General features: G+C 31.2%; 9 protein-coding genes and 1 pseudogene across 13 annotated transcripts in view; 5 read left to right on the plus strand and 5 right to left on the minus strand.

Annotated features, from left to right (window-relative positions):
• Positions 1–3732: 3732 nt before the first annotated feature.
• Positions 3733–4756, minus strand: LOC117907763. The gene is made up of 2 exons (XM_034821409.1): positions 4644–4756; positions 3733–4452 (listed from the first exon to the last, which is right to left on the minus strand). The coding sequence occupies exons 1-2, from the start codon at positions 4695–4697 to the stop codon at positions 3856–3858; spliced, it is 651 nt and encodes a 216-aa protein (XP_034677300.1). The 5' UTR covers positions 4698–4756; the 3' UTR covers positions 3733–3855.
• An 8725-nt stretch (positions 4757–13481) lies between these two features.
• LOC117907401 lies at positions 13482–21429 on the plus strand (annotated as a pseudogene).
• A 3981-nt stretch (positions 21430–25410) lies between these two features.
• LOC117907733 lies at positions 25411–26466 on the plus strand. The gene is made up of 2 exons (XM_034821376.1): positions 25411–25567; positions 25844–26466. The coding sequence occupies exons 1-2, from the start codon at positions 25514–25516 to the stop codon at positions 26432–26434; spliced, it is 645 nt and encodes a 214-aa protein (XP_034677267.1). The 5' UTR covers positions 25411–25513; the 3' UTR covers positions 26435–26466.
• Positions 26467–30933: 4467 nt separating this feature from the next.
• LOC117907654 lies at positions 30934–31872 on the plus strand. The gene is made up of 2 exons (XM_034821276.1): positions 30934–31065; positions 31282–31872. The coding sequence occupies exons 1-2, from the start codon at positions 31012–31014 to the stop codon at positions 31858–31860; spliced, it is 633 nt and encodes a 210-aa protein (XP_034677167.1). The 5' UTR covers positions 30934–31011; the 3' UTR covers positions 31861–31872.
• Positions 31873–39748: 7876 nt separating this feature from the next.
• Positions 39749–41483, minus strand: LOC117907363 (non-functional pseudokinase ZED1-like). 2 transcript variants are annotated; one of them, XM_034820877.1, is made up of 2 exons: positions 41259–41483; positions 39749–40950 (listed from the first exon to the last, which is right to left on the minus strand). In XM_034820877.1, exon 2 carries the CDS (start codon positions 40920–40922, stop codon positions 39912–39914), a length of 1011 nt encoding a protein of 336 aa, XP_034676768.1. In that variant the 5' UTR covers positions 40923–40950; positions 41259–41483; the 3' UTR covers positions 39749–39911. The 2 variants fall into 2 exon arrangements, with proteins under 2 accessions (XP_034676768.1, XP_034676769.1); XM_034820878.1 differs by having other exon boundaries at positions 39749–41128.
• Positions 41484–46595: 5112 nt separating this feature from the next.
• Positions 46596–53508, plus strand: LOC117907441 (disease resistance protein RPV1-like). 4 transcript variants are annotated; one of them, XM_034820979.1, is made up of 7 exons: positions 46596–47113; positions 47433–48525; positions 48659–48967; positions 49055–49827; positions 49864–50647; positions 50736–51358; positions 52674–53508. In XM_034820979.1, the coding sequence occupies exons 1-6, from the start codon at positions 46617–46619 to the stop codon at positions 51318–51320; spliced, it is 4041 nt and encodes a 1346-aa protein (XP_034676870.1). In that variant the 5' UTR covers positions 46596–46616; the 3' UTR covers positions 51321–51358; positions 52674–53508. The 4 variants fall into 4 exon arrangements, with proteins under 4 accessions (XP_034676870.1, XP_034676869.1, XP_034676868.1 ...); XM_034820978.1 differs by having other exon boundaries at positions 49055–50647; positions 50736–51359; positions 53281–53508; XM_034820977.1 differs by having other exon boundaries at positions 49055–50647.
• Positions 53509–55084: 1576 nt separating this feature from the next.
• LOC117907443 lies at positions 55085–59556 on the minus strand. Its single transcript, XM_034820981.1, has 4 exons — positions 59430–59556; positions 59287–59340; positions 58989–59040; positions 55085–55628 (listed from the first exon to the last, which is right to left on the minus strand). Exons 1-4 carry the CDS (start codon positions 59528–59530, stop codon positions 55398–55400), a joined length of 438 nt encoding a protein of 145 aa, XP_034676872.1. The 5' UTR covers positions 59531–59556; the 3' UTR covers positions 55085–55397.
• Positions 59557–59789: 233 nt separating this feature from the next.
• LOC117905795 (protein PARTING DANCERS-like) lies at positions 59790–62257 on the plus strand. The gene is made up of 5 exons (XM_034818663.1): positions 59790–59864; positions 61285–61409; positions 61488–61576; positions 62023–62118; positions 62194–62257. Exons 1-5 carry the CDS (start codon positions 59798–59800, stop codon positions 62255–62257), a joined length of 441 nt encoding a protein of 146 aa, XP_034674554.1. The 5' UTR covers positions 59790–59797.
• A 6335-nt stretch (positions 62258–68592) lies between these two features.
• LOC117905796 (non-functional pseudokinase ZED1-like) lies at positions 68593–68946 on the minus strand. The gene has a single exon (XM_034818664.1). The coding sequence runs from the start codon at positions 68944–68946 to the stop codon at positions 68593–68595; it is 354 nt and encodes a 117-aa protein (XP_034674555.1).
• A 2286-nt stretch (positions 68947–71232) lies between these two features.
• The window catches only part of LOC117907805 (non-functional pseudokinase ZED1-like), a 1667-nt gene continuing 1650 nt past the window's right edge, over positions 71233–71249 (minus strand). The window contains exon 3 of the mRNA XM_034821464.1: positions 71233–71249. This exon is cut by the window's right edge and continues 499 nt beyond it. The gene's annotated coding sequence lies outside the window, so the exon portion shown is untranslated.

The raw sequence follows: 71249 nt of genomic DNA on the forward strand, positions 1-71249 counted from the left end.
CCCTAGTTCATGGTGTTATAGGTTAAAAATTTTGTTGATTACACCTGCCATTAAGGAGCACCAGCTGGACATACATCAGCTGAGACACCAATTAGGCATGAATCAGTGAGTGCCCCACATTATCTTTAAGAAACATAAATTCAAAACTACTATTTTCCATATTTGAGTTTTTAAATAAAATTTATTTTTAAAAATAATTAAATTATTTACAAAAATTTAGTTTTGAAATGTATCAAAAATATTGTCAAACATTCCTAAGTGGGTGTTTGGTAAACCCACTTAATAACTTAAAAGTAATTTAATAACTTAGTTTAAGTCATTAAATCAATTAAGTATGTTTGATAAATAACTTAATGGTATGACTTAAAGTAAAAAACTATTTAAGTAATAAGTAAAAATGATTAACTTATTCTTAAATTATATCTTCATTTTGCCCATTTTACCCCATTTATCTAATTATTTTTATGATCTTTTTACTACTCTATAACTTCCAATGTTACTTGACCTCTTTTGCCCTAGTTATAATTTATAAGAATAAATTTTAAATTAACTTTATCGAACAACCTTAATACTTAAAATAAAAATTAAGTAATAAGTTTTAAGTCAATAATTTAAATATAATTTAACTTAAAATTAATTTAAATTATTAAATAATAAGCATTAAGTTTTACAAACAGCCTGAGTATCTTCATTTTCCAAAAAACAAAAATATACATTATGTACTTTTTTAAGGAAGAATTAAAATATTTATTGTTCCCTTTGCCATGACTCATGAGTATAGGTTTGAATATTTCAGTGGCCTTTGGCTTGATATTTAAACTCATGCAGACCCAAACTGCTATCCGGGCCCACCACTCCTAGATATGGGCCTAGCCTGAGAAATTAATTCACAAGAAAAACCCATAAAACTTGTTATCTTGCATTAAAACTAAAATAAACTAACAACCATAGACTCTAATAAATATATTTAATTAGAATTCCATAACACAATTCACACTCATCTAAATATTCTTTGGACTAAAAAATTTTAATAAATTTTGAAAAATAAAAAGTTAGGATGTGATATTCTTTTCAAACTTATAATTCTAAAAATTATGAATTAATCTCAATAATAAAATACATATTTTAATAAGTTTATAATCCAAATATCATAAGGGTAGTCTAGTTGGTAAGGGCAAACATTAGGAAGTGTGGACGAATACTAGGAAGTGTGGTCTCAATAAGTGACACATAATCCTATACTCAAATCCTACCACTGATGATACCCCCTAAATTTACTCGGTACTAGTTGTTGTAGGATGGTTAGTACCTCGAGGTTTGGGTCCTCATGGAGAATTCTCTGCTAAAAAAAAAAAAATGTAGTTTATAAATCCAAATATATACCACACAAAAACAAGGTTAATTTAGAATATTTTTAACATTTTTTAGCAATCAAATTTAATTAGACATCTTAATTATTATTGAATTACCAATTTCCTATCAATTATGTAATTAATCATTATAATTTTTTTATGATTAGAAATTTTGATATTTTAGTGCATTTAAAAATATCTTCAATTATTATTTTTTTAATTATTAGTTTTCAAATTAAAGTAAAAATATAATAACTAATTTTATAGATCATGTTTTAAAATATAAAAATAAATAGATTGCATATTTAATGGTATTCATACATTAATAAAAACAAATAACTTAACACTTGATTATATTAAGACATGATAACAAAAAAACAACCTAAAACTTTTAATGTCATTAAGCTTTAAGTTACATTTAAGTTAAATTCAAATTTATTCAAATTTTTTTTTTAAAAAAAACAAACACAATCGTCATAAATAATACTACCTAAATTTACCTATGCATAGTGCCAATGAATAAGATTACTAGGGAGCTAGCATTGTTTTCAAGTGATCAAGTATGCTTAGAAGTCCTCAAATTTGTATAAATACCTTCTTCAAGATTCATATGATTTGTTGTGTATTTGGAAACTTCAATGCAAACATATTAATGGAAAAACATAAAATAAAATCTATTCACATACAAAAGGACACAAAGTTTTAATATGATTTGATCAACTACTACTACCTCTACGAATAATATTATAGAGAACCATAAAAAGAAATACAACTATTGGCTCTTAAAACATCCTACTTTTCCCCACTCTTTATATTTCCATTGAGAATCACGAGTCCTTTTGCTCCACTAGGTGTATTTCACTTTTCCTTATATGCATTTATACCCTAATGATGTGTCTCATTCTTCCTCACATCTCTATCTTACATGTATAGTCTTTATAAGATTATATCTCTCTCATAACTTTTTCTCCTCATAACCTAAAATATTTATAAAGATATTCCTACTAATTTTTCCCTATCTATAAAAAATCTAAGGAATGTAATTACAACTACATATTAATTTAGGAAATATTCTATATAATATTCCTTCTACAAAAAGAAATATATTCAAATAGGAATTTGAGACACTATCCAACAATTGCTCTTCCAAGGTGCTTCTAAACAACTTCAAACTTCGATATTACTTATTGTGCTAACAAAGTTTTAATACAAACATATTAATAAAGGAACATAAAAATAAAACAAATCATACACAAAGCTACATAAGATTTTAATATGATTCAATCAATCATGCCTACCTTAACTAATAAGGGATAATATTGCAATATATATATATATATATATAGAAAATATTATAAAGAAAAAAAGAGATACAACCATTAGCTCCTAGCTAAAATGTTCTTTTCTTTCCTGCTCTTTATATCTCCACTTGGAATCACGAAGTATTTTGCTCCAAATTTCCAACTACTATTTTGGTTTTTTCCCATAACAAGCTTATTTTTTATTTTCTAATGGTGGTCCATAGTAGGAGGATTGTCCTTTTCCATGTTAAGAATTTAGAATTTTGTGTCTCCTAGACATCACTGCCCCTGATGATTTGAATATAATTAAAATTTAATTAAATTATAGTGGGGCACAATCAATATTATTTTCATATACCAAAAAGCATGAATGTGGAAGAAACTTAATTAAGTTAATATATATCAAAATTAAAGGACAAATTTCATCCATAAAAATCACATAAAAGACAATAGACATTACTTCACATCAAACTTTTTAATGTAATGAATTAACAAGGACCAAAGTCATATAAAAATATAAATGGTAATTTGTCTAGGCTCATTATTCAATCGATATGAAATTTGAGAATGAGAAAAGTAGAAACATAGGCACAAAAAACAAATTTACTTATATATTCTTTATATAAAATTAAAAATATTTATATATGAAATATATTGACGATAGCTTACATCCTTATGATTATGTTTCATTCTTAAAAAATAGTAAGAAAAGAAAAAAAAATGCTAAGAAAAATTATTTTCTCATATTTGATTATCTTATGAAAAATATCAAAGAAAATAAAAAATAAAATTAAATTAATTTGAAACTTATGAATTTTCAAATTATTTAATATTTAATTATATCGAAAAGTTAAAATAAATGAAATAATTTTGAAATAGCATATACAAAACAATTTTTTAACTTTAAATCAATTTTTTGTTTTCCTCAAATTTTCTTTTTTTCTTTTCTTTTCTTTACTTTTCCTCTATATTTTCCTTCCCTTGTATTTTCCCGAAAAATAATGTGGATACAAATGAGCAAAATAAAAACGAAGATACGATCGAAAATGGGAGATCATAAATACACATTATATATCTTTACTATAAAATCAAACATAGGATTAATTAACAACTTTTATTCGATTTTAAACAAAATATAGACTTGCTCACACTCATATTACTGAAAAAGCGAAATATTAATGCTAGGGTTTGTAAACAAAAGTTCAACTCTCAAATGTGACATGAAATCTCTTATACCTCCTAATCTCATGACCCTTGCAAGTAAAACCAATTCTTGTCAACTCCATTCCTTGTCCTATATGAAGAGTCACATATTCAACTCCTTTCTTCCTCCTAACAACTTCACCAAATGAAACTCCATTTCTTCTTCTCACAAGGTTGCTTACTAATACTATAGACCCTCTCGGATTCACATCTATGGTCTTGAATAATTTCAAGTGGTCTTCAAACTTACAGTCAATAACAGCAAAATCAATGCTCTTAAACTGCATGACAATCTCACAAGGATTTCCATGGACGAACTCAACCTTGTCTTCGAGATCATAACAAGAAAGTTGAGCTTTGCAGTCTTCCATGTCTTGTTGCTGGTCAAGAACGCAGATGAATCGACCTCCGGTATGCTTTGCAGCCACGGCTAGTGCTATTGTTAATGGGTTCACTCCTTCATTTGAGAGGATTTGAACCATTAGTTTAGCTTGGTTTCCTGCTGCCAAAGCTGATATGAACTCCATGCATTGGGGTTGAATGCATTTTGTAGCTCCCCCATGATCAGTGCAATCTTGATTGTAGTGGTCTTTACACTACAAAAAAAAGTCACAATAAGAAACTTCAGCTTATAAAATAGAAAAGAACAAGAGGAGAGGAAATGAAATGCTACAAATGAATCTTCCATACAACCTTGCATTAACGACAATCAAGAAGAGTATTAATTTCATTCAAAGGATGATAGAAAATAATACTTCCAAAAAAATTGAAACATAAATATGCTCACCACTTGAAGAGTCTGCAAGTAAGCTTCCATGGCATCTTGAGGAGACCACTTCATTGTAATAGAGCAAATATGATTTCAAGAAACTATGAAAATCTATGATAACCCACTTTAGATTATGGCATTTATACAGGTTGGAAGATAGTTTTTTCACTCAACATTCTTCCAATTTTTTAAGGTGAAGTTTTAGGATTTCTATCTAATGGAACCATGACAAATGTCCTTAGGAGAAGATCTAGAAAGATCTGATTCTGCATGTTGAAGAGAGCGGTGGCCCCTTGAGGGCATTTTGATGTGAAGTATGATCCGTTTAAAATAAAGTAAAATTGACATTTTGAGTGGCTCTTATGATATGGAGGACATGTGTAAGTAGAAGAGGGCACTTGTCATGGAGCTAGTGGTATGTCGGTAAGAGAACTTGTGGTGAAGATGGAGCTTCTGATATACTTTGGGACGCGGTTTGCAATTATCTAAGTGACCTACCTATTTGATATGCAGCAAACAATAATAATTATAATAATAATAATTAGTTTGAATATAGAAATATTATATTTATAATATTGGTTTTTGTTATGTATCATGTCAATTGAAAGGATGAAAGATCGATAATTATATATATATATATATATATATATATATATATATATATATTAATACTTTAATTTTATGAATATATTATAAATATATCAATGGATATTTGAGGCATGGTGATGTAAAAATTAATGAAAATTATGAAAATATTATGTAAAACTCTGAATATATATATATAAGAAGTAAAAAAAGATATTTTTAAGTTATTTTAAAAAAAAATATTATTATATATAATTTGTCATATTTGATAATAATATCCTTTACGTCCATAAAAAAATATAAATTTTATAAGTATATATTTATTATTAAGTTGTATTATATATTATTTTACAATAATATTATTATGATAACATATCTAGTTTTAAAATATATTTAGTATTAAAATTATCATCCATTTTAATTTAACCGTATTCAATGATATCAAATAAATAATAATATATGTATAATTTTTTTAATATTTATATTTTTTATATTTAATAAATATATAGATTATATATAAAAAGACCTATTAAAAATTTATCTTAATATATTAAATCAAATGTAAAAATAAAAAATTAAAATTAATTTATTCAATAATCGAAAAAAAAAAATTAATAAGTGAAACATCTAGAAATATTTGTGAAAACGTAGGTTCAAACACAACAAATAAAAAATAAAAAAAATCAGTAAAATATCAATAAAATATCCATAAATATTGATTGATGAATATATTTTTTCAATATCAAGATCCATGGATATTGAATAAGTCAGGATTCATGGACATTGAATAAGATTGATCAATTGATGAATTTGAAGATTATAATCACATCAAATTGATGGACGTTATCCATCTTTATCTAGAAATTTAATTATGTAAGTTGAATTGATGGCACATCATATCAATATGTAGTAAGATCAATTGATGAATGTGAGGCTTATAATCACATCAAATCGACATGCATTATCTATCTTTATCTAGAAATTTAATCATTTAGGCTAAATTATTGACTTATATAATTTTGGGGAGATCATGTGTTGGATTTTCATCAGAAAATACGGTGTGGAGCCTAGGACTAGCCAATTAGCTAGTTTTTAAATGTAGTTTAAATACAAATTACCTTTACAATATAAAGCATTTTTAAAATAAAATATGTAGCAACTACTAAATCTTTGTATTAGTGCAAGACTAATCCATTCTCTTACCAACCAAGCAATCACTACAAATATGTGACAATTGATGATAACGAATTAAATTTATAACTTCATAACGCTCTCAAGTATGTATGATAAAGTGCAACTCCCCAAGTTTAGGAAGTCAGTTATAGTTTTAAAATCTATTTTAAGTCAGGTGTTGAACCTTAGGGAGGTGATCTTAAGTGTACGGGGATATGGAGAGGTTTAGAAGATCTATGAAATTTTTTTTAAGGCAAAGTCTTTTACTCAATTACTTGAAAAAAAAAAAAAAAAAGAAAGAAAGAAAAAGGTTGATGTGTTTTGTGAAAAAAGGGTGAAAAATCAAGTGAATTTGAATTGAAATTTAACTTCACAAGATTTATAATAGCATTAAGTACTCAATAATGATTATCTTAAGTTAAAATGACTCTCAACCATTAAGTACTTGAGATACCCTCAAAGTGGGCCTAAATTCCAATTTCTAAGTATCAAGGCATGAATTATCTAATTAAAAATGAAGAGTTCCAACTTACAAGTTGATTATACACTTAAATACTCAAGATGGCCACAAGGGAGGTCGGACTCCTTTCTCCTCAGCCAAAAAAACTACTCAAAAGACATAAATTCAACACCCAAAAAAGAAAAAATAAATAAATAAATAAATAAAATAAAAACAAAGCATGAAATAAGAAGCATCGAAATCCAAAATTAAGCCTCAATTTTATACACAACTAAAGAGTAAAAGTAACTAAATGCAAATATAGTAAAAAGGGCTTCCCACCAATTAATACATTAAAAAGCTCTTAAAGTTTAGAAAACATTACAAAGATTGACGTAATTATAGCAGTTCCTAAGGTCAAAAGTTGAAGAAGAGCTTTCTACCAGGGAGTCTCCTCCCAAAAATCCCCATTTTTTAGTTACAAAATCTCATTAAATAGGAGCTCCCATATTCTCCTAAGTGGTATACCACATGGAGGCATTAAAAATAAGGTGAGAGATCTCAAACAAAATGGTGGTAGTTCTTGGAGGTCTTGGGAAAAGTTACAAAATGTAGGTCTCGTGCCTTCTCGAAGTTCCAAAATAAAATGGTGGTAGTTTTGAAGAAAATGATGTCAGGTTATAAGATGGTACAAGGGTGGGAGGAAATGGTGCCAGAGCTTCTGGTGGTGCCATTTAGGCACCATTTTTTTCAGAAAGCTCTTCATCTCCTTCAATACTTTTTCTAATTCTCACCCATCTTTACTGATTTTTCCCCATAGGCAAATAATGTCCAAATCTTATAAAAGTTGGTGAGATTGATCTTTAAAAAGTTTAGAATTTTAAAAATAAAAACAAATTACTTGAGAGCATTTGGACTTCTCTGAATTCTTCAACTGTCATCAAACTTTACATTGCTTGAAATAGGATTGCACCATTGATCTTCATGTAACTTTGAATTTTTAGTTCTACTCATACTTCATTAGTATATTTGGGATATCGAGATGATTATAGGGCTATCATTATTCATGAAAAATAATTGTAAATATCAACTACTAAAATGAAAATATGAGAAAACCGAGAGCATTATAAGGTAGCATACAATTGACTAGTTTGAGAGTATGCATACAAAATCAAGTTTAAGGTAGGATTTTTACTCTTATTATCATGCAATTTATGATATCAATCACTCCATAGTGAATAGAAGGATCCACTCATAAATTATTCATAAAATTAAGTCAAATGATCTATTAATATGAAAAATAATATAAATCTAATTAAATTACCACTATTATAATATGTTTTAAAATTTTAAAATAGCTAATCATGAAAAAACATAATACAAATTTCTAAAACTATAAAAGTATATATATATATATATATAGAGTATTTCATGTATTTCTTATAACACAGATTCAAAGAGCTTATTCATTTGGTAAGGAGATCTCAAAACCCAAGTGCATGAGTGTCTCTTCCACATAATTTCTATCTCTTGCTCTCTTTTATTTTTAACATTTCGAAAGTGGAGAAGTTATTTCATTGGATAATTTAGTAAAGGATTAACATTTGGAATACCACTATTTTTAATTACAGAGTATAACATGGACCCACACTTTCCCACTTCAAGGGTAGATAGCAAGAAGAGGGCAATGAGTATATTATAAAGTATGCATATATCCTATACAACGTAAATTTTATATGTTGTCATTTGAACAATAAAACAATGAACAAATTTAATAGACATCTAGATTGATGAGATAGATACTTATCTCCCAATACATTCTAAACTTGCGTTCTAAATTGCATGCATAAACCAGAATGAAAAGGAATATGACTTACCAATAAAGACAACATTGAATTCTCAACATCACCGTATCTTGTACTATTGATCCCCTGTAAAGTATTGGATGGTTCTCTTGAATTGGGTTTCACTACCTTATATGAATATTGTATAAGTATTTAGCAAGGGTTATGTGAAAATCAAATTATTTTTAATAAGGGTACATCAAACCTTTTATAACATTCAACATCATTTCTTATCAACCAATTGTAAAAGTTAGGATATTGTTGGTACAAGAATCATTTGAGGCCCTATATCCTAAGGAATTGTAGGGAAGTGTTGACTAGCCTCTATGACGCCAATAGATCGAGTTAATATCCGATACCAAGTGTAGTTTTTCCTCCCCCCTTTTTTTCCTCTCTATTCCTGCTTACCCATTGTCTGGCTTTATAACTTCTCCTGGGCGTACTCTAATTGGTGGACATGGAGTTGGCTTTTTCTTAGAAATGAGCTCTTGTCAAGTCAAACTTGAGAAACCTCACAATGCTTACTATTGGTCGAGGTGACACTTGTCAAGCGAGCGTGGTGTTTCCTTGGGAAGCATTCCATTAGTAATATCTTTTCACTTTGGGAACCATACCTCACACCCCGTACTTTGCATGGGTCATTCTGATGGCCTTCGGGGTTTTGAGGAATTGGAATTTTGTGAAGGTTTTTTTGGGCTATTTGGTTGTCAGGCTGCTGAATGACCCCTCACTAGGTGTCGACACTCTCAATGGTTCGTCCCCATTACCCCCATTGCCCGATGATGTTGGTTGAGCAGTTGCTCTATACTTGAATGCTTTCACTTAGATATCACATTGAATGATCTTTCTCGAGTTGTATTATACACAAATATGATATATATATATATATATATTCTATTATATTCTATCCCATCAACCAAATGTAGCTTAATAGTATTGAAAGTCTTGATCATATATAGGATGGAACCCACACCTTTTCACTTTAAAAGATTGACCAAAGACATAAGAGCCATCAAATGAAGCCTTGATATGCCTCCATTGATTGGATTGATGCCTCTTAGCAATGCTAAGGATTATTTGTCACCCACACTTAATCTAATACACCACCATTATAGAAGCATTCATAAAGGTCTCAAAAATAGATATAATCCCCCATTTCAAATTCATCACCATGGACAATCAATTGGCATGCTAAATGGAAAGGAATTAATATACATTTCATTTGAGATTTTGCTCAAGATATACTCTCACTTAATTCCAGCGTAAATGTATTGTCCAATTCATATTCCTCATATTCGTCATCAAGTACTAGAGCATTGATGGGGTATCAAAGGAAGGGTTATTACCACTTAAGATCCCTTTTTCTTGTGCCTTATCCACTCACAAATTTCTAAGACATGTTTTAAAATTAACTTTTAGATGTAAAGTTTTATTTTTAATCATTATCCTTATTTGCATAATCATTTTTTAAAACAATTCTAAAAATCTAGCAAAAGTAACAAAAAAAAAAAACACACACTAAAAAATATTATCTAAAAATACCAATAGAGACTACTTTCAACTTCATTGTTTTTATCAATGATATATAGACTAATATATACATTTGTTTTGATGATTGATGTTTTTGAAAAAAACTTAGTTTAACCCTGATATTAAAAATAATTGAGCAGATTTATCCAAGTGTGGAGCTTGATTCAAATTAAATCAGTTGCCCAAGTTGTACCCCTAGTTGACAAAGTTATTATATATAATTTTAAAGAGTGTCACGTGATCTTTTGGTGATAAACAAATGGTCCGGTGGTTTAGGAGATGATTCATGGGGAACAAGGGCTTGTTGTGATGTCGCAATGTCCTTTGAGAATATTTCCTTTGAATGTCACAGGGAGGGGCCGGGCGACCTTCTATTAATTGGTTTTTTTCCTCTAAAAAGAAAAACCTTCTCCATCAAACAAGACCACTCTAGAGACGCCTCATTACTCCTCACCTGGTCTATCCAGTTCACCTACCTAGCCTCAGAATAATAACCTCTACACAGGCACCACGAAGGGGGCCAGCCTCCTTCCACTCACATAGCGCCCACGTCTCCCAACCCATCACCACCTCTTTATCAGTTCACCCTTCACCGACCTAAACCACACAAAACCACATGCATGGGCCATGGCAAGCCCCCACATTGTCAACTCCACATGACCACAACTTGTCATTGATGACACCCTTCTTCACATAATTTCCTAGAAGGATGTCATTGATGGCATCCTTCTAGGCATCACTTGACCTTTGGCTACCGATTCAAATTTAGTTTATTTGCTTTAGATTTTAAATTTAGGTTGAAATATGCAGTTTTGTTTACTTTGAATTTGTGAGAGACGAAAATGGATTGAGATAGGATGAGAGAGATAACTGAGTGATGCAATTTATGGATATGTAATTTTTTATGGCATCTCACTATTACTATTATTGTTGTTATTTAGTTTTTTTGGTTTATTAAATTGTTTTAATAATTATGAAAACAATTTATGGATATTTAGATTTTTATGAGTTTAATTAATTAAATTTATTATTTTATAAAAGTTTTTAATTTCCAAAATTATTTTAGTCAAAAAAACAATGATGTTTTAAACATACTATAGAATTTTGTTAAGTAGTCCTAAATTTGCAACAAAGTAAATCTATTCCACTATGGTATTTTTTGACTAAATTATTAAATATCAATGGCGTACATTTTTTTAGAAATTTTAAAGTTCATATAGTCATAAAAGGTTTTACTAAAGTTCCTAAGACTAGCATTTAATGATATTTTTAGTGGGTGTTTGATAAACTAAATAACTTAAAGTGATTTAATAACTTAATTTAAGTTATTAAATAAATTAAGTATATTTAATAAAATAATTTAATAATATGACTTAAAGTAAAAAATAACTTTAAGTAATAAGTAAAATAACAAGTAGGCCTCCACGTGCACTTTTCTTATAAAATATTTTTGTTTCATTATCCTAGAAAAGTTTATGAACGTAATTTCTAGCTCTTGGTCTACTTTTGTGAAATAAAATGAAAGTGACTTTTTTTTTTCTTTTTTGCATTATAAAATTTAAAAGTTAATCATATTTTAAAAATTTTTAATTTAATTTTTTTGTAATTTATCCCAATTTTCCAAAATTAAGTTCTATAATTTTTTTATTAAAAATAATTCTTTGAGAATTATTACCAAAATAGATTGGATTTTTAAATAAATTGATGTATATTAAAATGAAAATAAATTTAAAGCATTTTTAGGTATAATTTTGAGAAATAATTCAAAATATAAAAAATATTTTGTGAATCTTTCCCGCTGTACTCAAATACACATTATTTTCATGAAACATAAATTTAAAAATACCATTTTTTATATTTGGCTTTTCAAATAAAATTTTATTTTTAAAAAATAATTAAAAATATTTACAAAACTTATTTTTCAAAGCTAGCAAAACGTTGCCAAACATTCCCCAAGTATCTTTATCTTTCAGAAACCAACAATATACATCATGTACTCTTTAATTTAAGGAAGTATTAAAATATTTATTGTTTCCTTGGGCCATGAGATTAGGTTTGAAAATTTCGGTGGGCTTGGGCTTGATATTTCATCTCATGCAGGCCCGAATAGCTGCATGGCCCCTCGACTCCTATGTATGGGCCAAGACTAAGAAATTAATTTCTTAAGAATCCCAAAAATTATAGAATTTAGTGGGTGTTTTATAAAATAACTTAAAATGATTTAATAACTTAATTTAAATTATTAAGTAAATTAAATATATGTGGTAAAATAATTTCATGATATGACTTAAAGTAATAAGCAATTTTAAGTAATTTTCAAGTTTACATCTTTATTTTATTTTTTTATCCTTATTTGTCTTAATTACTTCTATGATTTTCTTTACTACTTATACGACCTCTACTGTTACTCAACCTCATTTGCCCTAATTATGATTTATGACAATAAATATGTTAATTTAATAATTTAAAATAAGTTTTAAGTTAATTTTATTAAACAACTTTAATACTTAAATTAAAAAATTGAGTAATAAGTTTTAAATAAATAATTTAAGTATAATTTAACTTAAAATTAACTTAAGTCATTAAATAATAAATATTAAATTTTATCCAACATTCTTTAGATTTAAAATGAATTTACTATTAATTTTCAACTTATTTATCTTGAGAGAAACCAAAATAAATCAACAATCATTAATTCTGATAAAATTTTTAATCTCCTTTAAATGTCCATTAAAATTAATAATTTTAATTAGTTTTAAAAAATAAAAATTTAGGATTTGATACTATTTCCTAACTTAAAATCCAAAAATAAATAAATTAATCTTAATAATAAAAGACATATTTTAATCACAACTTTATAAATATAGAGATATACCATATAAAAACAAGCAATTAACTTAGAAGTTATCAAGCATCTTTTTAGCAATCAAACAAATTAAAAAGTATTCAATATTTTTAAAAATTTATTAAATATATAATTTTTATTAGAAAATATTATATATATACATATATATTAAAGAAAAATAAACAAGTATTAATATTAATTAATTAAGTTGATTTTTTTTATTATGTATCCAAAATATTAGGGCTTGTATATAAAATCAAGGGATGATTTTATTTACTAATATTTTATTTTCAAATATTACAATTGAAAAAATTAAATGACTAAAACACCCTTACATAATATGAGGTGGTTATTTTTATTTTAAATTTTTATTTTTATGGAGAAGAATGTGGAATAATGGGAATATGAGGTGAGATTGCTTCCAGCAAAGCCACACATAAGAAACTTCAACTACCGCATGGCTGGCTGCAGGGGCTCTTATCCAGAGCTCATTCCATTAGAAAATGCCCACCCTCAGCCTCAGCCTGAGGCTGAGCCACCGCCATCACCACCACCACCTCTCCTCTCCTCTCCACTCCTTGTTTTCTCCTTCGTCATTTCTCTTCAGCTTCAGGCCCAAGCGCTTCCACTTCCTCAAGCCATGCTCTTCCCTCAAACAGACCAAGAAACAGCTCCAAAAGACCTCTTCTGGCAGCAACGCTCCCCAGAGTTTGAGGTGGTTCTTGAACCCCAAGAGCAGTGATGGTGAAGAAGATGCTAGTGGTGGCGGTAACGGTGACGATGGTGGGTTGGAGAGTGGTGACACTGCAGTTAAAGGTACCCTTTTGGCTGGTCTGCTGCTTGTGGGTGTTGTTGGTGGATTTGCCACTGTTGGGTATGTCTACAGGGACCAGATCAATGCCTTCCTGACTCAGTTTTCGGGCTTCATTGAAGGTAATTTGCTATAATTTGTTGCATATTTGGTTTTTTCTGAGAGTTTGGTGTGCGTTTTGTTCATTAGGGTGATTAGATTTGGGCTTCCGCGGGGCCCTTTTTGTAGCCTTCTGAGAATTTGGGGACTTACAGTTGGGGTTTTATTGTTGCGCGGTTTGGTTGTTGATAAACCTCAGGAAAAGAATCAGAAATTAAAAACCTTGAAATTTTGATGTGGGTTCTGTTGATTGGGGCGATTATAATTTGGGTTTCATCGAGATACTTGTGACAAATTTCGAGGATTTGGTGCTTGCTGTTTGCTCTTTTAGGAAAAGAAAGGAAATTGACAAGCTTGAATTTGAATAGTGGCAGTAGATTCAATTTAGGGAAGTTTTCTGGATACCTTTAAGGTAATCTCGCAGTTATTGTCATTTCCCATTTGTTTTGGAGAATCTGGTGTGGGTAATGTTGAACGGGGCGATTACAATCTGAGCTTCATCAGTTTTGAGGTTTTCTAAGAATTCTGTGCTCAGGGTTAGGGTTTCATTGTTGTTGGTTGATTGCTGAGGCAAAATAGGAAAAGGGAAGAAGTTATAAAAACTTGAGTTGGTGTTATGTGTTACTTTGTTTTTTGAGGAAATGTGATACTCCACTAAACTAATCCAAATAGTGGTTTTGGGTGCAGTTGAGGTGAGGAGGGTTTGGAGTATGGTATGGGTTTTGTTGCTGGGGGTGACGGTTTTGGTTTCATCCAGGCCATTTAGAGGTTTTCAGAGAATATTATGCTTATAGTTAGGGTTTTCTTGATGCTCTGTTTGGTTGGTGAGAAACTATAGGAGAATAACAGTAATTAATAGAACTTGAATTTGGTGGTTTCAGTTGCTTAGTTTTCTGAAGAAATGTGAAACTCTAGTGAACTAAGCCAAATAAAGGTTTTCTGGTTTACAGGAATCCATTACCCATCTGGAACTTCTCCTTCTTTTTCTTTTGGGTTGGGGAGTGTTTGTTAACTGGACTGATTGCAGTTTTGTTTTCATCAAGACCCGTTTGAGGTTGTAGGAAAAGAAAAGAAAATGGGAATCTTGAATTTGGTGTTTGTGTTATTTGTTTTATGAAGAAATGTGAAACTCAGACTGAACAAAACTTAATGAGTGTTTTCTTTTAATTCAAATAATGCAAAATTCGAAGATGCAACGTTCATTATTTTGTATTATCTCCTAATAATTTTTTCCTGAGACCCAGGTGGAGAATGAAACAAATAGCCAAACTTCTCACAGCTCATATTACATTTCTAAGTATTTGGTGTGTTTGAAACTCTAGGCTGAAACTCAGTGGAAAAAGAGGATAACCTATGATATAATTGAGCATCTGGCTCCAGGTAGAGCAGAATGGTATTCAAGTGAAATGTTTGGCATAGACATTTCATTGTTTACTTGAGTTGTTTCTCTTCCTTGTGATTTTTTTTTTCAAAACCAGTTTTGGTAATATTAAAGGTGAGTTTAGGTGATGGGCAATGGCCCTGTTAGCTGCCTTGGTGAGTAGACATTTGTTTGATTTACAAAATGTACATACAATGTCCTGTGTAAGATGTGTTATACTACTACTACCTGCTTTACCACTAATTTTGCATTTCTTATTAATTCAGAAAAACAAGATATGGAAAACAAGTAATGAAATAAAGGAAAAAATGAACAAATTGTTATTTTTATACTGAAGCATTAAAAGATGACTAGGTATGGGGGAAATGGGTTGTTAGAGAACCTTGAGTCAATAGAAAAACGAGAAGGAAAGACCAAGCTGAGTGGCCGATCTTCCCTTTTTCTTGGGTGTGGTTTATTTGAGTATTAAGCTATAAATAATATAGGTTACCTGATTTTCATGTGTTCCATCCTTTTTTGTGGAGGAAATGCCCCTTGAAATGGAGCAAAATGTTAGTCTAATTACTAAAAAAAAACGCTATGAAGCACTTGTTAAATTACTATCCTAATATAGTAGTACTGCTTCTGCACCCAATTACTGATCCTTGACTTAATGCCTGGATCTGTGAAAGCTTCCCCTGGGTCCTTTGATGATACTGCAATCTTATTCTCATTCTGATTTATGCATTTCAAGTTGAAACTCAAAATTAAAGAGAATAAAAGTTGATTACGTATTTGTTGATATGGCCTTGCTTTGTACTTTCTTTTCTAGGCAACAATTTTTTTCTTTAATTTTCAAAATAGCCAGGACTCAAACCTGAAAACTCCCACGTCCCAACCTCAGTTCATTGCCAGCTTTTCCTTGTACTGTTATTTCTCACTTATCTCATAATGTTGAGGATTTGCTAAACTTATATATATGCTTGGGATCTTTTTTTGGGAAGAAGGGATGTTCTCTCTGATTTATATTGCCATGAAACTCGCTACTGTAGCTCTGATTATTTTTATAGGTACTTGAAGCACATATCGATAGAAATAGAATATAGTAATATTATTATGCTTGCTCTGTTTTCCATATAGAAAAGACCACTTATCATAGTCTCATACAATTCTTTGAATGAATAGGTTATGGACCAGCTGGATATGCTTTGTTTGTAGCAGTTTATGCTGGACTAGAAGTAAGCATTTGACCATTTTCTTAAATATGATATTTTATCCAAGCTGCATTCCATTAATCCATTTCTAACCTTTACCTTGCTTTTCTCTCATTCTAGTTGTTCACATTATAAACGTGGCCACATTTCTATTTATCTCATCACTAAGAGATGTGGAATGTCAATCTTTGTAGCTTCATAGTTTGTGACAAATAATCAGCTGATTTATTTAAAGTTTTAACCCTGATAATTATCTGACTTCCATCAGGTAGTTGTTCTGAAAACACATTCATGTCATGTTTTTAATTTTAACAGAAGTTTATTATCCTGTTCTAAAGCTGAACTTGAATTATTTATGTTGTTCTAGATCCTTGCAATTCCAGCCATTCCATTGACCATGTCAGCTGGTCTGCTTTTTGGCTCTTTTACTGGCACTATCATTGTTTCGATTAGTGGAACAGTAAGTTGTTTTTCTGCAACTAAAATAGAACAACTTAGCAACCTTAAGTGTTTTTCTTTTTCTTTATTGTTTTAAATGTGATGGGCACAGTTTTTACTAAAAAATGTATATTTTTTAACCCTTTTCAGGTTGCAGCAAGTGTTGCCTTCTTAATTGCCAGATATTTTGCTCGTGAACGTATTCTTAAATTAGTTGAAGGAAACAAAAAATTTCTTGCAATTGACAAAGCAATTGGAGAAAATGGTTTCAGAGTTGTTACCCTCCTCCGTTTGAGTCCCTTACTTCCCTTTTCACTTGGGAATTATTTATATGGATTGACATCTGTTAAGTTTGTTCCATATGTGTTGGGAAGGTTTGCTTCTTCTTCAGCCATTTTAATGTTCCTATCATTTTGGTTTCTTTATTGGAAAAAGTTTCTTGTGGGTTGTGATTGATTTGAAGACATCGGTTCTCCCATTCACACTTATTGGCACCTGCACTATTTTAATATGCTTTTGCTCTTAACTTCAATCAAGTTTTACTCTCTTTCCTTGGAGTTGTGAACTTTAATTTCGCCTCTTCTTACTCATGTAAAAAGGCTAGTGTAATTTTGCTATCATGGCTGGCTTATTGTTTGGCCCCTGTTATATTGTGTCCCAATTGTTATGGTTTATTGAAGTTGTTGATAGATAGGTTTTTGGTTAATGAAAGGTGACTGCCTTATTTGCTAATTGGTAAAATAATAAACAAATGAAAATATTATATAGTTCTTTTCAAATCATTAGTAAATGTTTTAATTATTTTTACTTAATCCTAATTAAAATCAGAATAGGTTCAAAATTCTGAAATTGGCTTGACTTCATATTGAAGTATTGGTTGTTTTGTGTACATGCATTTGTGTGTGTTACAATACCTATCAAAAAAAAAAAAAAAAGTTCCTGTTACAAGAATTGATTATTTTGTTTATAATTTTGGAAGAATTGATTGAAGAAATGATTTATTTGTTTAGTTCTTTGAGAGAGTTAACAATAATTTTAAAATTGGCCACTGAGTCAGTGTGTTATGTAAAATACTGTTGGGTTAATGTATCAAATCGAGATCCATCAATGGGTTAACATTTTCTTTCCGTCAAGCTGACCATCTTAAAAAACCTATGGATGGAAAATTAAAATTTGCAAATAAACTTGTAGATCCTTTTTGAAAATGTCATCCACTTTCCAATAAAGCTCATATGATAATTTTCATGCAGTTGGCTGGGAATGCTTCCTGGAACATGGGCTTATGTGAGTGCTGGTGCATTTGGGCGAGCAATCATTGTGAGTTTATCATTGGCTTATCCTGCTACTGCAAATCATACACTTATCACTTTTAATTTTTTACTGTTTACTAAACAAATAAAAATATTAATGACCTTTTATTTTTTATTTTTGATAGATAAACAACGATATATAAAAAGGGCCAAAAAGCCACAAAGTATACAGGGGGTATACATAAAAGCCTAAGACGAGAAACAAAAAGAAAGCGAGCAACCTCACCAACCCTTAAGTGGTCGCGAGCCACTCCAAAAAGCCTAAGAGTGAAGAGGACTCCTCTCCGATGTACACCCCAACCCAACTCCATAGATTACATACCAAAGAATTTTTGAGTTTTTGTATAGCTAATTACTCCCCTTAAAAGCTAATCTATTCATTTCCTTCCAAACCGTCCAAAATATACACAACGGAATGGAATTCCAAATCTTTTTCATTTTTTTCCCCACAAAAGAGCCCCTCCAACTAAATAACACCTCTTTAACAGACTCAGGGAACACCCACTGAACCCCAAAAATGGTGAGGACAATCTCCCAAAGAGCCTTAACCACTATACAATGTAAAAGAATGTGATTGACATTTTCCTCTTCACAGCCACACAAAAAACAACGGTTAGGGAGTTGCCACCTCCTTCTTTGAAGCCTATCCAAAGCGAGGATCTTCCCCCACGTGGCTTCCCAAGCAAAAAAAGAAAATTTTGTTGGGACCTTATCCATCCAAATGCATCTATTCGGGAAGGCGCAAACTGTGGAGCCAATCAGCATATTATAAGCACCCTTAACCCCAAAAGCGCCATGACCCCCCCCCCCCCCTTTCCAGCTCACTGAATCCTCCTCTGGAGAAGTCCTGAAGTCCCTCAACAAGTTGAGCATATCTCTTATCTGATCCAGTTCCCAATCATTGAAATCTCTAGCAAATCTGAGATTCCAACCTCCTTGACCAAGGCTTGAGTCCCACACTTTATTGACCGTTGCATTCCTGTGAACCGCCAAGGTGAACAACTAGGGGAAAATTTGGGACAACGCCGCATTACCACCCCACTTATCAGTCCAGAACATTACTCGTCCCCTTCCCCACCTTAAACTCTATGCTCTCCCAGCACCAATTAGTCTCCTTCATGATCTCCTTCCAAACTCCCACTCCAAAAGACCCATAAGCTTCCTTAGTCCTCCACCCACACCCCTCTTGACCGTATTTCACCCCAATCACCCTTTTCCAAAGATTGTCCTTCTCATAGGCATATCTCCAGATCCATTTACCCAACAAGGCTCTGTTTAGCAAGTCAATTTTCCGGATGCCTAGACCACCCTCCTCCTTTAGGCTGCACACCACCTCCCAGCTAATTAAGTGAGCTTTCCCCTCCAAGCTTCCCCCCACCCCCCCAAAGGAAGTCTCTTTGAAGTTTTTCAAGCCTTTTTGCAACAGACTTAGGAATGCGAATAAGGGACAGGTGGTAGATGGGTATGCTGGCCAAAGTGCTCTTGATGAGAGTGATTCTCCCGCCCTTGGAGATGCATTGTCTTTTCCATTGGGCTAGTCTTCTCCTCATTCTCTCTTCCACCCCATCCCAAGTTGAAGAGGTTAAAAGCATCAAAGGAGGAAGAGGTGCAGAAGACACCCCTGCTAGATATATGATTCATAATCTGTTCTCAGCCAATTTATCAATGCCGTAACCCCTTTGAAAAATGTTGTCAAGAACCATTTCCAACATATTTTATTAGCTTAGAGAATAACCATATGGCAGGGAGCAAAATTTAGCATCATTGATAGTAATCTATTTGGTACGTTGATATTGCATTATGTTATCGTATCAGTGATGGAATGACGTTAATACAAAGAGCCATATGTAGTTAGGAATATTTGGTCAAACACCATCTTTTGTCAAGAAGGCGAAAAACACCAGTTACCTTGGAATTACTTCTTCCAAGGTAATGCAATATCTTGGAATTACTACTTCTCGTCTGTACTTTTTAGTTTCCTTGGTTCTTTCCATTAAGTAGGACAATTTGTTGTCAGATCACTCTGGAAGTCTCTTTTCTTATTTATTTATTCATTTGAATTACTTCTCAGCAAGATGAATCTGATATTGGTTTGCTTGGAGGAAACAATTCGCTAATAACACTAGGCCTGGGACTATTGGCAACAGCATTGGCTGCAACGTATGTGACACGGCTTGCTAAGGTAATTCTTCTGTTATAATTTTGATATCATGCTAATTTTCCCCTACAATGCCAACAAAAAGAGTAACCAGATTACAATTATAACAAAAGTTCTATTTCCTATCTGACCATCCAATCATATTGACATACGTTTGCATACCAAAATTCCCATACCAAATTGTCTAATTGGTTTTACCACCTATTCTATATTATCTGTCAACCATAACGTTCTTTAGACAATCATAGATTATGAATCATACATAAACAGCTGGGGGAATAAACAGATAGAGAGACTTGAAAATGAGACGTTTGATCACACTTTACAGATCTCAAATCACAAATAAATAGTTGCAGGAATAAACAGATGGAGGATGAGACAGACTCGAACTCGAGACCTTTGGTTACCTATAACTATGCTATTGTGTTCAATTTACCAATTAGAGGGTTTTGACCTAAACGCTTAAGCTATTGGGTAACAGACCAACAACATACACTAGGCTAAATTCCCATCATTCAAAACTTATTTAAGGTTATGCTATGACATTATGTAGACATTGCCCTATGAGGTCCATTTGTCGTTGTGGACCCTAATACTTGAACTAATTCAGAGTTGAGCCAACTCATGCATAGCTGTAACCAGTCCATCCTAAACAGTTGATTTGTGGTTTCCTGGTTACTCATTCAATGCTTTCTTGCTGCTGATGATGCAGGATGCTGTAAAAGACATCGAGTAAACACCGGGCTGTGAATTTGCTTCAAGTAAGCATATGAGACTATGATATGCATAACCAATTGGCAGGCACATTACTATTATGTAAATTGGAATATATTTAATGATGGCCCAAAAAGAAAAAAATTGAAACCATATCATCAACAAGACCAAAATAGAAATCCTTGTATCATTTTTTTTGTTTTCTTGGGTTAAGGAAGAGAAGAGAGGGAACTGTTTCTATTGTTCTATGCTACATAAATAAATATGCATAGTTCTAGACTCAACTAGCTGAATCTGTTTCTTCTCTCTTTCTTTCTTTCTTTCTTTCTTTTTTTATTTTTTATTTTTTATTTTTTATTTTTTATTTTTATTTTTATAATTGGGATTTAAATTCAAATAGGGGTAAGAGTTGGAAACTGGGTGTCTTTATTCTCCAATCTTGTGTTTTGAGAGTGTAAATTTGAGTAAAATTTTGAATTTATATACATTTCCTGAGGTTAAGAAGGATGATGTCTAGAAATTCTTGAATTTCCTTTTTCTTTTTTATTATTTTTATATTTCTTTTCTTGACATGGGTTCTTCCAATATGGGATGTCTTGACTCCTTTGCTATTTGAGCAAAGGCAGAAGTAGGTAAAGAGTGAATTTATTACAGTGTGACCTCCAAGGGCTTGTAACAGCACAAAAGCCCTTGGTGGATGGTTAGTATTGAATTTCTTGAACCTCTCATTGCACTCAGAATCCATTCAATTTGAAAGTGATTTTGAAAAAGGATTATGGTTTTTAATGTTTAAAAGAGTTATTATTAGGATGTGTGGTAGAGGTGCACGGTCTTGGCTTCGAATTATCCGGTGCTAGTTGTTGAGAACGTGGTCAGCACTCTAAGATTTGGGTCCTTATGGAGAGTCCTACGGGTTTGGTCATGGAAGACTCTTGGTTATTAAAAAAAAGAAAATGTTATTATTACTATAACTATTATTATCATTATTATTAAATTTAAGCATTTGGTAAAATTTAAAGGTATTTTTTAAATTTTTAAAAAATAATTTAAAATGTTTTTTAGATTATCATTTCATGAGTGTTTTTATTTTTATTTTGTAATATAATGTATTAGTTCATATATTCTTGAAAGCATTATTACGATTTATATTTAAATATTAATTAATTCTAAGAACTTTCTTAAATTACTAATCAATTCCAATATATACTTTCTCAACATTCTGGTGCAATAAACTGATATAGTTCTTTTTATCATTTCAAAATAAATACTTGTTTACAAATTAATATTGAGAACCACACAGCCCGACAATGCAAAATTTCTACTTTCCACCAAACACACATGCCCTATAAACCAAGGGCCATCTAAAAAATTTCAGCATCTTTTATGGGTATTTTTAGAAAAATCATTTAAAAAATGGTTGTTTAAAGAACAAATACAAAAATACTGACTTTTAATCACTTGTCTTATTTTTGCATTAAACCCGATTTTTCAAAAGATGGATTTTTTTTTTAATATTTAATTGAAAATAGAGATATTCAACTTTGAAACTGAATTTATTAACAAATACCTAAATTTTAAGGATCATTTTATGGGCACAAGGGAGGCTCTAAGGAGCCTCTTCTCCTCAGCCTAAAATATTACTCAAAAGACATGAGAATAGATACAAAGTGAATAGCAAATAAAAAGTATAAAAATTAAAATATTAAATATTGTATCAAATCAAAGTTTAAAACAAACTACATTCAAGTTTAATAAAAGGAAATGAGTTTGAAACATTGCAGATCAATTAAAAGGAGCAAAACATTATCCCTAGCTAGATCAATAAGGTCTCCTTCCTAAGCTTTTTCCAAAGTTTTTTTTTTTTTTTTTTAAAAAAAATACAAGGGTGGGGGGGAAGAAGAAGCCTCGAAGGAGTTGCAGAATGGCTTTTTATAAGTGCTTCAATGTTGCTCTTAGTGGTATATCATATGGAGGCATAAAAAAATAAGATGGAAGATTCCATGATGCTTAGGGAAAAGTCCAAAAATAAGGACCTTGCACATTTATGGAGTTACAACACAAAATAATGCCAAAGTAGGAGAAAATGACATTAGGATATAAAGTGATACCATCTTGATGCCATTTTTTTTTATAGTACTTGGACTTTTTTGGCTCAACATTGTGCCAAAACTTGTGATGGCCACATTTTGGCTCTATCTTTGGATGAAAGCTCCTTAACTCCATAGCTCCTTTAACACTATTCTCTTTTTCATCAATACTTACTGATTTACTTGTATAAACAAATTATGGTCAAATCTTCTAAAAATTGGTGAGATTGATCTTTAAAGAGTTTGGATTATTTTTGCCCCCACCCCTTCAACTAGCCTAAAACTTTTGATTGGTTGACACAACATTGTATCATCAATTTTCATACAACTTCGATTATTTGACTCTACTCATACCTTATTCTTACTTCTCAAAGTCCTAAAAAGTTTCCAATAACATCATTATTCATAAAAATAGTTGGAAATATTAACGTTCAAATGAAAAATAGAAGAAAGCCGAGCATATGTAAGCTAACATATAATTGATTAATTTGGAAGTACGTTTAGTGATAACATGGAGCCTAAATTATGATTTTTTCCCTTATTTCTATATAATATATGACATCAATTCGTTTCGTTCCAAATTAATGAGGAAATTATTTAAATATATTTTTTAGATAATTTTTTGTCGGTAGGATAATCCTTTATTGAGATACTCTAAATAGGTGGTGAAAATTTTGTAATTAGAGATAGCACAACAACACTGATAATGCAATGGGTAGTCTTTTTTGTAATTAGGGTCCTAACTGTTTTTGTGAATATTATTGTAAATTCCCTGTAAGCTAAAATGTTTAGAACTAAAATTTCACAATAGCTAAAAGTGGATGATATAAAAAAATTTGGAAAAATAGTAATAATAAATTGAGATAAAAGAGAGATGGTAGTGATTCTAAAAATATCGCTCCAAGGCTTCTTTATGCAATGCCCTTATTCATACTAGAAAACCACCCCAAATGGATGGTCATCGGATAGATAGATCTTTGAATCATTTTCATAGACGATTATTCCACTATTAGAATTAAAGATTTCGATGGTTTCTCCAATTGCTTTTTGAGGCACTCTATAAGCGATATGGTTTTGTTAAGACTTGTAAGATAGGTCATGTATTACCAATATGAAAATTAATGTAAGTTTAATTAGGGTTAAAATTTGGCAAAATGACCCACCTAGTTTAACTTTTGATTAATCTTAGACAACTAATTAAATATTCAAGTTGACTTTGAATTAAGTTTCTTCAACTTGAATTCAATTTTGATTCAGTTTGGCTCAAGGTTCAGATAATTTAAGACTAATTTTAACCTAATTTATATTATTTTTATGATTTATATCATCCTATATGATAATATTAATCATTTTATTTATTTTATTTTTAGATTTTAAATAAAAATATAAAAATTATAATTATAATACTATTTATTTTTTTAGAATGATATATCATTTTTTTATTATTATCTTAAAATTTTATGATATTTACTATTTAAATTTTAATATAAATATATTAATTTTTTTTTTCATAGAGCATATAAAATTTGATATATTAGACTCAATCCGAATTTAGAAAAATAAGATTAAATTAGACTTTAGTTGAATATCACAATTAGAGATCGAGTCATATTAGACTCAAATTAATTATTTCTTGATTCTGATTAGATTCTAATTAAGCCATCAATCCCTTTCAACCCGTCTAAATTGTTCGAGAAGTGGCACCAAGTTTAATTATGATGACAGACAACTGTAAAGTTGGTGTCACCAAAATAATTGTTTGCAAGCATCACCTTGGTCCTTTGTGATGGTGATGCAAGGCCAATTATCCAAAACGCCGTGTATTGCCCATACTCCAAAAGCCACCTCTTCACCGCCAAAATCTCCATCAGTGACAACTGTACTCTCTCCCAAAGACACATGTCCTAAACACTAAGCGACACCCAGATGTTTTGACCATCTTTTATGGCATCATCACATGAAAGTGCTCTCATGAGGCCACGACCCTCACCTACATGCAAAGCCACGTATTTGTATATCATTTTCTCAAATCAGTGTGTCACGGTCTCATTGCAGAGGAATAAAGTTTCATGAAATTCCTAAAAGTTACCTTAAAAAAATGGAAGAATAATCAGTGGAAAACTACCCTCCACAGGTTATATACATGGCCACCACCTTTGTCCTACAAGTAACCATTGGTTGAGCTGGTTTTTCATCTGTTCTCTGGAGTTTCCTGAAGTCCCCATTTCCCTTTTCCCACTTCTTATTTTCCATTTTCTGTTTTCCTACTTTCTTTACTACAATGAAGTGGTCTCCTCAAGATGCCATGAAGGCTTACTTGCACACTCTTCAACTGGTAATTCTCATCTTTATTTTCTTGGAAGTTTTCTATATTCTGTTTGGCGGCTGTGAGAGTAAATCTAAGTTCTTCTGTTTGGTTATTTAGAAAATGAAACTAAAAATTTTCTGTTTGGCTGTTGGCTAAATTATATTGTACAATTGATAGGAATCAAATGGGATGTAGACATAAGTTTCTTTGTGTAATTAGTTCATTTTCTTTTCCATTTTCCTGCACTTTCTAAGTAAAAACACTCCCTAGGGTTCTCACTATCTTTTATTTTTGTTTTTTCAGTGTAAAACCCACTTCAATGATCAAGATTGCACTCTTGGAACCAGAAATCTCATTCCACCCCAATGCATGGAGTTCATATCAGCTTTGGCGGCAGGAAATCAATCTAAATTAATGGTGCAAATCACCTCAGACCAAGGCATCACCCCATTAACAATTGCACTTGCAGTGGCTGCAAAGCACACCAAAGCTCTATTCATCTGCATTCTTCATCAACTTCAAGATATAGAGGATTGCAAAGCTCAACTTTCTTGCTATAATCTCGAAGACGTGGTTGAGCTTGTACAGGGAGATCCTTGTGAGGTGATCATGGGGTTTAAGAACATTGATTTTGCTGTAATTGACTGTAAACTTGAAGATTACTTGAGATTGTTTAAGATTATTGATGTGAACCCAAGAGGGTCTGTAGTAGTAGCGAGCAATCTTGAGAGAAGAAGAAATGGAGCTAGTTTTGGTGAAGTTGTTAAAGGGAGGAAAGGAGTTGAATATGTGACTCGATCTATAGGAGAAGGAATGGAGTTGACAAGAATTAGATTATGTTGTAAGCCTCAGAAAAAGAGGTACAAGAGATTCCATGTAACTTTTGAGAGTTGAAGCATTTATAGTATCAATCTTTTCTTATATAAGTAATAAAAAGTTTTAGATTCTTGCCTTCTTATACAACTTGTTGGATAGGCAAGTTTTTTATTTTGCATATGTATCCATTGTGTCATTGTAAAAGCTTAACAGAAGGGCTTTTTAGATTGAAAATTGTTCCTGCCTTAATATTGAGATGGTAAGAGAAGAATCACAGCATAAGTATGGTGTCCAAAATAATAATTGAATATATATGATGTTAATGAGAAAATAGGTCCAAAAGACGATTATTGAGTGGTGTAAACTAAACTGTATTGATGTTAATTTCTTCATAGAAGAATATTCTCAATCAGAGGAGAACAGTTATGTAAATGAAAAATGTTCTTTATTAGAGGTGGTCATGTAAATGAAGGAAGATTCAAATTTGAATAAGAAATGAGAGAGGGTTAGAAGATTCAAAGGTAATGTAGCCTTAGAAGGTTATCAAACGGAACAACCTAGAAGTGGGGTTTGGAAGGGGAGAGGTGAGCTTAATAAAGGAAAACCTTTTCTCATCATTGTTGATCTTTGGGCTTATTTATAGGAGTTATTTTTTTTAGTTAAATATGTTAGATTGTGAAGCTTGAATTAGTCTTATAGAGCTTTGCAAGGGATGTTGCGGGTCTAGCTAGAATTTTTTTTATTTGATAAATGATGAGTTTACCCTCATCGAATATTAAACCCTTCTATGACTGAGGATTTTGTTTTTAGAGGGAGTATAATTACAATTGAGAGAAGAGTGAGTCAAAATAACTATCAAATTGTAAAAATAACCTCTTTTAATTTTGTTGAGAAATGATCATTTTTTAACTCTTTTACCCCCTCTTTGTTTTGTTTGCCTCTAAAAACATCACCTTCTCACTTCTTTATAATGCATTTATCTCTTTAGTTTACTTTTTTTTTTTCACTAAGCTTAATTTTTCATTAAGGTTATGACTTGAATTACACTAGAGTTAAGTTTGGTTTATAAAAAAACCTAAGGTTAAGTTTTCAATTATAATGGTAATATGAACCACACTATGGCTAAGTTTTCATTTTATCTATAAATAATTTAATTATGGTGACTTAAATTGTATCGTCTTTAAATTTCATTTAAAAAGAGCTTAACTAAGGTTAAATTTCCATTTTATTTATAAATCGTATTAGAATGTTCATCTAGACTTAAATGATGGATTGTAGGATTGGGTGAGAACAAAGTTGGATTAGAGATATAACTAGCAACAACTTTCTATTTGATATCATCTTTCAAAATTGCACCAAAACACACACACAACTACAAAAAACTCCAATCAAAATCACAAAAAAAAAAAGCAAAAAACTTCGATAATAAACAGTTTTAAAAATTCTAACCAAAGAACAACCATAAAAAACCCTAACAAAAAACAACGTAAAAAAATTATAACAAGAAACAACTATAAAAAGCCCCAAAAAAACCATTGTAAGGACATCTAACAAAGAATAAAGAGAAAGATGAGAGAGTTGCGGCCGATATTTGTTCATCGATCTTTGTAATGGGTTTGAACTTCACTAGAAAAAGGGGGAGAGTCTAAACCCAAAGAAAGAGAAAGAGTTGGGTATGAGCAATGAGAGAAATGAATTAGGAATGAGAGAGGAATGTTATTTTGAGGAAATAAAGAAGGCAAAAACATCTAAACTAGGTCTTTTTTTTTTCTTTTTTTTTTGAAAAATAAGTATGAGGGGTTATTCTTCCAATTTCAAAAGTGTTTTAGCTCTTTTAACCAAATATCTTTAAAATCAATAAATGAATATAAAGAAGGGTTATTTGATTAAAAGAGATGAAATAATCTTAAACTTGTAAATCTAGCACTACACATTTTTCAACCTAAAAAATGACTCATTTTTTACAAAAATACTTTTTCTTGTAAAAGTAACTTTCTCTTTTAAAATTTCCTTGAAAATTTTCGAAAAGTTGGAGGACATTTATAATAAAAATTAGTTACTTTTCAAATTTAACCATGGAAGGAGTTAAATTTACAAATTTGAAATTATTTCGTTCCTTTTAATTAAATAATTCTATAAAGAAATGATCAACTATCACTCACCTTTGCATATTAAGGAAAATCTCTCCATTTACGTTATGAAGTGGATGCATGAATAGGCTGGGTAGGAGAATTTTCCTCAACATACATCGACCATAATCGGACATTTACCCTCACAAGTATGTATTAAAGACAACAACTTAAGAGGTCAAGTACATGCACTTGATTACTTCGAAACCTTGAGTAAAGTTACAAAGAAGCCCTTTTTTTTTTCCTTTTTTTTTTTTTTTCCATATTTTCATTTCTTATCATTCATCGCTTCTCTATATGCCATTGTATGAACAATTTCCAAATCTTGGGCTGAGCCAGTGAAAATGCAATGCTGTAAAAGTTACTTGGAATGACATCTAGGTATCTCTATCAATTAATTGTATGATGTATTGAAAAGTTAAACTTCGATTTTAAAAATTTAGAATTACATGTACGTCTTGAAAGTCAAACAAAATATTTTACTTTGAGTTATTGCTTTAATTTCCATATTCGAGTAATCAAGTCCCGAAAGGTTTCTATATTTTGTTATTAGGAATTTCTATTTAGTTAAGAAGTGATCATGTAATATTTGAATAACAAAGTGGTAGAAGACAATAAATTTTTTAGTTCTCCCCAATTTTTATCTTTCTTTTTTTCTTAGGTAATTGTTTGTGTTCCTCTTTTGGTCTTATTACTCTAACAAATTGGTATTAAAACTTTTGCATACACAAGAAGTGGTATCAAAGCCTTGATTGAAGATGTTTGGAAGGTCCTTAATTAAAGATGTTTGAACAAACTTTGTGTTGTAGTATGTGGCTCATATTTGAGCGAAAAGACATATAGAGAAAAAGGGGCAAAATGCTAGAGTGAAGTGATGGCATTTGCCATTCAGACTTGCACTTCTTTTGTTGTGGGTTGAACGATAGGTTGGGGGGTGTGAGGGGCAACGCCCCCCGTGGTATGGTTCAGGGGTATATTTGGAATTTCATTCTTAAGGGTTAGTATAAATACCATTTTATGTAACCCTAATTTTAATATAGTGAATATCCTCTTTCCATGTTCCCGTGGATGTAGGCAATTAGCCAAACCACATGTTCTTCTTTCTCGTTTATCTATTTTTTGTCATTAATCGTTGCACAGATTCCAACACTTTGTTTGAAGATTTTCAGAAGAGAAAAGAAGAACATAACATAAAAGAGGATTGTAAAATGAAATTTTTGTCAAGGTGAAGTTGAATATTCTCTCATAAGAATATAATACAAAAAAATAAGAGGATCGATCGTAATGCATGACAAGACTGTGGTACACAAAGAAAACCATGACACATGAGGAGAGTGAGATGCATAAGAAAATTGTATATCATGGCAAGATGAAAGATTGACTTAATAAAATTTGATTCAAGGTGGAGACTATTAGAAAGTGTCTCAAATTCCTAATAATTATAATATATTTAAGGAATATTATATATAATATTTTCTAAGTTTATAAGCAATTGTAATTAGATTTCTTGTAAAGTAAGGAAAACTAGAAGGAATACCTCTAAATATTTTAGTGACTACATAAAGAAAAAGTTATAAGAGATACATGAGCTTATGAAGACTATGCATGGTGTATAGAAATACAAAGGGGAGTGAGTGATACCTGGTGGAGGAAGAGGAAGTAGGGTTCACATTATAATTGTGAGGAAAAGTGGAGACACCCGATTAAGTAAAAATGCTTGAGGTTCAAATTGGAGATACAAAAAGTGAGAACATATAAAATGTTTCGAAAACTTATAAGTATATATATTTCTATCATCTATAATATTCTCCGTTATATAATAAAATATTATCTCTCATAAAAGTAGACATAATTGGTTGAATTATAGTAAAACCTCTTTGGGTATGGTTTGTGTTATTTTGCATTAATCTGTAGATTAAACCTTTGCTTGAAACAGTCTTTACATCTACGATAAGTGGCACAAGAGATTTCACATACACAACATGATAGTAAAAAATATCCGATCACATCCCCAAAGACTGATACCGTAACTACGACAGGATAGTTAGCCACACCTCCATAAAGAAGCTAACCAAAGAAAATCAGATTAGACCACCTAACTTTTTCTGAGGAGGACAAGTGTTTCCATGAATCACACTAGCCCGGTAGGTGATGCTGACCTCGTTAAATGCCATCTTTCTTCACGTGCCTCCTACCGGTTTCTCCATCAAACAGCCAATTAAACATCAACGCACACGTCCTAGAAACAGTGGGCCACTCAAAATTTTTAGTGGCATCAGTCACATGAAAGCGTTCTCACGTGATGACCACTTGCACCAACAAGAAAATCAGATCTTTCTAGATCTTCTCCTAAGCCATTTTTCATGACATCGTTGGGTTAAATTGGGCTCTCTTGAAATCCCTAAACCTAAAACCAATCTTCCAAATGCTATAAATATGGCTTCGACTTCGTCCCAATACCATAAATTAGACTTGGTTTCTCATCTATTTTGTACAGTTTCTTTGATACCCATTTCCTTTTGTACAATGAAGTGGTCTCCTCAAGATGCCATGAAAGCTTACCTGCATACTCTTCAACTGGTAAATTCTCAAATCCCCATTTTCTTTCTATATGGTTTTTTCTTTTAGCCGTTCATAATTTTAGCATATAGTGTATTGCTAATTGATCTATGACCAACCCTCTTAAGATTGCAGACCAACCTGATCTATGATCAACCCTTTCATTCTTACCGCTTTTGATAGCAAATTCAGAGGTTTCCTATCAAGAATTTTTTTTCTTTTTTTCTTTTTTGGCAGTCTAAGATCCAGTATGGTCAAGATTGCACTCTTGGCACAACAAAACTCATTCAACCTCAATGCATGGAGTTCTTATCAGCTTTGGCAGCAGGAAATCAAGCTAAAGTAATGGTACAAGTTCTCTCAAATGAAGGAGTGAATCCATTAACAATTGCACTAGCTGTGGCTGCAAAGCATTGCGGAGGTCGGTTCATTTGTTTTCTTGATCAACAACAAGATATAGAAGACTGTACAGCTCAGCTTTCTTGCTATGATCTCGAAGATGTGGTTGAGTTTATGCATGGAAATCCTTGTGAGGTGATCATACAGTTAAAGAACATTGATTTTGCTGTTATTGACTGTAAATTTAAAGATCACTTGAGATTGTTTCAGATTATTGATGTGAATCCAAGAGGGTCTATAGCAGTGGTGACCAATCTTGTGAGGAAAGGAAATGGAGCTGGTTTTGGTGAAGTTGTTAGAGAGAAGAGAGGAGTTGAATGTGTGACTCTATCAATAGGAGAAGGAATGGAACTGACAAGGATTGGAGTGACTTGTAACCATGAGAATAAGAGATTTTATGTAACTTCAGAAAATTGAAATTAACTTTTATAGATCTTTGCATTCATTACTTGTTAGATGATTAAGGAAGTATTTGAGTTATATTAAGGTTCCCCATCATAAAAGCTCAAACAAATGAAAGCTTATTTATGGCTTGATACAAAGATGAACAATGGGGTAGAAGATAAAGAATTGCACAACACTAAAGAAAATGGTATAGAATAATAAGTGATGGGAAAAGGATAATTAAGTGATATCAACTAAACCCACTTCCTTTTGACAGTATGTATGCCTCTTAACTATTAAAATTAAGTTATTAGATTAAGATTTATTCAAAGTGAATTTGTTTTGAGAAGAGTAGGCTAGATTTATATGTGAAGGTAAGATGTGCTAATAAGAGTGGAGGGCTAGATAAAATGAGAGACGAGAGTTGAGAATAATCGCAATTGCCATTTTAGAAGGTCAGGTGGATAGTTCGTAGATGGGATTTTTCAGCAAAGTGAATTGGGAAAAAATTCATTCATGATGATCCTTCAGCCTATATATTTGTAAGGGTTTTTGAGGGAAGATTCAATTGAACTAACAAATCATGAATCAATAAAATGGAAACACATGAATGTCGGTCGGTAAGATGTTTACGTATTCCACCGGCTGATCATTTAGAGGAAATTTAATTGACAACATCGAGATTCTTTTTACGTTTTCCCTTTTTTTTTTTTTTTTCTCATCTATTTGATGATGGGCTAAACAATACCGACTAATAGAATGCACAAGTGTAGTTCAACTGGGGCATGAAACATCTGACTGGCATGCCATAAGGTATCTTCAAGAAAAATGTAAGAATGAGAGAATTTTTAAGCTGAGCCCTCTAATGGAGGGATGACAACCATGGGAGACACCATTTTGATACGGTAAAAAGGGGTTAGCAAATTAAGCCAAAACCGTGAAGTGATGACTGTCTATCGCCCAGATTAAGATGTTAAAGGTTGCCCCCCTGTCATGGCCGGTGACTTATTATAGTACTCTTGAAAGAGACATTCATACTAAACCAGAACAAGTGTTTGCATGCATGGACAATCGTATTACACGTACTTAAAAATCTATCCACACATTCTATGTACACATGTTCTCTAAACTAAAAGCCACCAAAAATTTCTCTTGCTTTTTAGCGCCATCAGTCACATGAAAGTGCTCTCATGGAGCCACGACTCTCACCAACATGCAAATCAGATCCTCCTAAGAGCTTTTCCAAAAGGCATTTGTTACGATCTTGTTGTCATGAATTCCTAAAAACTGATACCTTAAAAATCAGAAAGATACAGATGGGAGGCATCTTCTAAGTGGTATACATATTATCGTTTCTGTGGGTACATAGATAGTGTATCACCTGTTTGTGTAATTTCATTTGGACGTCAAAAACTCTTGTACCACTTGTTGTATAAGCCAAAGTTTCAATATCATGAGATAGTGTAAAACAAAAAATTATGCAAAGACACATAAGGTTTTAACTTAATGTTGTTTGGCCAATTGTGTTAATATTTGTGGATGAGAGAAAATCATTTTATTATGCCACAGAGAATATTATATAGGACAAAAAAAAAAAAAAAAAAATTGGTATGAGTATTGACCCCTCATCCCGTGTTCCCTTGTTCCTTATATCTACACTTTGAACGGGAGCCTTAGTTCTACCATATGTCACCCATTGTTCCTTGAGTCTTTATCTATCATGCATAGTCACAACACAATATATATTCCTTAAATCTTTATTTATATTTTAAATTTGATACTTGACTCCACCCAAATTTTTTTTCTCTAACGCGATATTGATTTAAGGGAAATTTGGCATGATGGAAGCAAGTCATGCTGATACATTACCTTGAAATGATGTTGAATTAATATGGCTCTTGTGCCATCGAAAATTTAGCTCTTGATGTACAATTACCTTATTCAAACAATTAATGTAACTACTTATATACAATAATTAAATACAAATTTGTTAATTATATAGATACATTTCAACTAACGTTTCTAATTCCTTTAATAAAAGAATAAATATTAGTGCAATGACTATAAAGATAAATCATAATGTACAACAACCTAGCTTAACCTCCTAATAAATTCATTAATTAATGTAATCTTCATGGTTTTCAACATTATCTCTTTTAACAAAATAATTTATCTTCTTTTCACAAACTAGTTTCCTTTGCAACTTGTAAATAAACATAAAAAAAAAAAAAAAAATCTCTAAATCATACGTGCAATAACCAATAAGTATAATTGAAATTACAACCTATACAAATTTGAGGGAAAAACGCAATTAGAACTAATATAAAATGAAACATAAAAGAATTTGAGAAAAACAAGAATGAGTTAGTGAAAAATAATCGAAACTTATTACTTGAGTAGAAAATAATTGAGTAGAAAAACTTTGTAATAAAATTGTACACAATGCTTTATCGATAAAAATAAGAAAATTCCTTAACAGTAACATATTTCCAAATATGATACAACATTCAAAAACAAAACAAAAAAAAAAAATCCGAATTATGGTGCTCAATCATTAAAGGCAAATAGTTTCACAATTATTTAAAGTACCGGAAAGAAATTTGCCAACATCAAATTAAAGAAAAAAAAAATTGAAGTAAACATCTAAACACTTAAAGAACATATCAAATTATTTTTACTTAATGTTAACATAGTTGCTTTCTTATTATTATTTTTTTATATTTTTAAGGAAAATATTTAAATTTTTTCATAATATTTTCTTTCTTATTTTTTCTATCTTATTTTCTTTGAGGATAATGATTTTCCTAAATAGTTTCTATATTAAAAAAAAATGATGATGAAGTGAATGGTGATCACCATTTATTATTATTATTTATTATTTAGAAGATATTTTTAGATTAAATTAAATTATGTTTAATCATAAATCTACATATAATTCATTTATTATTTACAATAAAATCAATTAATTTTTTTTTTATAAAAAAAACGTAGTAATAAGCATGATAGATTTATGGGAAGTATATTGATTTTTTAAAATTAGAATTAAACTTTTTTTAAAAAATAAAGTTTTCATTATATAAACAAAAATAGAATTACAAATAAAAATTTTATTTTATTAATTTTATTCTTATAAATAAAATTTTGAAGTTAAGACAAAGTATTGAATAAGGTTTGATATTAATTTTTTCTACTAAGGTAACACCAAAAAGTTTTTTTTCAAATATTTATATTTACTTTTGAGATAAATAATGGTTAAAAAATAGTTATTACATTGACGTAGATTAAAATATGACAATATTTTTTAATAATTTTAATGCAAAATTATATTATTACATAAAAATTTAATCACTTTACTTAAATAGTATATTTTTATTTACATCAGGCATTGCGTATGATATTTAACTTTTCAAAGATATCATCCTAAATATGTAAAAATGAATTATTTTTAGGCTTTAATTATTTCCATTATCAAATGATCAAATTATATAGTTAAACCTTAATTAATATCAAATACTTTTTACTTCTATTGATTCAACACTTATAATTCAATATTAAAGGTTTCATTACTTAATTTATTTTTTTTTATCAAATACCACCTTATTCTTTTTTTTTAATTAATAACATTGATACTTCAAGTGTAGGGATAAAAGATTACTGAAAATCATAAATAAATAAACCATCTATCTATCTTATTATTTTTACTTGATTTTTTTTTACTTGATAAAGAATTTCCAAATTTTTAATTTAATTTATTACTCTTTTTGTAAACAAAGAATAAAATAAAGTAATGATACATGTTTTTTAAGTAGTCCTTTTACAAATTCTCTCTTTTAATATGATATGGGGCAAATTTGAAATAAAATTACTATTCATGTAAGAAATGTGATCACTTACAAATAATACTATCATGCTAAAAATTCAATAATATTATGGAATATTTGTGAAAAAAAAAATACAAAAACTTGGTTAAGTCGATTTTTGGGTAAAAAATAAACTAAACCGTTATAGTCAGTTTTATATTTGATGAAAACCTAACTGACCGGATTTTGAGTGAAAAACTAAACCTAACCAAGCCTTTTGAGGTCTATTTAGTTCAGTTTTCATGCATTAGTTTTGATCCAACTTAATGATCTTTCTTAATCCTCGATCTAAATATAAATTTATGTTTATTTCAAATCCAATGCCTATTAATTTGAGTTTACATTAGGCTCGTCTAATTTGTTTTTAAAATTAATGGAAACGAACTTGGATTTAATGTTAAAAATATATTAAATACATTTAGAATTAATTTAACTATAATATAAAAATAATGAATTATTTTAATAGAATCTAATATATATATATATAAACTTATCAAATATCAAACAATCATATATAATTTTTAGAATATTGGTTTGGTTTGATTTTTGTTGGTTATGAGACAGGAAAATTGAAAATCGAATCAACAAGGTCGGTTTTATAAATTCTCAAACCAAACCAACTTTTTCTATTATTGAAAATTAAACCAATATAATCAATTTTGGTTCATTTCGATTAGTTTATTGGTTTCTTCGATTTTACTTACACCCGTTCTCAATAGGGGTCTTATTATCATACAATATATAGGAGCGGGAGAAAAAAGAGAAATACCCAAAAAAATCAGCAAGTAGCTAGTGTAATCGAATTATCCCACTGGTGGTAGATGTCATAGCATGATACTCATCTTTTGTGGAAGATCGAGAAACGATAGTCTTTTTTTTTTTGCTCTTCTAAGAAGTAAGAGAATCTTCTAAACACATACAAAATCCAATGACGAACTTACGACTTTTGAAATCACTAGTCTAATTAGCATTAGAACATGCATGTAACTATAAAGAGAAAGTGGGTGAAAGTAAAAGATTGAAATAGAATGTCTCCAAGATACCAAAAATATGAAGAATAACAACCTAATGAATTGAAATAGGAAAAGCAAAAAATTGACTAATAATGTAAACAACATAAGTAATTTTTGAATGTGTAATGGTGAGATAGACAAAGCTACTAATAATAATACAATATAAGGTTTGGCAAAGGGTTACCATCAAAAGAAGAATATTGAACATTGACCTCAAGAGAAGTATTAAATGTCTTAATATAAGTAAGACGAGTGCGATAAAAAATATCAATTATGTACTTTGATTGCAAAAAAAGATAACCTTTAAAAGAAGAATCTACCCCAACATCCAAAAAGTATCATAGTGAGCCCAAATCCTTCATTTCAAAATAGAGAAGCCAAATTTGATTTTCATACTACAATCACATCACCGTTGTCACCTACAGTAATCATGTCATCAAGAAAGTAAAATATGACCAATAGTGGTGCACTATGGAAAGAGTCCAAGATCATGATGACTACGACGAAAGCAAAGAGAAGAAAGCACATTAGAGAACTTTCAATTCAAGTTGGCAACGCATCCTTTTTCATGTCCCTACTTGAGGCAACCTTATAAAGTCATAGACCTTACCAAATCAAGAAAAATGTAGATTGATGCCACAAATCAAGTAAAATCAAATTGAAATTCACTAACCTTGTTACAAATCAAGAACTCCTTTGGCAGCCAATTTCACCATTACATCATCAATATTTCCTCCCTTAAAATAAATAAAAAATTCAAAAAGTTTTTATATTCAAACTAAATTATTAAAAAAAAAAAGATATTTTATTTTGGTCATTCACCAATTTGCTTGTGATTTTATTAGTTTGAATGATGAATAGTGCAACATTGGAACGATGAACAATGTAGTGTTTGAATAGTGAATAGTAAAACATTTGAGTGTTAACAATACAATGTTCATACTACAAACGTTGAACATACAAACATTTAGCAGACTCAATTCTTTGAATTATATATTCTGAAAGTTTGTAGATCTTGCTTATGGAATACCTAACGGGGATGAATATGTGTTTAAACCTTTTGATTCAAAAAATTAATTATTTTGTAATCATGTAGTAACCACTTTTCAATTTATATATTTAGGAAAACCTAAAGACATTCAACACAAAATACAGAACATTTTTATATGGAAAACCACCCATACAACATACGGATGTAAAAGCCATTATATGAAAAAGTAGTACATAGAATTACTTGGCAAATGACATCTGTGACGTAACACTTTGTGTGCTCTACTAGATCTCGCATCAGCTCCTGATGGAATGCAAGTCTTCTCCGCCAACGAATGAAAAACCAAATGTATTTGAGAGTTTTGGGGTAAGCACAAAGAATAATGACTTAAAAAAGTTTAGACACATTTTACATATGAGAGACTCTCTCAATAAGCATATATAAGAGAAAACCTGGAAGATTTGGAATCAAATTTTTAGAAATTGTATTTTATCAAAATAATAATTTAGAAATTTAATAATTTTAGAAAGATTTGGAAAGATCTCATATTTAAAATTCTTAATTTAAATTATTTTCCAAATTCATTGAAAAGATATGGAAAGATTTGTTTTTAAAATTCTCAATTTAAAATTCTTTCCAACTTAATTTCATTTCTAATTTCACAAATCCACTTTTTGTCTTATATATATGTCATTATTCTCAAATAACTCAATCATACTTACCTATTTAATCTAGACTTGATTGTAAGCAACCTTGAATCTTCAAACTAATGTAAATCAAAAGAAAGTACGCAGAGTCCTAAACCATGATGAATGGAACAAAATGTTCAACTTAATTTTAATAGCCTAATGCACTAACATATTTCATTTTTACTTTTTAGAAAAGTATTTTTTTCAAATTAAATAATTTTCATTTCTAATTATTTGTCACTTTCCTATTAAAATCTAACTTGAATATCTAGGGTTTGCCTTTAAATATCTAAGGCTAATTCTTTATGAGGTAAACATGAGCTTTACTAAAATATATTGCTATCATTCTACTCTGAACTTCAAACTCTCAAAACCTTTTGAGAATCAATAGTGAAAGTCTTTTCAATAGAAATGTGTGGCGGTGCATCAATTTGCTAACCTCAACATAAGGTTGAGATGATTAACTAGAAATATGTTACATCACACATATGAAAGAAGTGTGTTGGTGCTGAACGACATTAAGCCTCCGGGAGTAGGTACATCTACATTAAGTAAAATTGTATACAACTTGTTTAATATATAGTGGATTTCATTGTCATCGTTTATACCATGGTTGCGTATATCTTAACGACACTATATATAGTTTTCCCATATATACCCAATGTATCTTATATATAATTGTTCTTCTATTTTTTTTAGATAAATTTTTAAATTAGGATATATAAAGCTTGGAATAATTATTCATCCTCCATTTTAGGTAGTTCCGTGAATAAAAAATGAGCTCACAATGACACTGATCCTTACAAAATGTTGTTTCTAACATTTTAGAAACATTTCCCATCAAGCTCTTATTGAAAGCTATTGTAGCGTTTACTTTAACAATTTCACTAACATAATCTATTTTAAAATTTTCCTAAAATAAATACTTACAATTTTAAAAATGTTTGTAATTTAATATTCTATAATTTCATATTTTTTATTTATTTAAGAATTATTTTAAATATAATAAATTATTTTTCCATAAAAGTTTTTCATAAAGATGTGTCTTAAAGAAGTTGGTCTTTGATATCGAAAACACTTCTCGATGTCTTATCAATCATTTAATTTGCATGTACAAAATAAAAATGTCATCATGTTAAACAAGGTGTGAGGACGAATATAAAAATAAAAATTAAAAAAAGCATCACTATTTATGGAATATTGATGGCCATTCGATTAGTTTTAAAAAATGGCGCAGAAGTCAACAAGATCAACTTAAGATTTAAGAATAGCCATTGTCAATTACGGGGAGCCCACACGGTTTTTTGTCCAAAGGCCTCTCGATTTTCCCCTTTAGTATTTGAAATATAAAAATAAAATAAAAGCTTCTAAGATGCATCAGCTGGAGAGTAGCCATTGTCAATTAAGAGGAGTCCACACGTTTTGTGGAAGTGGCAAACCAAATTGTCATGTTTAAGCAAAGTTCTAAACTAATCAATGCTTAATCACTTATCATGAATCATTATATACTTAATTTGTTGCAAAAGAAAGTTTATATGACAAACCGCTGAATTCGTCTAATTTCTTTTGCAGCATCCACTATGGTTGGCCTCTCTTCTGCAAATTCCTCAGTGCATTTGAGAGCAAGTTGGTACATTGCTTGGAATTGCTGCTGCTCAAGGACTCCCCCTCCCTCTACTAGAATAATCGGATCCAAGAAGTCATTAATGCCATAATTTTCTATGTGATCTTCAACAAATTTCCGCATACTAACTCCCTCCATCTGCGCAATAATGGAAGCCCTTCGCCTAGTGAGAAGTTCCAATATAAGTGTACCAAAACTAAAAACATCTGTCTTTTCTGTGAACATGCCTGAGAGAAAAGCCTCAGGTGCCATGTACCACAAAGTCCCACATAGATCACCATCCACATGCGTTGCACCTTCTGGAAGGGCAATAGAAAGTTCGAAATTGGATAGTTTGGGAGTAGAACCATTGTCCAAAAAGAAATGATGAGGTTTTATATCCCTATGAATGATGGGCCTAGGAAAAGCAGTATGAAGATATGCAATTACACTAGCAATCTCGTATGCAATCTTAAGCCTACTCTTCAATGGGAAAGGCCCATAGCATTCAAATATTTTCTCTGCAAGGGGTTCACAAGATGAGAATTCATAAACCAGAATAGGTACTCGTGTCTCTAAGCAACATCCTAGTAGCTTCAAGACATTCTTGTGGCTGCTCATTTGTGTTGCAACAGCAATTTCATTTGTGGCAATTTGAGGATTTTCTGCAAAACTACTGCGAAAATTTTTCCTAATACAAATGACTCGACCTTCCAAAGAACCTTTGTACCATTTGTAAAAACTGCTCACATCATCATTGAAGATTAAATTTCCATTGAAATTGTCTGTTGCTCTTTGAATTTCTTGGATAGAGAAGTTATAAATTGGATTGGAATACCTCCCACCAAAATAGGAAATTCGCTTCTCTAATAATAGGCCTCCATTCTTCAACATGCATTCCTCTCTCTCCTTCTTTTCTTCCTTTCTCCCTTTACCCATTCTCAATATTGATTCTCGTTCTTCTTATCTGTCCACAAACATTAACCCAATAATCAACTAACTGTCACCAAGGGAGTTTCCCCTTGAATATGACATTGAAACAGCTAGACTATGACTCTGGACTGACTCCCCTTCTTGATCATCAGAAATTTCCAAAGTGAAAGGAACATAGGAAATTCAAATCAAGGGAAAAGGAGAGAGGATTCCTAGAAGAAGAAGGAAAATCAGGCAAGAGGATCCAACAAAAAGAGATCAAACCAAAACAATTAACTAATGAAAGAAACTTCGTACACATCTAAGCTAGTTGGGAATTTCTCTGTGAAGGCACGCACATACCTTTCAGGCGAGGCTGAGGTTGAAGTGACCAGAACAAATCACTGCTATAGATTTGTGAGATGATCCTGAGCACAGAACATTTGTTGATGTATATAGATACTTGTGAGATTCAAATTAAAGAGATCCTATAAAAACTCAGTGGTCTAGATTTATGGAATTCGTTGGGTTGACTCAAGGGCTAATATTTATGGGTATGTTTCAGTAGAAACTGATTGAAGGCGTGCTTCAGAGCCCACAGTGTCTTCTGGAAGATCTGCCACCTCATAATTTTTCTCTTTTATATGGGTCTTTAAATATAGGGGTTTTCTGGCCAATCAAAAATGACAACTCAAAAGGGGCTATCTATCCATATAGCTTCATTTCTTTCATTTACTTTTACATAATCCTTTGTTTTTTTCTATTGTTATATTGATTTTATCCATGTATATGCATCCTTCATTTATTAATATTTTTATTCGATAATTTAGACCAAAACTTTATATTAAGGGTTTGGTAAGATACCAAAGAGATTGTAAAGAATTTTCCTTTAACCACATGAAAGTTTGATAAATTAACTTAATAACTTAAAATGATTTAATAACTTAATTTAAATTATTAAAAAAATTAAGTATATTTAGTAAAATAATTTAAGTAATATTTGTTTTTTTTTTCTATTCAGTTAAAAGTAACATGTTGACATCATCCAATATAATTAAATTGAACCTATTAATAATAAGTTCATTTTAATTATATTGGATGATATCAACATGTTACTTTTAGCTTAATAAAAAAAATCAAAATTTTGAATTTTTTTATCCAACCAAAAAACAAACACCACCTTAATATAATGATTTGAGCAAAAAATAACTTTAAATAATAAGTAAAACCAATTAATTTATTCTTAAGTTTATATTTTTATTTTATCTTTTTATTCTTATTTATCATAATTATTTATAAGTAACTTAAAATAAATTTTAAATTATTTTTATTAAATAGTTTTAATATTTAAAAGTAAAAAATAAATAATATATTTTAAATTAATAATTTAATTTAAAATTTAATTTAATTCATTGAATAATAAATATTAAGTTTTATGGCTCATAAAAATATCTGTGGGATGTACGTGGAAACGAAATTTCCTGAGAAATATCGGTGGTCAAAGCTAAAACATAAGCGAAATTTCCCAGCCGCGTTGATCAAGTCAAAGCTCAAATATCTGTGTCGATGCATGTGGAAACGAAATTTCCTGAGAAATATCGGTGGTCAAAGCTAAAAAATAAGCGAAATTTCCCAGCCGCGTTGATTAAGCCAAAGCTCAAAAATGAGCTGTTTTCCATGCTAGCGGAGCATGTGGAAACGATATTTCCAAGCCACGTTGACCAAGTCAAAGCTAAAAAATGAGCTGCTTTCCATGCTGCCCGGGGGAGTTGAACCCCCAACCAAAAGGTTGGTTAAACACTCACCTTACCATTGGGCCAGGTTTGCACAAGAAATTTTGCACAACATATATATATATTTCATAATTTTAAAACAATACTTTAAACAACAAATTAATTATAATTATTTTATAATTAAATAAAAAATTTTCATTTAATTGAGTAACAAATTTTTTTAATATCATTAATATATTAATTAAATATTAAAAAATTATACATTTATCATCATTTATTTTATATTATTTAATACAATTAAATTAAATATATCATAATTTTAATATTAAATATATTTTAAAATTAAACATATTATAATCAAATATTACAATATTATTATCGAATAATATTTGATGTAATTTAATAATTAATGTACACTATATATATATATATATAAAAGTAATTTTTTCAACAAAACAATTTTAAAATATCTAAGAGTTTTATTTTATATTTTCAAAAGTTTTGATCAATTTTAAACCAATCAATATTTTATATCAAAATATCCGCCGATATATTTTTAATCTATCCGTATAAATCGAACTACTGATATATATATGTGATTACCGATATTTTTATCCTTGATTTTATCAAACATTCCCTTTATTAAAGAAGGAACTTATTTAAAGTGAGAAAATTTTTTAAAGGAAAAAAAAATTGAAAATGGAAAAAAAAAATGGAACAAGCATTGTAAACCAAAGTAGTTGGTAAGGTCTTGGCTGATTTATATTTTTATTATTTTTAAAAATAGAACAATAATATCATTAGTTATATTTTAACTTTTTGTTTAATATTTAACATGTATTGTAACTTTAATTTATTTTCTGTTTAGAAAAGAGTAAAAAAAAAGTGACAAAATAAAAAGTTTGGCAATTATATAAAAAGTTAAAAAATGAAATAAAAATAAAAAGATAGATGGATTTTTTTTTATAATTTTAGTAATATTTTATCTTTATAGTTGAAGTATCAATGTTATTAAGTTTTTTTTTAAAAAAAAAGAAAAGAAAAGAAAATTGAAAAAAGACAAAAAATTAAGGTGGAATTTGATAAAATTAAAAATTAAGTAATGAAAAACCTTAATGTTAAATTGTAAGTATTGAATATATATATGTATCTATTGAAAGTGGTAATATTATATTTTCGTATTATCTTAAAAGTGCACTATTGGAATATAGGTTTAATTTTATTTAGAAGTAGGAGCATAATTAGGCTTGCTTTGAGGATGATTTTTTTAAAAGAACAAAGAAGAAATTTTTATAGATGGTAAATATGAATAAGAGATTTTTCTTGTCACTTGTTTTATAACATATGTACTTATTTTCGGATTAATTTATTGAAAGGCAGAGATGTAGAACTAACAAGGTTTGGAATATTTTCGTTTTCAAATTTTATTTTTTCAATATTTTTTATGATGAGAATTGTGGTATTAATATCTCCATCTTACCACCTAAGAAATTGGTTAAACTACCATTTTATTTATAGTTTTATTCAAAATAATATATGATAAAATGATATTAATAATATAATTAAAATTTTGTAACACCGATAAAAAAATAATGATACCATATAAAAAAATCTTTTTTACTAAAAAGCAATGAAATATGACTCAAAATAAATAATAATTTTTCACCAATCCCCATTAACAATGCACAAAGGAAAAAGCTATGAAATGAATCATCTATATTGATCAATAAAAAAAATCTTTTCTTTTTTCTTTTTTTTATTTTATGAATTTTTTTTTCTATCTAATAAAGATCTTGAAATTTTTCAAGATGATAAAAATTTAACTCAACTTTCACTTTTTCTTTTTAGTGAAAAAATGACTCAACATTATTTTCAACCTTCGCACAACAATGGTAGATTATCAATTGTTCAACGTAATTGGACGACGAAAAGGAATAAAAAGAAAACGATGAAGTTGTTTCGTATGCAAATGCTAGGAAACAAAGGTGCTTTTGAATTTTTGTGGTGGATGGGTCCTTTGAAAGCCACCCATCTACTCACCCGTATACTTTTTGACCATTGTGAATAAAATGTAAATGTTATGAGACAAAGGTCCCTTTGAATTTTGTGGTGGGTGGGGCCTTAGATTCTTTTAGACGACATTCACCTCCCCACTCATTTCCTTTTTACCTTTGTTGCAAATGTTAGGAAATTGCTTTTGAATTTTGTGGTGTGTGGGTCCTTATATTCTTGAAAAGCGACTCATCTCCCCACTCATCATTACTTGTTTGTACATGATGAACATATAATTTTAAATAAAAAAATTGTTATATAAATAAATAATAAATATTATTTTAATTTTTGCTTTTGAATTTTGTGTTGTGTGGGTCCTTGTATTCTTTGAAAACCTACCCACCTCCTTACTCTTGTACATGATGAACATATAATTTTAAATAAAAAAATTGTTATATAAATAAATAATAAATATTATTTTAATTTTTTGCTTTTGAATTTTGTGGTGTATAGGTCCTTATTTTCTTTGAAAAGCTACCCACCTCGTCACTCATTATTACTTGTTTGTACATGATGAACATATAATTTTAAATAAAAAAGAATTGTTACATAAATAAATAATAAATATTATTTTAATTTCTTTTTTTTTTTTTGCCTCAATAAGTATCCGGTACACCTTAACCCATATAGATGACCAAACAAAACTGATTTTGTTTGGTACAGGCACCCAAAGATGGATGCTCTTTATGCATAAGTATTGACTAAGCGCAAGTTTATTATTTATAATTAAATAGTAAAATTTTGAGAATATATTATTTAATATTAAATTGAATAATTATTTCTATCAATCTTGAATTTTATCTTGAAAATTAATTTGTATTAAATAATTTTAAAATAAGAAATTAAGTTATTTATTTTTATATTTTTGTTCTTTTTACTAAGAAATGGTTTTAAATTTTTGAAAGAAACCTTGTATTTTAAGATAAAAAATAAACAATTCTTAATTTTAAAGTTTATATGATAAATTAATTAAGAACTCCAAAAAAAATAAATTTTTTCATTTTAAAATTTATTTAAAAAGTGGTTTAATATATTCAAATAAAATAAAATTCATAATGGTTTTATTTCTAAAAAATTTGAATAAAATTTATAATGGCTTTAATATTTTTAGAGTTTCTAAAATTTTTCTAAGTTCATATAGCATAATTTAATTTTTAATGGAAATTTCAAACTAAAAATGTCAAGAAGTATTTTAAGATGGAAATTTCAATGTAATGTTACCATTTCCAAATACTCAAATATATTCAGCGTAAGATGAAAAGAGAGGTTGTACAATAAAATTATTTATTTTCTAATTTTTTTTAAAATAATTACTTTCGTATTATTAAGTGAAATACTATTTGAAATCCCTTTTTCCAACTCATTACCCCTTCACACGTGACCGACAAATCACATGCTTATGCATTGGGACCCCAAAAAATGGGAAAAGGATCACCTGCTTGCATGTGTTGGGACAATTGATGTTTCCTTTTTACAATCCAACCAAAAGGCTATGTTTGGTTCCCGGAAAGTACAAAGGAAAGAAAAAAAATGTTAAGAAAAATGATTTTCTCATGTTTGGTTGTCCTATGAAAAATATCAAAGAAAATCAAATATAATTAAAACTAATTAAAAACTTATGGATTTTTAAATTATTTAATCTTTATATTGATAAGTTAAAATAAATAAAATGAGTTTGAAGTAACAAAAAAAATAATTTATCAACTTTTAATCTATTTTTTTATTTTCCTTCACTTTTTCTTTCCTTCCATTTTTCCTTTGTATTTTCTTTCCCTCGCATTTTCCCTCAAATTTTCTGGGAACCAAACATAGCCAAAGAGAAAAAAAGTCTTGGTTCACGTGAGGACCCAGAGATGCCGTAGGGGATATCAAGTATTGACTGACCACAAGTTAATCCTCGACTCTCTTTAAGCTTTCATCCAGAAACTCTCCAACAATGGCTTCCTCTGCCCAAAAACCCTCTTCTTCTTCTTCTACTTCGATCCGTAAATATAACTTCGATGTGTTCTTGAGTTTTAGAGGTGAAGACACCCGCTACAATTTTACGGATCATTTATTCGTAAATTTGCGTCGGATGGGGATTAACACTTTCAGAGACGATCGACTTGAAAGAGGAGAGGAGATCAAATCAGAACTTTTAAAAACTATTGAAGAATCAAGAATTTCCATAGTTGTGTTCTCAAAAGACTATGCGCATTCCAAGTGGTGTTTGGATGAGTTAGCGAAGATCATGGAGTGCAGGGAAGAAATGGAACAAATAGTCTTTCCAGTGTTCTACCATGTGGATCCTTCTGATGTGCGAAATCAAAAAACAGGGAGCTTCGGAGAAGCACTTTCCATTCACGAAAGAACGGTAGATGAGAAAAAGGTGCAAAGGTGGAAGGATTCCTTGACAAAAGCAAGCAATCTAAGTGGTTTCCATGTGAAAGATGGGTAACTTCAACTTCCTTAATTCGTGCTTTTGATTTAATTAACTTATCAGGATTTAGTTGTCTTAAATCAAGTTAATAATTTTGTATAGTAAAACTTGCTTTGTGATGTTATTAATAGTAGGCTCAAAACTTGTTGCCTTCTCATTATGTGTAAAATGTTCAATATATTGGGTTCTTTTAATACTTTTTACATCTTATATGCCCTTACTTTTGTTATATTGACAAAATCAAGTGAATATCACTAAATTTGCTTCATAGTTGTTATCTTTTGCAATTCCTTAATACTCATCAAGTGTTACATTGTACTTTATAATTGGCAGGTATGAGTCAAAGCATATTAAGGAAATTGTTAGCAAGATTTTTAAAAGATCAATGAATTCTACACTGTTGCCCATTAACGATGATATAGTTGGGATGGATTTTTGCCTTAAAAAACTAAAATCATTGTTAAGTAGTGACTTGAATGACATTAGTGTGGTTGGGATCTATGGAACTGGTGGAATTGGTAAAACTACCATTGCCAAGATTGTTTACAATGAGATCCAATATCAATTCACTAGTGCTAGCTTTCTTCAAGATGTTAGAGAGACATTCAACAAGGGTTGTCAACTTCAACTACAACAACAACTTCTTCATGATACAGTGGGGGATGATGAAGAGTTTAGAAATATCAATAAAGGAATCAATATAATAAAGGCCAGACTTAGCTCAAAAAAGGTTCTTATTGTAATTGATGATGTGGATCAGTTGCAGCAATTAGAGCCAATGGTCGGAAGTCCTAATTGGTTTGGTCCAGGAAGCACAATTATCATTACAACCAGAAACCAACATCTGTTGGTTGAGTATGGAGTGACTATATCATATAAGGCTACAGGATTACATTATAGGGAAGCTCTTCAACTCTTCAGCCGACATGCCTTTAAACAAAATGATCCTAAAGAAGATTATGTGGACCTCTCAAATTGCATGGTACAATATGCTCAAGGTCTCCCTTTGGCCCTTAAAGTTCTAGGTTCTTCTCTTCGAGGCATGACAATAGATGAATGGAAATGTGCATTGGATAAATTTAAAAAAAACCCTATGAAGGAAATTAATGATGTGCTTAGAATAAGTTTTGATGGGCTTGATCCTTCTCAAAAGGAGGTTTTCCTAGACATTGCGTGTTTTTTCAAAGGTGAATGCAAAGATGTCGTGTTAAGAATATTAGATGGTTGCAAGTTAAATCCAATGTGGAACATAAGAGTTCTATGTGATAGATGTTTGGTAACTATCTTTGGCAACGTCGTACAAATGCATGACTTGATACAACAGATGGGTTGGGCAATTGTTCATGAAGAATGTCCCGGGGACCCAAACAAATGGAGTAGATTGTGGGATGTTGATGATATTTATGATGCATTTTCTAGACATGAGGTACGAATTAAATGCCTAAATATAGTTATTTAAATATTTATAATCAATTTTTTTAGTGGTTAATTGTCTATATAATTGTAGTTAGGATTTTTATCTTGTGTTGTTCCCTTATTTTTCATTATTGTTTTTCCAGGGGATGAAAAATATTCAAACCATATCTTTGGACTTGTCTAGATCAAAAGAAATACAGTTCAGTACAAAAGTGTTTGCTAAGATGAAGAAACTTAGGTTGCTTAAAATCTATTGCAATGATCATGGTGGTTTGACAAGAGAGGAGTATAAAGTGCATCTTCCTAAAGACTTTGAATTTCCTCATAATTTGAGATATCTTCATTGGCAAAGATGCACATTGAGGTCTTTACCTTCAAGGTTCTATGGAGGGGAGCTTATTGAAATCAACTTGAAGTCTAGCAACATAAAAAGGCTTTGGAAGGGGAATAAGGTATGATCATTATTTAATGTTCTTTTCTTTATAATAATTTCCAAGTAGAAGAAATTTTTTTTATTAAAAGAATGTTTTTTGTTACAGTGTCTTGGAAAACTAAAGGGCATTGATTTAAGTAACTCAAAACAGCTTGTCAAAATGCCAAAATTCTCAAGCATGCCGAATTTGGAGAGACTGAATCTTGAAGGTTGTACAAGTTTGCGTGAACTTCATTCATCTATTGGCGATCTCAAATGGTTGACTTACTTGAATTTAAGAGGATGTGAGCAGCTCCAAAGTTTACCAAATAGCATGAAGTTTGAATCTCTTGAAGTCCTTAATCTCTCAAATTGTTCAAACTTTCAAAAATTTCCTAAGATCCATGGGAATATGAAATTTTTGAGGACGCTTCATCTATGTGAAAGTGGTATTAAAGAACTCCCAGACAGCATTGGGTATTTGGAATCTCTTCAAATTCTTGACCTCTCACATTGCTCAAAATTTGAGAAATTCCCAGAGATAAGAGGGAATATGAAATGTTTATACAGGCTTTCTTTAGATGGGACTGCTATTAAGGAACTCCCAAATAGCATTGGGTCCTTGACCTCTCTCGAAATTCTTTCTCTTAGCAAATGTTCAAAGTTTGAGAAATTTTCAGATGTATTTACCAATATGAGACATTTATGGAATCTAAATTTATGTGAAAGTGGTATTAAGGAACTCCCAGGCAGCATTGGATGTTTGGAATCTCTTAGAGAACTTGACCTCTCAAATTGCTCAAACTTTGAGAAATTTTCAGAGATCCAATGGAATATGAAATTCTTGAGGGGGCTTTATTTACAGCACACCGCTATTAAGGAACTCCCAAATAGCATTGGGTGCTTGCAGGACCTCGTAACTCTTGACCTCGGTGGTTGCTCAAATCTTGAGAGGCTTCCTGAGATCCAAAAAGTTATGGGAAATCTACAGGATCTTTCTCTACACGAAACTGCTATTAAAGGATTACCCTGCTCAATAGGTCATCTCACTGGACTTGATCACTTAAATTTGGAAAATTGTAGAAACTTGAGAAGTCTTCCAGACATATGTGGGTTGAAATCCCTTAAAGACCTTGTTATCGATGGTTGTTCAAATCTAGAGGCTTTTTCAGAGATCACGGAGGATATGGAACAATTAAAACGCCTTTTCTTACGTGAAACGGGCATAACAGAGCTGCCATCATCAATTGAACACCTGAGAGGTCTTCGTTCCTTGGAATTGATCAATTGTAAGAACCTTGCGGCTCTTCCCAATAGCATTGGTAGTTTGACACGTCTTACATATCTTCGTGTTCGTAACTGTACAGAGCTCCATAACTTGCCTGACAACTTGAGAAGCCTACGGTGTTGCCTAGACGAACTAGATCTAGGTGGTTGCAATCTGATGGAGGGAGAAATCCCCAGTGATTTATGGTGCTTATCCTCACTGATATCTTTAGATCTAAGTGAAAACCATATTCGTCGCATACCCGCTGGCATCACTCAACTTTTTAAGCTCAAAACCCTTTCCATGAATCACTGCCTGATGCTTGAAGAAATTGTAGAGCTTCCATCAAGTTTAACAGAGATGGAGGCACATGGTTGTCCATGCCTAGAAACTGAAACTTTCTCAAGTCCACTTTGGTCTTCTCTGCTCAAATACTTCAAATCAGCAATTCAGGTATCAGTTTCATGGCAGAATTATTTATTTAGATTTTATAATTAAAAAAAAAAAAAAACATGAGATTTACATGACATTTTTTGTACAGTCTAGGGAGAGGACATTTGTCATTCCAGGAAGTAGTGGAATACCAGAGTGGGTAAGCCATCAGAGAATGGGGTGTGAAGTAAGAATAAAGCTCCCAATGAATTGGTATGAAGATAACAACTTCTTGGGATTTGTTCTATTCTTCCATCATGTTCCCCTTGATGATGGTGATAAATGTGAGACAACAAGAGGTGGTATTGGACATTGTGAATTGACGATAGCCCATGGTGATCAATCTGAACGACTGAAGAAGATATCGTTTTATTCTGAATGTAAAACCTGCTGGATTGAATTGGACCCCTACTACAGTGGTAGCACATCAGATCCAGCAATTTGGGTGACGTATTTCCCTCAGATTAAAATTCCCCGTGAGTATCGATCCAGTTGGTGGAACAACTTTAAGGCTCACTTCCACACTGAAATCGGTTATGGCTCTTTTACGTGTGGCGATAACGCATGCTTTAAAGTGAAAAGCTGTGGGATACATCTCTTGTACGCCCAAGATCAGATCCATTGCCCTCAGCCGTCAAGAGGAAGCCTTGGTGACAGAGAAGATCACCCAGCCAAGACATTAAAGATTCTCTAGTTTCCAAAAGATCAAAGCTTTATTTAAACCCTAGCAAGGTATGTCTTCTCTCTTTTTTATTTATTAGATGGAATTAGTGAAAAAAGAAATATCTAGATAACTTTTAAAATCATATCCTAGTGACTGATTTTTATTTTTATTTTTTATTTATTTTTATTTTTTTGTTCTTTTTCTTTCCTAAAAAATATTTTAGAACTTATTATTTGGAGTAGATTATTGAATTTAAAAGGAAGTCATGCAATTTAGAGGGTAAAATTATATGTGTAGAGCTTAACAATTATGATACGTTTCTTAAATTGATTGATTATGGGATCCATCTATAAACAACCTAAAAGGTGGGAGCATGACTTAGGGCCGGTGGGCTTGGCGCAAAATATCTTTTTATTTATTTAGGAATTTTAAAAAATAAAAATCAAAAGTGCAAGCTTTGTTCAGCTCCTAAGAAAATGATTTTTGTATGAGAAAAAAAAAATAGAAAATCATTTGGTATGAGAGAAAAAAAAAAATATACTAGATAGATTATTTAGATTATATTCTACTTAATTGTTGATAAATTTTAATTTTATTTAAATAATTTATGTTTTATTAAACAATTTTCTTAGTGGTAGGTTGTTTTGGTTGACTCTAAGATTTTTAAAATACCTAAGTTTTTAGGATTATTCATAAGGCAACTAATTTACTATTGATAATGATGGTGCTACATTTATATTATATTGTTAGAAACAAGTTTTGAATAAAATTTTATCAATTTAATTATTTAAAAGATTCTTAAAATTTATTTCTAAAATTATTGAATTTTTAAAGTTTTGCTAAAAAATGTAAAAAATTTAAAAATTTATGATCACATTTCTTGCTTTCTTTAAAAAAAAAAAAAATCCTTTGAAAATATTGCTTGAATTTTTATTAATTTTTAAATAAAATTTAAAAATTATCAACTTTTTTTTTTAATCATTTCATACTTCATAGTTTTTTTCTTTCACAATCAATGTTAATAATTAAAACGTTTGTTTTTTTTTTTTTTCCATTTTTTATTTTTTATTTTTTGTTTCATAACTAATATAAGTAATCATATATTTTGTTGAATGATCATGAAATATAAAAATTTTTGTATGTTTATTACAATTCATGTTTCTTTTTAATTTTTGCTTGTTTTTTTTTAACTTAATTTGCCTCTACCCATCTACTTCACCACTGCTTTGAGGCCATATCGAAATAGTTTGAAACATATAACTTATATGCTTCTCATTTTATATTTATATTTTTTATTTTATTTAGTCATTACAATATATTAAAAATTATGAGATTCTATTTTTCTTATAGTCATTACAATAAGATAAAAAGTTTTTTATGCAGAGAAATTAAATCAGAAAAAATGAAGACATCTCTAGTTTCCAACTCTACTCAGTACGATATGTCTTCTCGATCTTTGGTTTTATTGAAGGTTAAAATATTTACCAAAATTAGTGGAAAAAAATGTCTAGACAATTTTTAATATGATTACATGCTTGAAAGAATATGAAGTTTGATATGGGATTAGATTTGGTCAAGTCATTCAAATAGGTTCTTTTTTTTGCTTTTATTTTAATTTATTTGTTTTTAATTATCCCAAAATTTTACGAAATTTGGAGATCCTGTATTCTTAGGTCTAAGTTTAAAACTCCTTTATTTTTTCTAATAAATATCTTAGGACTCTATCAAGGCTTTATCTTCGGAATGAATTATTGAATTCAAAAAGGAATATCATATTACAATAGCTATTTTGGTAGGCCAAAGTTTTTGTTTGAATTAACTTAAATTTTTATTTAGAGCTTGATTTGTGAATTGGTAGGCCAAACCATATGTTTTTCAAATTGCACAATTATCTTATAAGCATGGGTTAATATTTATTTTGCTCTTACTTTGCTTTATTTTTAAAGATGACATTATGATATACTCGTGGAACCATGACTAATCGTTGGTCATGCTAATGGAAACACGACTAACTACTGGTCCTGGAATTGGAAGTGGTGGCTGAGATGCAGTATTGAACCAGAATGAGAATGCCATAAAAAAGACTTTTTGTTTGGATTGTGGATTTTAATTTGTATGTTTTTAAGCATGGATAATTTGAATTGTGGATTTTAATTTGTATGTTTTTAGGTATGAATAATTTTATTTATTTGAAGTTATTCACAATTACTTTTAAGAATGACTTTGACACATTGGTAAATTATCCTCATTTATCTATTAAGATCATATGCATAGTGACCAAAGTAGCTTAAATTCTTTTACTGAGTTTTTATTATGGTGTAAATTATTTCGTAGTGTCATATGAAAAGAGGTATATTCAATATTTAATTACAAATGTAGTCAATCATAATCCAAATACTACAAAAAAAATGTTACCATAATCTCAACTAGTATCGTTAAATCCTATCTTTGATAGCTCTAGTTTAAAATCTCTTAAACCTAAACTGCAAAAATCATTTTGTTAAATCCAAACATTATTTTGTTTGATGACCATTTTTATACACCTGTTTTAAATTATTTATAGGGTCATTTTTAACTTGTTCTTATTTTTTTTGTCTCATGAAACATTTAATGCACCTACTTCATATCACTAAAAGAAGGGAAAATATGTCCAATAATAAAAGGAATTTAAATAAAATATGCCAATATGACAACATTTTAATACTTGAATTGTGAGGAATGTTTATAGGGCTTAGTCATGTCCAAGTTTCATTACTCAACTTGTTTAACCCATTTTTTATATATATATATTTCTTTTCTTATAATAAGTGTAAATACATCATAATTTTATTTATTCAATTCAACTTAATACTAGTGTTTGATAAAATTGAAAATTAAGTACTAAAAAAACCATTATTCTAAATTATAAGTAATGACATTATAAATGTTGAATTAGTATAAAGTAGAGTAAGAAAGGGGTTCCTAAGATTTTTTTTTTTTTTTTTTTGCATTTCTCTAACAAGAAATAAAGATATTTTGTAACATATATTTTTATTACATGTATGTTTGAAATTTTGTAGTCTTTTGAGAGAGAGATGACCTCTTGCTAAGAAACAAAATAATGCCCCCAGCCTCATGTGCTAAATGAGTTACCTGGATTACATTTCTTTTCTTTTTTATAAGCACACTTCCTGACTCTTTTGAAAAGCATGTAAGAAATACATACATACATATATATATATATATTGAAGAATAAAAATACACAAAATGAACTACAAAAAATGTGCACTAAATTACACAGAAAGTATACAAAGGGTGCCAGACAAAAGGATCAAAAAGAGTGACGCAAGTCCTTGCAACTCTCTACAAGTTCTGATCCAAATCCTTGGTAATTCAATGGTAGTAGACACATAGCCGGCTACTTCAACTACCAAATGAAATAAACTCTCTACAAGGTCCCCAGGCACCCTTCTGATACCTGTGGACTCTTAACTCAGTACCCAGCTGTATGTTTGTGGCAGCAGTTATCCTTTGATGAACTTCTACTGGAAAATTAGCTCACATCAGAAGAAAGGCACCTTTCCACCTTACAAGCTATTCAAACGTAGGATCCCATCTACTTTAGGAAAAAAAGATAATAACATTGAAATAAAGTTTCTCCAAGAGAGCAAGAGTAGAGGAAAGCCCCTTCTCTTAGAGAAACTTGACAGTCTCATTTCCCATAAAGCAAATTAAGAAACACATCAATCAAACACCAATGAGCCATTTCTTTCTAAGAAAAACTAAGTGCTTCAATGGTTTCTCTAACTTGTACATTCTTAATAACTGAGATTCATTGCCAAGTCAAATAACCAATTCTGGAATACCTCATACAAGTAGAAGAATTGATATCGAATGTATGGTGATACTTTAAGTTAATGCCATTGGGATCTACAAATTTAACTAATAAAGAATCTGATCCAATAAATACAGACCCTTCAACCATCACTTGAGATAGAAGACACTATCAAAATTAGATTCACCATCCCCATCATTATAATAACCAATGCCACCTAATCAAAACCGTATACATGCCCAATATCAATCCAATACAAGACAACTGATATTGTGTTACACAAATTTGTAAACTTATGTTGTACTAGCCATTTGTGACTCACTGCTTCCTCTATGTGGATGTGAGGACGAATCAGTAGCATGCAATGTCGAATTTCCTTTGATGGCAAACAAGTTGAATTCTGGTTTTTGTATCGAAGACATAAATTTGTGAAATCGATCATCAAAACTAGCTTTTAGTTCCTGTGGTGATAGAAGGTTTGGCCTTTCAAGAACTTTAACCGCAGTGTTTGCTGCAAGGTTAATCTGTGATACGGCAATGGCAAAACAAATTAGTGAAAAGCTCTTTCTGGTGAGGTCTATAAATGTTTACTTCCAAAACCAAAGTTCAAAATAGAAAAGCATTCAAAATTCTTACGCATTCTATCCTGAAGAAAGTAAGACATAGCAAGAAAATAAGAGTGCACAAGGTATAACTCAATTAGACAAAACAAAAAGAAGACAACATAAAAAATAAATATAAAAAAATAAATAAAAATAAAAGAACAGTAATAGAAAAGCAGGCATACAGACCATTCCTAAACCTGTTACATGCTTACCTGGCATAATCAACCTTTACTTTGGATGGGGGTTGTGGTAGTTTTGCAAAAGCCAACACAAAAACTAAAGGAAATATATTGAGATCCTTATTTGTTTGGTTGGAAGAAAGGTTGCCCAGTTAGATGATTGTTTTGGGTTCATCAACAATACGAGTGTAGTGTAGTGCAAGTTCTATTGTTGCTTCTCTGCTTTTCTCTCTTCCCATTTCTTGATAGTCATATGACATGTACCATACATGTGTACCCCAATTGAGCACTCTTAATGTGATAGAATATATACTATATTATTTTACCTATTTAGATATAAAATTAATATATATATATATATATATATATATATATATATATATATATATATATATATATACTACTACTAACCGAATGGGAAAAAACCCAAATTAACCAAACTAAATATTAGTAAAACCAAATTCTCAATCAATACGATAAAGGAAAAGATAACCCACCAAATCAACCTTCACATTCATCATTGGCTTTTAGGAAGCTTTATAGTAAAACAAACAAAAAAAACAAAGAAGTGCAGTGACCCCTTGATAATAAACACTAAACCAAATTATGGCATTTTATACCAATCATGCATCATTAACATTTAGCCAGTTTCTAAATTACACTTTAAATTAAAACCCTGATAAGTCAGCACTTCAAAACCTTTCACTTACACAGCACCCTAAAACCAACAAAACAGTAGGCAATCACTGGATCAAGCTTTAAAATTTTAATATAACAGCTCGTCAATCACTCCTCGAGGAAAGGAAAAAATAAAAATAAAAAGACTAAACATCTTAACAAGGACAAAACTATTGGAAACAGATGGAATATCGGGGACTGGATTTCATAAAAATTTTGGAATTTTCAGACATAAATTTAAAAAAAAATGCATATCAATGGAACAAAAATTAATTAAAACTCATAGAAATATTAGAAAAAGTTCCAAGATAACAATACATATATTAAATTTGTTTAAGAAAAACAATATTTGTATGATAAAATTTGTGACTTGAACAATAACATGCAGTACTTGAAAATGCATTTACTACTAAAATGATTATCTATCTAGTTTTGATGTATTTAAGAATATATATATATATATATATATATATATATATATTTTTAAATGTTTATAATCTTATTTAGAAGTTCATGTTTCTCTTGTATTTAACTACAAATACAAAAGATTTTAAAATAAAAGTTAAAAACTTAAAAAAGTTTAAAATTTAAATAAATAAAAAAAATCATTATAGATGATTGTCATCAAACTCTAGTTAGTTTTTTTTATTAGTTGGGCTCTTGTTGTGACTGTTGGAGCCCTTCCTATTTTGTATATCTTTCTCCTGTTTTGGGCTTTTTTGGTGGTGGGTGTATAGGTTATGTATATCTATACATAACCTATTACAAAATAGGTTATGTATATCATTTTCTTTTTAATATAGAGTCACTTTTTTGACACTTTTTTTAATATATCATTTTCTTTATCTATTAAAAAAAAAATATTTCATTTTTTGCATGAATATAAAATTATTTGGTTTAGGATTCAAACAAAGCATATATATATATATAACAACAAAGTTGGCCCCATAGAATTAGCCAAGACTTTCCTTGTTGAAGGGTAGGGATTCGAGGCCCTCAACCCTTACTTTAATTTTAAGCAATTTGAGATGCATTGTGCTCATGTGGCTATACATATTGATAAAATCGCCAAAATATTGGAAAAAAAAACCGGTCAAATCAGTCAAATATCAAAACAATTGTGATAAATTCACAAAAAAACCATCGGTTATCAACCAAAAAAAATTCTTTCCATTACTTTGTTTTCACAACTGAAAATTCCATTACTTCGATGTCACAACAACCAAAAATTCACATTACAGTGATATTTTCACAATATTTTTTCATACCTACATCTTAACTGTATAATCCTAGGAAAAAAACAAAATCATACTTGGTCTTTGAAATTTTAGATCCAAGAATCTAAGCTTTGTGAAAAAAGAAATGGTAGAAAACTGAGAAGGGTTACAAGCCACCAGAGTCAGCATTAGTGGTCCTAATCTGAGATAAGCAAGGTGCCAATGACAAAATCTTATTAGCTCATGTTGGCCAGTGTTATTGAAAGCACCCTAGCCACAACAAGGCACAGATAAAGTGCCTTCCTTAACTGAGGCACCTTTCTTGGAAGCGAAATGCATTATGGATTACTTTATTCTCAGGAGACTCAGAGAATGAATATTTCTTTGGTTAATATACTCAAGAAAAATCAAGAGAAAAGGAATCCAAAAATGTTAACCAGTCCAATCTCACAAATACAAGTTAATTAGGCATTGAATCCTTATAAGAAGACCATCTACTAGCATGTCCTTTTTGTTCTCTGAGCCAACAGAAGCTGAGGACATCATTGAGAACGAACCACTAATCCTACACTGCTTGCCCTTTTCTCGAAGCCTTTAGTTTAAATCCTCTATTTAATATCTTCACAAAGAAGGGGATCTTTACTCTTAAATGGGTCTTATGTCTACAGTAACAACATGCTTTTTTCCCTAGTTGACAACATTACCTAATTCTTCTTTTTCATAAAATCTCCTTCTCTTGTGTTCTTCCTTTTCTTCTCAACAATAAACTTTCCACCAAAGTAGTATACTTGAAGGAAATTTAAGATATGTGAATGCAGGTTATTCAAGAGAACTATGGAAATGCCATCCTTAATTGCTAGTAAATAATGTAGATGAAAGAAAACTTTTCTATTTGCCACTATCTTCTCTCTGTTTTTGGGTGTTGAGAAACCAGGGGACAATTACATCCTAATAATTTCATGGTCTTCTGATTCACAACAAAACGAAGAATTAAAGTGAATTCAACAAAATATCTGAGTGAAATTGACTTCTATAGCTTTCTTCAAGCCAAACACAGAGAGGGGAAATTTTGTAAGGCCACAAATTTTCTTAGCGAACAAGCATCCAACTAAAACAAATAAAAAAAATAAAAATTAAAAAAAAAATTAAAAAGAAGAAGAAAGAACTAGTAAATAAAAACAAACAAACCAAAACCATCACCGTACCGATTGCGAAGCCGTCTTCAGTAAAGCTGTCGCCAATGGCAATATACAAAACCTAATATTTCCAAGGAAACAAAAATTAATATACTAGGCAAAATGATATGGTAATAAAAATAAACTCGTTCCTTCATACGACAACTCCGTTTGGTTGCTATGAAAATGTATGAAAAAATAAAAATAAAAATAAAATAAAATAAAAAGTGTATAACTTAATCCCTAAAGCACCGTTCGAGAACATGTACGAAAAAAGATTAAATGAGTAATTAATGTTTGGTAGGTCAGAAAATGGGGGGGAACTCACATGCCTCGGCCGCCGGAAAGTGCTTCTTGGGATGGATCTTTCCATTCGTCGAATCTGAGAAAGAAAATGAAATCAAAACGAAATGAAAATCGAAAGCTTTAAATGGTAAAATCACTTTGAGAAAAGAGAAATGAAAGCATTACACCCAACCGTAACGGCGATCGAAGAGTAGACGTTTGGAAGAAGGCTTGGAAGGAGGTTTGGAGTTGGAGGTGGAAATTGAGATTTCGGGCTCCATAGTCATCCCTTTGCTAGTACCAACGATAAAGCCACTTCAAAGGAGAAGAGTGTTTTTTTTTTTTTTTCAATCCTTTTCGATGTGGAAATTTATTTTTCCACGTGGCAAAATTAAGTGTCCAACATGGCAATAAGGGTATGGATGAAAACAAAAAACAGAAGAAGTGGGTCCTTTGGGAAATAAACAGAAATTTGGATCCCCATTTATTGCGATTATTCGAAATTTTGAATTCCGTTTCATTTTCATTTCTCGTCTCATAATCTCATTGCGAAAATGGCGAATTTCAAAGCAAGTTGCAGAGATCCAACGGCTCAGAATCCTCCAAATGTCTCGAGCTCAGGTATCTTCCGTATTCTCTTTTCTGTTTGGTTACCGAGAAGCTGAAGGAAATTGAGCAACGAAAAGAATGGTTTCCAAGAGAAATAAGAAAATAGAAAAATCGCTCAAAAACTGAACCAAATAGTTGAAGTTCATTTTTCAGCAACCAAACGAAGGTTCCGGAGACATTCCTTTCGAAGGAAAACTGTGTTTGTTGATATGAAAGTTTAAAGATATTGAATTTCGATATTCTCTTTTCTCTTCGGTTGCCGAGGAAGTGACGGAAATTGAAAGATGAAAAAGGAAATTCTGATTTATATATATATCCTCTTAGAAACTGAATGGAATAGTTGAAGTTTATTTTCTCAGCAACCAAACGAAGGTTCCGTAAACATTCTTTTAGTGTAAAAAGTGTTTGTTCATATGAGAGTATAAAGCTATTGAAACAAGGTTGAATTTACATAACTCTCTGACTTGATTTTCACTTTTTCCCGTTACGTATGAAATTGCTGCATTATTACTGATCAGAAAGTGCTTGTTGATTTATTTAATTTCTCATCAGAAGTTTGCTTTCGATCATCTTTTTCCTACACATGATGTGATTGCTGATACAGAATGTTTTAGCATGCATTTACTTCTTCAATACATTCAACAGCATTTCATGTAATTTTATATAAAACCGAAAATTAGTCCCGGAATATATTTGGAGAACCAAAACTGAGGATCTCCATAGGGTAAATAGGACCATCAATTTGATATAGGCCCTGTTTGGATTGACTTTGAGAAGCCAGAAATTCTTTTTTAAGCTCAATAAGAACTTCCATATCTGTTAATTTTGTGTAAAGAACTTATGCCTTAAAAAGGGGCTTAATATGGTAGCAAAGAAAATGTAACTTTTATGCCAGTTTGGTTCATTTGTTCAAAGAGTTTATAGCTTAAGAAAGAGCTTAACATGGAAGCCAACAAAATGTTGCTTCTTGTAGAAGCTCGATTTTGGCTTATGCAAAAAGTTATTTCATGTTTAATAAAATTTTAACAATAATGATATTAACTTTTAAGAATTGTGACTTTGGTTTGGACTTTAGCTTTGGCTGCCAACTAAAGCCAAAAACAAAAGGCTAACCAAATAAGACCATCAGCTATATGTATCTATATGCTATGAGCACAAAGTGTATTCCTTAGGATCAAAAGCAATTGCATGGACAAGAAGTTATTCATAGGACCTGCTTACTTGTAAATTACTGTTTTCTTTTTCATTATAAGATTAATCATTACAATGAAAAAGGATTGTTTAAGTAACAGGGACAGAAATTGAGGGTTACAAATTAGCCTTTCAAATTGAAAGTTGAGCAGTTAGAGCTGACAATTGACAAAGCCTGTTGGGTGACTCTGTGATTTGTTATAATGATTGAATGGGGGTAACATTGTTTGGTGTAATGCAGGAAGTGGTGGGGTTTGTATGATGAGGAACACATGGAGAGATGAACAGCACCCATCATTCATCAACTTCATCTCCTCCTTCCTCAAAGCAAATTCTTTCCGTCTTAACTTCGTCCCGATTGCCCCTGTAATTCTCTTCCTTTGCCCGTCTTCTATGTATTTAGTGGTTCTCTCACTGATTTTTTTTGAGATTTTTCATTTGTAGGATTTCATTTTCAACTGCGGTGGTTTATCAGTGGCCATTGTTTTTGTTACAAACTGGGACGGTAACAACTACTTGCCAACCTTTAGCAGGTGGCCTTGCTTTTCTCATTATTTGGGTGTCTTGTTTTCTCTGTTTGAAGTAATGAGCCTTATAATTTGATAATAGTACACTAAGTAACTCTTAAGCTATATTTGATTCTTGGAAAGTTTAAGGGGAAAGAAAACTGAGAGGAAAAATATCAAGAAAGAAAAAGGTGAAGAAAATTTGGAAAAAAAATTAAATTGTTGGCAAATACACCTTCTCCAAACTTTCCTCACCTTTATTTAAGGAAAATGGGGAGGGAAGTCTTTCAACATTTCCCTTTGTGTTTTCTTTCCTCATATTTTTCCATCACATCCAAATATAAAAAAACCATTTTTATTAGCATTTATTTTGTTTTCTTTATATTATTCAGAAACCAAATATAACCTTATATTTAATTTTTGGCAATCCATTTTTTTAATATTGTGTATAACTATGAGCAATATTCATACAGGGTAAAGAAACTAAAGGAGCAATTTGCACATCTCTACATTGTCGTCACGCTTCCAACCAGGGAGCAAAATGATTCTTTTGTGCACTCTTCCTTCAAGTGAGTCATCCAAAACTAGAATATGCATTTTCGCCCAGTCTCTGATTACTGTTTGGCTGTTGGTGATTGGTGAAGGCTTTGGAATGGAGCTTGGAAGGCCTACATTTGTGCCAGTTCAAGACATAGAGATGGGCTTTGAGAAGATCGTGAAGATAGCTCATGCTCGTGGGGGTATAAGCCTCTTCTCTAAAGCTCATATCTCTTAACTCCTTTCAAGTAGTTCTTTAATTCAGTGCTGTATATTGTAGTATGTAAGAGACAGGATGTGATATCCAAATTGAGAGCTGAGCTCAGTTGATTGAAGTTGTTCTCTTGTTTTAATTGTGTCTCTGCTGTTGTCATTGTTATCCTTTATTCTTACTTGAATCTACCCTTTCTTGTCTCTAAAGAGGAAGAAATCAGTGCAAGGAATGGACGTATTCCTATGAGTAATCACTTCCATACCTGGAATTGATAACCATGATGCAAATTCGGTAAGCGATCAGTCTTATATATATAGTATTTTCTAAGAACAAAACATGAGGTAAGAATTTTCAAGTGTCTTTTCTGTTCAGCTTAATCAAGCTATTGGTTCCATCGAAGCAATTGCCAAAGCATCAAAGGATTATATTTTGGAGAACACGGACCTTTCATCTGACAAGGCGGAGATGATTACGAGGTTTTTCAGAGATCCAAAGTTTTATCTCAGTCCAAAAATCAATTGATAGGAGAAAGAACAAGGCAGATGAGAATTCAAATGAATAATGACAGTCTTGAGAAGGTCTCTTCAGCTCAAATTGTAAGTTTGTTGAATCCCTCTCCCTTGAATACACCTATATTTTTCTTAATAATACTCCAAGGAAAAAGGTCACTAGAGGCTTTTGTGAGGGAGCAGTAGAGAGATCTAACAGAAAAGGAGTTGTTCTTGCTATTCTTCCATCAAGACATCCTCCACATCTCTATTCAAAACCAAAGGATGGAGTTTCTGGAGCAAGCCCTCCACCTCTTCCATTTCCCAATCGTTAAAGTGTCTTGAAAACAAAGGATTCCAACTTCCCATCTCTCCACCCTCCTCTCAAGCATCAAACACCCACTGATCCTTGTTAACCACCACTCGGAACAAGTTAGGGAAAGCTTCTTTCAAAGCTTGGTCCTCACACCACAAATCCTTCCAAAATTTGACCTTCCTCCCATTCCCTACGATAAAGCGGGATCTAGAGCAAATATTTTCCCAATCTTTTCTAATAGCTTTCCACACTCCCACACCATAGGCTCCCCTCACTTCTCTCGAACACCAACCTCCTTCCTCTACCCCAAATTTGTCTATGATGACTTGTTTCCACAAAGAATCCCTCTCTACAACAAATTTCCAACTCCACTTCCCAAGCAAAACTTTTTTTAGGGCCATAAGACTGTGAATACTTAAGCCTCCCTATCTCATATCAGCACAAACCGCACTCCAATTCACCAAGTGCATCTTTTTCTTTAAGGCGCCACTACCCCACAAGAAGTCTCTTTAGATCTTTTTAGGTTTTGTACACACCTTCCGCGGAATGACAAAGAGAGACATAAAGTAAATTGGGAGACTTGAAAGAGTGCTCTTTATCAAAGTAAGCCTCCCCCCTTTAGAGAGATATTGTCTCTTCCACAAGGACAAATGCTTTTTGAATCTCTCTTCCACTACATCCCACACCCTTGAGGATTTGAAAGGAGCACCCAAGGGTAAACCCAAATAAGAAGAAGGGAGCTTCCCAATCCTATACCCCAATACCGAAACGATATTCTCCAAAGAATCAACCCTTCCTACTAGGATAACCTCACTTTTATCCCTATTCACTTTTAACCCATAAATCGCCTCAAACCATAAGAACACTCAACTCAAGTATCTCAGCTACTCACTATTGGCCTTGCAGAATAAAAGGGTATCCTCAGCAAACAGAAGATGGAGCAGATCCCTTGCTACTCCACTACTGCTTCCCACCTTAAACTCCTCAATGAAACCCCCGCTTCTGGCTCTGAAAAGCAGCTGGCTGAGAATCTCCATGACTAATAAGAAGAGATAAAGAGATAACGGATCACCTTGTCTCAAACCCCTAGTGTTGTGAAAAAAGTTTGAAGGGGTTCTATTAATTAAAATTGAGAAATTAGCCGTGGAGATGCACCATCTAATCCAATTAATCCACCTCTACCCAAACCCTATCTTGGACATAACTGATAGAAGGCAGTCTCAGTTGACATGATCAAACGTCTTCTCAATGTCCATTTTTGGAAGGAGACCAGGGAGATTATCCTTCAACCTAGAGTCTACAGCCTCATTTGCAATGAGCGCGGCATCCAAAATCTACCTATTTTGAATGAAGGCATGCTGGTACTCTGAAACCACCTCCCCAACAGCTAGTTTCAGCCTATTTTCCAAGACTTTGGTGAGTAATTTGTAAAGGCTCCCAACCAAACTTATCAATATGAAATCTTTCAACTCTTTCGTACCCCCCTTTTTTGGGATCAGAACGAGAAAAGTGGAGTTTAGACTCCTCTGGAAACCAAGATGGAAAAAATACCAAAAAAGGCCATAATATCAACTTTGGTAAAATCCTGGGAGAATTGCCAAAATGCCATGGTGAAGTCATCCGGACCAGGCACTTTATCTCCGGAGAGGCTGCACAGGGCTTCGAACACTTCTTTTTTCTAAGAAAGGCTCCTCTAAACTTCTGGACCTTTCTATCCCCAGAACACGAAACTGTAAATCCCTAATTCTCAGTCTCCAGTCGTCAATTTCCGATAACAAAGCCTTGTAAGCCCTACACACCCCAGACTTGATATCTTCCTCACTAGTAAGAGTGTCCCCGTTAATAATCACCTTGGATAAAAAGTTTTTTCTCGCCTTGGAGTTTGCCAACTTATGAAAAAAATTGGTATTCTTATCCTTTAAGCATATTTCCCTAGATTTTTGCCTCCATAAAGTTTCTTCCATTAAAACGCAATTCTTGTACTCCTCCAAATCCCACATTCGAGCCTCTGCCTCCTCAAAAGCCAGGGGATTAACACTCTCCTTTGAATCCCATAACTGAATTGGAGAGAAGGCCTCAAATTTTTTAGCTCGAAGCGGAAGGGAGTCTTGCCTTTTTTAACCCCCCCTCCCCCCACCCTCCAAGGAAATGGGACAATGATCAGAGACTATTCTAGGGAGAGCACATTGAAAGACACCCGAAAAATGATCCTCCCACTCATTGGAGATTAGAAAGTGATCCAACATTGAAGCTACTTGAGAATTAAGACCACCATACCACATGAACTGACCACCGGAAGAGGGTAGATCCTTTAGGCTAAACTCCTCGATGACCTTAGAGAACCTTCTCATCTCTGCTGTCAGACTAAGCCCATTCCTCATTTCTCCTGGAAATCTAATGGAATTGAAATCCCACAGGCCTTTAATAGCACCCAATTCTTTCCAAAACTCCTTTTTTTCCCTCGATAAGACTGGTCCATAGATACCAGTGAACACCCAAACGAAGTCGTCTTCCACATTCCTGAAATGACCTGAGATGGTGAAACCACCGCGCTCTAGCTCCAAGCGTTCCAAAAGCCTATTGTCCCAAAAAATTAGAGTGCCTCATGAGGTATCCCCAGCATCAACTACATCCCAATCCATAAATCTTCCAGTGCTCAAGCTTTTCACCACCTTTAACGACATCCCCTACACCTTTGTTTCTAGAAAACAAACTAAATCTATTTTCTGGGCTCTAACTACCGAATTAATCATTCTCCTTTTCTCCCTATCGTTGAGCCCTCTAACATTCCAAGAGAGGATTTTGATCTTCATCAATCCTCAGGGATCATTTCCCATTTGTTCCTGTCGCTCCTTCTATTCGCAAGCACAGGTTCTCCATATCTAACCATACAATCCAATATCTTAAGTTCCATTTCAGAGCATGATGCAGACATCGCTTTCTTCTTTCTCTTTTTACAGAGGGTCTCCCCACCAGTCATCTTCTTCAACTTCTTTAACAACAGAACTATTTTTTCTTTGCACCCCTCAACCAGCATTCCCAAAAATCTATTGAAATCTTTGAAATTAGAAAGCTCCTTGTTGGAGGGAGGATCCTCTTTGGAGGAAACATTCTCAGGGAAAACCACCTCTGACCCATCTTGTAGAACCATAGATAGAGGCCCTATACAGCAACGACCCTTACCTCCAATGCACCCTCTTCCCACTTAAGGGATCCTCCCCAACGCTTTAGAAACAATGTTGTCCCTCTACGATCCTCGCCTAAAGTAGAAGAATCCGACACCCAAAAAGGAGTAGAAGAAGAAGAGGGCCCTTCCTCCCAAGAAGAATGAGACAAAGAAAGCGTACCTTGGAATCTGAGAAGTTCTTCTAAGAGAGTGATGTCTGCTAGAGGTTTCGCCTTCGCCTTCGAAGCTGTCGGAAATGACGCACAAGAGTCAAGGCCTTGGGAAGGACCCATCGTCGTGGACGAAAAGCTAGGGCACCGATCGCGAAGAACTTCTCTAGGAGAAGAGTGGAAATTCTCCCATTCTTTTAAAACACAGGCCCAACCTACTTCCATCTGGGCTTTGCCTAAGGAAAGCCTTTTAAGGCTTCCTCCAAAAACAAAGCCCGACAAGGCTCGGGATCTATCAGCAAGGGCCTCTTTCTCTAAGCCCAACGAAACCCCCACTCCACAAAGCCCCCAAATCTGAGAAATGTCTACTGCAACTCCATAAAAACATAACATTCCGTATGATAAATGTCTACTGAATTTTCTCCATATGGATTAAATCAGAAAAAAAAAATTATATATATCTCAAGACAAATAAATTAGAGAACTAAACCAAATAATCCACCATAACAAAAAATATCTCCAGATTTATCTATTTATATTTATCTATAAATCTCATAAATAATATATATATATATAACCAGATAATGTGAGATAAGTAATAAGATGATATGAGATAAGCCACTCAAAGATAAATCTCATAACAAGTCCAGAAAAACATAACATCCCGTATGAGAAATGTCTACTGAATTTTCTTCGTATGAATTAAAGTATAGATTAAATAAGAAATATCCAATAAATATGGAGTCTACTAAATTTACTCCATATGGATTGAATCATAAATACCCAATGAATATGGAAATAAATTTCTTTCATTTTCTCCGTATGAATTAAATCAGAAATATCCAATAAATATGAAGAAAAACATAACATCCCGTATGAGAAATGTCTATTGCAACTCCAGAAAAACATAACATTCCGTATGAGAAATGTCTACTGAATTTTCTCCATATGGATTAAATTAGAAAAAAAATTTGATATATCTCCAAATAAATAAATTGGAGAACTAAACCAGATACCGACCATAACCAAAAATATCTCATATGAGATAAGCCACTCAGAGATAAATCTCATAACAATTCCAGAAAAACATAACATTTCATATGAGAAATGTCTACTAAATTTTCTGATTATTAAATCAGAAATATCCAATAGGAGTCTACTAAATTTTCTCCATATGGATTAAATCATAAATACCCAATGAATATGGAGATAAATTTCTCTCATTTTCTCCTTATGGATTAAATCAGAAGTATCCAATAAATATGGAGTCCACTATTTTTTTTTATTAAATCACAAATACCTAATGAATATGGAGATAAATTTCTCTCATCATATACGAATATAGAACTTAATTCATTTAAGATAATAAACATTGAATCGAAAGACTAACCAAAGAACCTTGGTTTTGATACCAAATATTAGATAAAAATCTTTAAAGTTACAAGTAATAAAATGAAAATCCAATATTGTACCTCCAGCCATAACAATCAGATTCACATGAAATAGGGATTAGTTCGCTAGTCCTTACAAGACCTTATGTTCATGCACCGATGAAACTCACAAACTTATTATTGTAGACCAGAGACCCTTTATCCCACTTTTAGAATTAATAATGTATTTCTGTATTTTTTTTCTTCTTTTCTTCCCATCAAAGAAGACTTAGGGTAGTTTTCACATTGAGTAATACGTCTCACCTATGTAGACATAGGTGGTTACTCCATAAGAGATGTGACCCATGTTTCATTTATTTTAGGAAAAATTATATTTAAACGGGCCACCATTTAAGAAAAAAAAAACTTTTTATTTTATTAAAATACAAAACGGTTTCAACAAGATATCCTAAAGTCTTGGAAATAAGGAAACTCTGTGCTTGTTTTTTGCCCTCAGGGAGTGCCATTCATAATGTAAAATCAGAGAGCTTAGTACACAAGTCTTGGTCCAAGTAGAAATGTCGTCCAAGTAGAAATGTCGAGGATGTATATATATCTCTATGAATGATTGGCCTGGGAAACGCAGTATGAAGATATATAATTACTGAAGCAATCTCATTTGCAATTTTTAATCTACTCTTCCACGATAAACAAGTTGGATTGGATCTTAATTGATCCTGAAGATTTCCATTCATTGGAAATTCGAAAACTAAAGTGGGGATTTATGTTTCTAAGCAACATCCCAAAAGCTTCATACTATTCTTATGCCCGCTCAGTTGTGCTGCAACTGATATTTCATTAGCAACCATTTCACAACTAGGAAAATAGCCAGAATACTTCTTCACAAAAACCACACTACCTTCCAAACAACCTTTATAACATTCGAAACCGAACGGACCTTCAAAAATTCGATTCTCATGATTGTAATTGTCAGTAGCTTTTTGAAGCTCTTTGACTAAAAAGCTACGCATGGGATTGGAGTACTTGCCATTAAAATAGGAAATTCGCTTCTCCAATAACAACCCTCCATTCCTCAGCATGTACTCCTCTCTCTCCTTTCTCTCCTTCTTTCCCATCTCAGTATCGATTTTTCTCTCTTCTTTTCTACCCCACCGAACTAAACCCAGGACTTTTCCTTTTCCCCTCATTTTAAGGATGTAAAGTATGAAAAATTCTTGTCTCCTTCCTCAAACTGTGATGATTTGGGTAGTGCGCTACTAGTCTGCCAGCAGAAAAAAGAAAAGAAAAGAAAAAAGCCATAATATTCAATAATATTAAACTTGGTTGTACCCTTGCTAGAATTTTACCATGTAGATATAAAACAAAACAGAACTAATTGAGGAATAAGAATCCAAGAAAAGAATTACAGTATCATCCAGCTAGAGTTTTAGTAATTAATCTCAATGGAAAGGTAGCTAGGTACCTCTTGGAGAAGATCCTTCCAGGTCTTGGGAAGGGCTTCAAGTCTTTAGGTCAGATGAAGCTGAAAGAGAGAGAATAGCCATTCCCTTGAAGTCATTGCAAGATAGAAATAGAAGTTAAAGATGTTCAGCTGGAGTCCACACGTTTTTGTCATAGTAAACCTTGAGTCCTTGACCTTAAAAAGGCAGATTGTCGACGAAAAAGAGCTAAGGGGCGTTTGGTGCCAGATTTTTGAACAAAAAAAAAGTCTGCAGTTTTAAAAAATATTCATTAAAATATAACACTTTTCAAATTATTTCCGAATCCAAGGCAAATTTATAACAACAATTGAAAGTTTTCACTTTTTATAACATCAATCACAAGTCACTTGGAAAGATAACTTCATTTAAATATGAAAATTGCCTTTTAGAAAAATAACTTTAAATGTTTTAAAAAATATTCAATTGAATTTTTTGAAAATATAGTAGATTTAGAAATAATTTCATAAATATTCTATTTTAATAAATATTTTTTCAAAATGTCATTTGTTGCCTTCTAGGAAGCTATTTGTTACGAGACATGAGACACTAAAGTTTGGTATGAAAGAGAAATAATTTTATTGATTGAATACTGTATTTAAAAAATAATAATTTTATTAAAATTAAAAATAGTTATAATAACTCTAAAATTTATCACTAAACCAATTTTTTTTTTTTTACGTAATTATGGACTCCCAAATTTTTAATAGAATAATTTTCATTAAAAATCACAAGGCACGATAAGAAATTCTCTATTTTGCTATAAAATTTTATGACAAAAAAAGGACTTTTACAACTATTTTTTTTAATGGTAAAATAGTTCCTTTACTGATGAATTTTTTATTTATGGTAAAAAATTCATGTTTAGCCAGATAATATATTTGAGATAAATTAATTTTCATAATATTTTAATTATAAATCTTGTATTCATAATATAAATGACTAAATTTAATCATAATGTGAACTTATGGTAAATAGTTTTTATAAAATCTTGTCATGAAACTTTTATTTGTTATTGGATAATTGTAATTCATAATTTGTCATAAATTGATTCAGGGAAGCCACAACTATGTAATTTTTTTTGTAGTGTTTGTTTAGCAATAATACAATGCCTTTTAACCTTGCCCATTCCTATCCACCAGGATTAAATAGATTATCATCCTGGAGTATTGCCCTTTCTAATATAATATTGAAAGACCTAAATTATTGAAAACATAAACTAAAATAATAATGTAGTCTTTTATCATTAGAAATTTCTTTCAGGTCTACTTGAAAAAGAGAGTGAAAGAGATTGGCAACTGTTTTCAATGTTCTTGGTCAGTAGAAATTTCAAATATGCAAGGACCATAGGAGATTCAAATCAGAGATGAAGTTTCCTGCTGCTTTCATTGGAAAATACTTCCAAAAACCCAGTGTTCCACAGAGATAGATCTTCCAATAGGGGAGCAAGAAACAAATTTTCCATGTAGAAAAAGGAAAATCAAGCAAGAGGATCCAAGAAAAAGAAATTTAAAGCCAAAACAATTGACTAAAGAAAGCAGCTCCATGGCTATACCTTCGTCTTTGTTCAACAATTCAAATTTAATTCATTCGATGTTATGAGTTAATTTCATTCACGTCATTAAAGAATGAACAAATTATACTTAATTTGAGTCATTAATAGTCCAAAATTTCATCAAGTATCTCTTTTACTTTGAGTCAAGAAAAAGACGAGTGAAATTAATTAAAAAGGGTAATATGGGTATTTGATGAAATTTCAAATTAATAATGGTTAAATATATTGAACCCAAATCTCTAACAAGTAAGTGAAATTTACTCATAACATGAATGGATTTCAGACATTAATTGATTTTCAAATAAGATGAATAACTACTTCATCCAAATAAGATAGACACATTTAAGCAAAATCACGCTCGTATCATAAATCATTAAATACCAGT

The sequence above is a fragment of the Vitis riparia genome, chromosome 18 (assembly GCF_004353265.1).
Source record: "Vitis riparia cultivar Riparia Gloire de Montpellier isolate 1030 chromosome 18, EGFV_Vit.rip_1.0, whole genome shotgun sequence".
Taxonomy (NCBI): Eukaryota; Viridiplantae; Streptophyta; class Magnoliopsida; order Vitales; family Vitaceae; genus Vitis; species Vitis riparia.

What these genes read in the sequence shown, in the direction of transcription:
- LOC117907763 (XM_034821409.1), bottom strand. Translation starts at nt 4,697, where the DNA reads ATGAAGTGGTCTCCTCAAGATGCCATGGAAGCTTACTTGCAGACTCTT. An exon ending in ACTTGCAGACTCTTCAAGTG is followed by an intron (nt 4,453 to 4,643) that starts GTGAGCATATTT and finishes TTTTTTTTGTAG; the next exon opens with TGTAAAGACCACTACAATCA.
- LOC117907733 (XM_034821376.1), top strand. Translation starts at nt 25,514, where the DNA reads ATGAAGTGGTCTCCTCAAGATGCCATGAAGGCTTACTTGCACACTCTT. An exon ending in ACTTGCACACTCTTCAACTG is followed by an intron (nt 25,568 to 25,843) that starts GTAATTCTCATC and finishes TTGTTTTTTCAG; the next exon opens with TGTAAAACCCACTTCAATGA.
- LOC117907654 (XM_034821276.1), top strand. Translation starts at nt 31,012, where the DNA reads ATGAAGTGGTCTCCTCAAGATGCCATGAAAGCTTACCTGCATACTCTT. An exon ending in ACCTGCATACTCTTCAACTG is followed by an intron (nt 31,066 to 31,281) that starts GTAAATTCTCAA and finishes CTTTTTTGGCAG; the next exon opens with TCTAAGATCCAGTATGGTCA.
- LOC117907363 (XM_034820877.1), bottom strand. Translation starts at nt 40,922, where the DNA reads ATGGGTAAAGGGAGAAAGGAAGAAAAGAAGGAGAGAGAGGAATGCATG.
- LOC117907441 (XM_034820978.1), top strand. Translation starts at nt 46,617, where the DNA reads ATGGCTTCCTCTGCCCAAAAACCCTCTTCTTCTTCTTCTACTTCGATC. An exon ending in ATGCATTTTCTAGACATGAG is followed by an intron (nt 48,526 to 48,658) that starts GTACGAATTAAA and finishes TTGTTTTTCCAG; the next exon opens with GGGATGAAAAATATTCAAAC. An exon ending in GGCTTTGGAAGGGGAATAAG is followed by an intron (nt 48,968 to 49,054) that starts GTATGATCATTA and finishes TTTTTGTTACAG; the next exon opens with TGTCTTGGAAAACTAAAGGG.
- LOC117907443 (XM_034820981.1), bottom strand. Translation starts at nt 59,530, where the DNA reads ATGACTATGGAGCCCGAAATCTCAATTTCCACCTCCAACTCCAAACCT. An exon ending in GATCGCCGTTACGGTTGGGT is followed by an intron (nt 59,341 to 59,429) that starts GTAATGCTTTCA and finishes TTTCTTTCTCAG; the next exon opens with ATTCGACGAATGGAAAGATC. An exon ending in TGAAGACGGCTTCGCAATCG is followed by an intron (nt 55,629 to 58,988) that starts GTACGGTGATGG and finishes GCCGTATCACAG; the next exon opens with ATTAACCTTGCAGCAAACAC.
- LOC117905795 (XM_034818663.1), top strand. Translation starts at nt 59,798, where the DNA reads ATGGCGAATTTCAAAGCAAGTTGCAGAGATCCAACGGCTCAGAATCCT. An exon ending in ACTTCGTCCCGATTGCCCCT is followed by an intron (nt 61,410 to 61,487) that starts GTAATTCTCTTC and finishes TTTCATTTGTAG; the next exon opens with GATTTCATTTTCAACTGCGG. An exon ending in TACTTGCCAACCTTTAGCAG is followed by an intron (nt 61,577 to 62,022) that starts GTGGCCTTGCTT and finishes ATATTCATACAG; the next exon opens with GGTAAAGAAACTAAAGGAGC.
- LOC117905796 (XM_034818664.1), bottom strand. Translation starts at nt 68,946, where the DNA reads ATGGGAAAGAAGGAGAGAAAGGAGAGAGAGGAGTACATGCTGAGGAAT.